Source organism: Chiloscyllium punctatum, chromosome 4 (genome assembly GCF_047496795.1).
Source record: "Chiloscyllium punctatum isolate Juve2018m chromosome 4, sChiPun1.3, whole genome shotgun sequence".
Taxonomy (NCBI): domain Eukaryota; kingdom Metazoa; phylum Chordata; class Chondrichthyes; order Orectolobiformes; family Hemiscylliidae; genus Chiloscyllium; species Chiloscyllium punctatum.
The window spans coordinates 62212067-62284155 of NC_092742.1; the positions used below are offsets into that span (position 1 = coordinate 62212067).

General features: G+C 41.3%; 1 pseudogene; it reads left to right on the plus strand.

The window, feature by feature from the left end:
• Positions 1 to 28308: 28308 nt before the first annotated feature.
• Positions 28309 to 56812, plus strand: LOC140475980 (high mobility group protein B3 pseudogene; annotated as a pseudogene).
• The last annotated feature ends 15277 nt before the right edge of the window (positions 56813 to 72089 follow it).

Sequence of the window (72089 nt, forward strand, 5' to 3'; positions counted from 1 at the left end):
TGAATAACAAAAATGGCATTTTCCATGATGCCCACTTCCCATGAATGAATAAACAGAAATAAAAAATTATTTGTGAACACCACATGTAATCAATGAGCATTATTGACAGACAGTAAATGTTTTGGGAATTTGGTGGACGTGGAATTCTCTGTAAATAACAGGAGAGTAGATCTCAAAATGAAATTCACTTTAACTTTTTGAATTGAATCTAAAACATTAAACTTGTGGTAGTAACTGCCCACTTGCAGTAATTATCAGGCAGTCAGTGAGTGGTTGCCAGAGTAAGAGATCATATATTTTAACAGGAAGTTAACTGAACACTTGTAAACCTGAAGATGATTTGTCAAAGTGTACACAAGTAAATATGCTGATGTCAGGTAATTATAAATAGAGCTCATCATAAACAAAGTATAACATTTAGGAAGTTAGTGAGCGGGGGTTTGGTGCGTGGGGGCAAAGGAATACAACTCCAGTACTTGCAGAGACTGGTGTAAGCCTGAGGTAATTATTACTGAAGTTTTTGTCTAACCTTTTATTACTTAGTGCAAGATATTCTGTAGAAAAAAGTTTTTGTAAAACTGACAACAACAGCAAAAATGGTACAAACAAATGAAACAGGTTTTGTATCTGAACTGCAGTGTGCAGGAGTTTGTGGACAGAACACATATGCAGCGAATGCTTCCATCTCAAATCTTTCTTATTCAAAGTCATTTAGCTGAAGCTGTAGATCCTGCACCACATAAAGGAGAGGGTGGACTATCGAGGTTTCTCTTGCTCTTGGCTATACTTGGTCGAGAGGTGTCAGTTCCGGATGGCGTCGGAGTCAGCATTAGTAGTGAGACCATGGGAACACATGTGAAGGGAAGAAGGGCACCTGCATTAACTGATCATGCCGAATATTTGGAATGAATTATAATCTTTGAGGATAAGGATCGAGATGGTCAGGATGCCCATTATGACACTTTGGAGCAGTTGGCTGTCCAGACCAGGGAGGAGGAAAAGGGATGCATAATCTGGTAATTGTAGGCTGTACAGAAAGTATTCTTTATTCGGCAGGTTCAAGGGTCCCACATGGTATGTCACCTGCCTGTTGCTCGGTCAAGGGATACTTTAGATCAGCTTGAGAAGATACAGGAAAAGTTGGGGATATATGCAAACATTGTGATCCATGTTTGGGCCAACAGCATTGAAAAGAATAGGTAAGCAATTATGTTTGGAGAGTTCAAGAAATTAGCACCTAAATTACATAATCACTTGGTCAAGACGAACAGATTTAGGGATAAGAAAATTAGGGAGGTGAACACTTGGCTGAAGGAATAGTGTGGGAAAGAAAGATTCCATTTTATATGACACTGGCACCAATATTGGAACAGGAAAGTATGGCTCATTTGGAAGGGGCTTCACCTCAATCATTTTGAGCCACTGAAAATAACAAATAAGGCTGTTACGAGCAATGATGAAGGAGTGGAGAGGTGGTTTGTAATCAGTATAAATAATGATGGGAATTAACTGGAGTGAGTAGATCAACAGTGAAAAAAATTGTGTTATGGGTACAACAGGTAAAGGAGGAACCTATGTTGTACAGCTGTTAAACTAGGAAAGAGCAATAAAAGGCCTGTGAGTAAAATATTAAAGCAGAATTAGTGTGAAGCCCAAATGATTGAAGCTGTCTTTATTTAAATGGAAATAATATAAGGATCTGATTGAGTTAATTGCAGCTGCAAATTCAACTCAGAGAAATTTAATATAGTAGTCATTACTAACAAAGGCAGTACTTGGATCTAAATTCACCAGGTTATAAAATCTCCAGAGAATAGGGAATAAGATAAAGGAAGGGAGATTAATATTGGTGATAAAGGATGAAATCACTTCAATGGTAAAAGAGGATAAAATGAGATGTAAGTAGGCCTTGAAGACTTCATGATAGAAAATTATTTAAAACTACAGGGCAAGTTATACATAAGCCCTCTGACAATAGCTGTGAAATAGTATAACGTGAGAGTGCAGAAATTATAGACAAGTAGGTAGTAAAGAAAAAGTGGTTTTAAAAAGAGATTTTAACTTGCATGTAAATTTGGGATAAGTAGACCAGTACAATTGAAAAAGTAATGATTTCTTGAGTGCGCCCAGGATACTTTGCCTCAGATGTATAGTGAGTATGCCATATTATATCTGGTAAAGAGCAATGATTTAGATTTAGTTAACAGCTAAACAGTGCCTGAGGATATATTTCATACTGTACATAATAAGATTCATTTCAATGTACTGTTCCAATAGGTAATCACAAAATATTTATTAAGGTTCCAAACTTTCTGTGATGAAAATGGGATGGTCCACAGTGAACTGGTCAAATCTGCTTATGGGTGAGAGCAGAGAAACATATTTAAAAATTGCAAAGTAATACTTATTCTGACACAGAATCAGTTTATTCTCCTTAATTGTGGAAAGAGATAAAGGATTACATAAAATTAAATGAAAGCTGGCAAAAGTATAAAAATTAGCATAGGTTCGTGTATCTGAGAAAAATATAAAGAACAGCAAAAGGATAACAGGACTGTGCTCTAGCTGAAGGAATATGATAGAGAGAAACTATTTACACATCATGAAATTGGAGGTTTGGCTGGTATAATTGAAGAATTGGAGCAAACCTTTACAGAAATTAAATTAAGAAACCTTTATATTCACAAAGATTGGGAGATGTTTAGAACTTTCCTCAGTAAATGGCAATTGAGGAGATGGTGGTGTTATCACAGAGCTATTAATCTAGAGACCTAGATAATGTTCTTGGGGCCTGGGTTTAAGTCCCACCACTGCAGATGATGGCATTTGAATTCAACAAAACAAATCTGGGGTTATAAGTCTAATGATCATGAATCCATTGCTGATTGTCAAGAAAAATCCATCTGGTTCTCTAATTTATTTTTGGGAAGGAAACTGCCATCCTTTCATGATCTGGTCAAATGTGACTCCAGACCCATAGCAATGTGGTTGACTCTTAACTGCCCTCTAGACAATTAGCGATAGGCGATAAATATTGTCTTATCCAGTGATGCCCTCCTCCCCAGAGTAAATAATGAAAGAAAAGCTGAATAATTCATTTTACACCTGAAGTTGTAAGGCCAAATGACCTCATTCCATAATGACTCCATAGCTCTTCAATAGATCTTTGTTAACTAAAGGTTTAGGCATGTGGGGCTATTATGGACCAGGCCAGATTTCCTCAAAAGATTTTAAGAAAGTAACCCAGAACCTAACTAGTTGTTTTAAGCAGGTATTAGGTGGATATTCCAGGAGTAACACAGCTAGTCAAACCATTCAGTTTTAGACAAAACCGAACGTATTTACATAAGAACAAAAGAAAACTGAATTTAGAAGAACATAACTATCTGAAAATCCAACTAACATGAAAAGTTGACAAAGAGCAGTTCCGATTTCTTGCAACATCCTATAAACACACCCCTTGACAAAAAGATTCACTCAAACACAGATACTTACTGGAGAGAGATGTCAGAGAGAGAGTCAGCCAGAAAACCTCTGATGAATCCGAGAACCTCTTCCCCCAGCCACTTGTTTTGACCAGCAGTTTCAACCAAACCGCTTGCTAAAACCCAACCAGACCAAACCAGCAAAAAAAACTCTGATCTGGGAGAACTGGCCACTCTCCTTTCATTGTACATGCTTTTAAAAAAATGACTTTAACACCTTTTCAAGTAGATAGTTCCAAACATAGCATAACCTTAGCCTTTATGACTCCTCTCGAAAAAAATATCAAGGACAACATAACTTTGTTAAAGAGGCAGAGGCTAGTGTATCAAGTGAGAAATCAGATCAGCCACGATCTCACTGACTGGTAAATTAGCTCAAAGGACTCAGTGGCATATTCCTTTTCCTATATTCTTAAAATGGTATAGTTGTACTGGACTTTTGTTTTAAAGAATGGTCAATTCAACCATTCTAGAGCTCATGAAAGCATTCAACACTTTGGAAGTTTATCACATCATCAAGTTCATCAATCTGGGCTAATACTTAGTTTATAAAGTTAATTCTAGTTTGTCAATTTTTATTTTGTTTTGCAGTAGTAACCCTCTCATGCTTCTGAAATAATTGCACAAAGGCCAATATCCTGTCAGCAAGTTACCTTTTATTTATACATGCACAGTAAATGGACTCTGACCAGCCAGCCCAGAGCCAGTCCCTCGACTGTTTATATCCTCCAGCCAAGGCTCCCTGATGAGCCCAGGATCCCAAAGTCAATGAGATCGTGGCTGATCCGATAGGCTGGCCCTGGCTACAATCACTACAGATTCTTAATAATTAATCAAATCCAGGACTAAACGTTATCTAAATCTTTAGCTACAATATCATCTGTTTTCAGGTCTCCTTACAATTTCAATTGGTTGATGGTAATAAGAACTGCAGAATTCCAACCAATTTGTAAAATTAAACATCATGAAACTGACTGTTCAAATACCAACAACTACTGACTGTATATTTTCTTTAGCATATCTTTTTGGATTCACCTCTTATTTTTGTGTTTGTGTTACAAATTCTAAAGTTTAATAATGTATAAACTCATTCCTTGTTAGCTCAAGAAAGCCTGGTTAAATTGGCTCCTTATAAAATATAAGTTCTGAGAGAAAGATACCTATAAGACAAATAATCAATTTTTGAAATTAACCTTGTTGCATCGAACCAAGCAATAAAGATGGGATCCAAAATTACTGGAAAATCTCAGTTGACCTGGCAGCATCTGTGGAGAGAAATCAAAGTTAATGATTTGGATCCTGTGACACTTCACAGCAGTTCGAAAAATGTTGATATTTATGCAGAAAATGTGGTGTGGTGAGGAACGGGGAGGGAGTAGAGTAAATGATAGGTGGTGACAGAGCCTGAAGAGAGAGAAAAACAGGAGGACATGTCAAGGAGTGGGTAAAGGTCAGCCTGGGAGAATGAATAGCTGCTAATAGGGACTATTAGTGGCTGACAACGGTTTGCATGTGGTAGCAGTCCATGTGATGACAAGGCCCAATATGTGAGAGTGGGAGAAAGACACTGGGGAAGGTGTTCATGCCCTAAAATTATTGAACTTGGTGCTAAGTCCAGAAGGCTGCAGAGTTCCCAAGCGAAAGATGAGGTGTCGATCATCCAGCTTGCGCTGAGTTTCGCTGGAGCACTGCAGCAAGCCTGAGTCAAGGATGTTGGCTAGCGAACAGGGTGGTGTGTTGAAGTCTGCAAAACAGACCCCGAGCTTCCAGTTGCCTGCTACTTCCACACACTACCATGTTCCCAGCCCAACACCTGTGAAGCTCAGCGCAAGCGGGAAGAACAGCATCTCATTTTCTGCTTCTGAACTCTGTAGCCTTCTGGACTCAATATCAAGTTCAACAATTTTAGGGCTTGAGCACCTTCTCCATGCCTTCCCCCCATTCCGACATACCTGGTCTCGTCATCACATGGTCTGCTACCATACATAACCTATTGTCAGCTATTAAAAGTCCCCATCAGCAGCTTCATTCTCCCAAGCTGATTTTTACCCACTCCTTTTCCCATCCAACAGTCATTCTCTCTCTTTGGGCTCTATCTCCACCTATTGTTTACTCCTTCCCCTCCCGCCATCCCCATTTTCTGCATAAATGCCAACCTTTCCTTAGTTACCATTAGTTCTAAAGATGGGTCACTGGACCTGAAATGCTAACTCTGATTTCTCTCCACAGATGCTGCCAGTCCTGCTGAGATTTTCCAGCAATTTCTATTTTTGATTCTGATTTCAGTATTGCAGTTCTTTCAGTTTTTTTTTAGCAAGAAAGGGAGCCAGTTCATTCCTCCACACCTGAGAAGGTAAATAGATTACGGTTTTGGAGCATATATTGGAGAACCTCACATAGATGTAACAAACTGAGGGCTCATCCAGGATCGGGTCATGATAATACCAATAAGAAGATTTGTGACAGTGAATTTAACCAAGGCATCACAAGTGGTTCAGGTGGACATAACCACAGCATACACCATACATACAGTGGCTCAGGTATCACAGTATGTAGCAGTTATAGTCACATTCATTAGAACACGAATGAATGGGGATGATGTGCACTGAGCAAGGAGGAAAAATAGGGAAAAGGAAGGGAATGAAGGGAAGAAATTGGAAAATGAAAGGAATAAAACTTCTGTAATTAATACATCTAAAAGAGAAGGTAATGGATAGCAACAGAAGAAAGAAGGTTGAGTATACAGGCAAGGAAAGAAGTTGGAAAGTAACACTTTAGGAGTGGGAGAGAGTGGTGATGGAAAACATCAGCCACTTTGAACCACAATAACCTGAGGGGAAGAAGAAGGGCACAAGCTGAACTCAGTGTGATGGAGTGGTGTACCAGTTTCACATGGAAGACTGGAAAGGGATTGGAGAAATAAGTGAATGTATGGTTTGAGTAGGATATCGGTTTATGATGCAGTGAGAATGAAAAGTGTGTCTTTGTTGAGTGAAGTGAATTAACATTTTAAAGTGAAGTGTAGATTTGGGGATGCAGAAGGAGTGCCAGGTTGAAACGAATAGGCAGGGTGAAGTGCTTTTCTCTTACTTTTTTCACAGGCTATGATGTCACTGGCTAGACAAATAATTTTGCCCATTCTTAAATAACCTTGAGAAGGTGGTGTTGATCCACTTTTTTGAATCACTGTAGTCTATGTGACGTAAACATATTCACAATACTGTGTGTTTTAAAAAACTAGATCTAGAGGCTGAAGGAAAAAGAAAGAAAAAAATATGCTAGATTGGGCTTAATGGGAAAAAAAACAACAATTTGAATGTGCTAGGGCAATAAGTTTATCCCATGAATGGGTAAAAAAGGAATAGCACCCACTTGAAGGGGAGGGAAAACATGACCTAGAATAAGCTGAATAATGGTAATAAAATAACAGACAATATTTGCAATTGGTTCTTAAATATAATAGAAACACACCATAACCTTCACTTTAATATCCAGAGACCAAACAGAAAAAGTGAATTATTAGAGTAAATCAATAATTATACTGAGAAGTCAAATTGTGTGACTTTTCTCACATCTAGTTATGCTGCAGCTACTGGCTTATATTGAGAGTCATGCAAGTACAAATCTCTGCAATCAGTTCTCATACTTAATCACATATACAAAACGCTGCTCAATGTTCGCTGAAATGTTTCATGTTCGTAAAGTTAATGGAAAGCACAGCAGGAGATCAATCAGGGAAAACCATAATGTAGAAAAATTACTGCTCCTGTGATGGACTGAGAAAGGCCCACGTGGAAGCAATATTTAAAAAGGATAATAAATCGAAACTGGAAATCACAAGTCCATTAGTTCAACATTGGGTAATTGGCAAATTACTAAATGGAATTATTAGGGATACGTTGTATAAATACCTTGATTGGGCAAAGGTTATTTCAAATTCTCAAAAAAGCTTCAAGAAATGAAGGTCCTACCTTTCCAAACCACTTGAACCTTTGGAAAGTTATTCAGTTGGTGGATGTCGGTTGCCAAGGTGACATTGTGGGGTCATACTTTGCCTCTGTATTATCCCATTAGTCTTTAAAGATTGCTGAAGATAAAAAGAACTGCTCATTTTATCCAATTAATTCATTTCTGCTTTATTTTCTGACAGACATAATTCTTTGTAGCAACACCTGTTATCAGTAAAAGGCTTGAGCTTCATAACTTCATGTAATCTGAGATTATGAATCATCATTTTGAATTCAATGCCACTTATCATGAGAGAATAATGGAACAGTAACATAAAAATTTGTCAAATAGGTACAAGGCAGAAGTAACCATTACAAGCAATATTTGAGAATATTCCTATTGTTTTCAAGGGACTTTTGAAGGCATTTTTCTTGAGTATTGTGTGGGGATTTCACAAGGATTTATACACAAGTCAATGTTATAAGGTTTCTATTTTTTTTGTTGGATCCTAAATCTTTGGTCATTAACACCAAACTGAAAGACTGCTGTGTGCTGTTTAATGGAGATGTGGCTTACTCCTGCTACACCTTGCAAACTGAGGGGTTCTCCATAGATCACATGGACCACACAGTGTCCTTGGGTAAGGCAAAGGACAGAGGGGTATGCCTCTTCCTGGGACTCAGAAGTGGCAACCCTGATGAGCTGCTCCTCTCCAGACCTAGAATAACTTATGGAAAAATGTCGTCCCTACTACATGCCACGTAAGTTCACCTCCGCCATCCTGATCGCAGTCAATACACTGTCTCATGCGGATGTAATATATGCCTTGGATGAAATTTACACCACTACAAATGTTCTGGAGACTAAATTCCCTGAGGCCTTATTCATCGTGGCTGGCAACTTCAATCAGGCTAACCTCAAACAGGTGCTGTCGAATTACCACCAACACATCGCCGGCCCCACTGGAGGACCGAGCATCCTGGGCCACTGCTACGCAAACATCAAAGATGCCTACCGCTCCATACCCCATCCCGTACTTTAGAAAATCAGATCATAATGCTGTATTCCTCCTCCCAGCCTACAAGCAGAATTTGAGGTGGAAGGATCTTTCACAGAAAGTAGTACAATGCTGGTCTGAGGCAGCAGAACAGCATCTCCGGGACTACTTGGAATCAATGGACTGGACCACATTCAAGAACTCAGGGGACAACATAGACGAGTACTCCACCACTGTCAAGGACTTCATTAGCAAATACATGGAGGACTGCGTGCCAAAGAAACCTTGGATGAACTGGGAAATCCACTCCCTACTGAAGACCAGGCGTGCAGCATTCAAATCGGACGACTCAGACCTTTCTCAGGAAATCCAGATGTGACCTCTGCAAAGCTGTCAGAGATGCCGAGGCAGTACTGGACCAAGGTAGAGGCCCAACCTAAACATATGGACACCCACTGCCAGTGGCAAGGCCTAAACAACATAACGATACAAAATGAAGCAGAGCAAGATAGCGCATAAAGACACTTCCTTCCCTAATGCTCTCAATACCTTCTATACTCGGTTCGAACAGAATGCCAATGCCATGGTGACCCCTGCCCTGACAGTCCGGGACACACCTGCTCCCTCTGTCACCGCTGCAGATATCAGATTGGTCTTCCTGGGAATCAACCTGAGGAAAGCAATGGTCCGATGGAGGTCCCGGCAATGCACTTAGATCCTGTGCAGACCAATTGCAGAGGCATTCACTGGCACCTTCAACCTCTCCTTGCTGCAGTCTGGAGTTCCCACCTGCTTCAAGAAGACCACCATCATCATGGTACCTTAAGAAGAGACATGCAACATGCCTTAATGACTACCGCCCAGTGTTTCTGACCTCAATAATCATGAAGTGCTTTGACAGGCTGGACATGGCCCACATCAACTCCAGTCTCCCAGCCTGCCTCACCCCCTACAATTTGCCTACCAGCAAAACAGGTCAACAGCGGACTCCATTTCCCTAGCTCTGTACTCATCCCTAGAACATCTGGACAACAACAACACTTACATCAGGCTTCTGTTCATTGACTACAACTCTGCCTTCAACACCATTATCCTCTCCTGACAGATCTCAAAACCCTGAGACCTATGTCTCGGCTCCACCCTCTGCAACTGGATTCTTATCTTTCTGACCCACAGACTGTAATCAGTGAAGATAGACAACTGCACCTCCTCTTTGATTATCCTCAACACTGGAGACACCAGGGATACGTTATCAGCTCCCTACTTTACTCCCTGTACATCCACAACTGTGTAGCCAAATTCCTTACTAACACCATCTACAATTGTTGACAATACTAAAGTGGTAGGCCGGATATCAAACAACGATGAGTACAGGAAGGAGATAGCAGGCTTGGTTACATGGTGCAGTGATAACAACCTCTCTCTCAATGTCGGCAAAACAAAAGAACTGATTATCAACTTCAGGAGGAAAAGAAGAGAACGTGCCCCCAACTACATCAATGGAGCTAAAGTGGAGATGGTCATGAACGTCAAGTTCCTAGGAGTGACAATAACCAACAATCCTTTTGGGACCTCCCATGTAGATGTGACAGTCAAGAAGGTATCACAACACCTCTTCTTCCTAGGGTTACTTAGGAAATTTGGCATCTCCATACAGACCCTCACCAGCCTCTACAGATGCACCATAGAAAGCATTTTATCTGGGTGCATAACAGCCTGTTTCAGCAACTGCTCTGCCCAGGACCCTAAAAAACTACAGAAGGTTGTGTGCACAGCCCAGACCATCACAGAGCCAACCTCCCATCTACGGACTCAATTTACACCTCTCGCTTCTGCGGAAAGCCTGCCAACCTCATCAAAGACGCCTCACCCCCTCAGTAATGCTTTCTTCCAACCTCTTCGGTCAGGCAGAAGATACAAAAGCTTGCCACACACACCAACAGTTCAAGAACAGCCTCTTCCCTGCTGTTATTAGACTTTCCTGACTACAAAAAATGCTGATCTTGCTTTGTGCACCTCCTATGCAGCTGTAACCTCGCTATGTATGCCTTGTTATGTCTTTGATTTATATGACCCCGTTGGTTATGATCTGTCTGTACTACTTGCAAAACAAAACATTTCACTGTACATAGGTCCATGTGACAACAATACATCAAATCGAAACCAGCTTCCCATGTGCATTAGCTTGTTTCATGATAAATGGAAAGACAACAATGAGTGGTGCAATGGCTTGGTGCTGCCTCACAGCACCAGGGACCCAGGTTTGATTCCACTCTCAGGTGACTGTGTGGTGTTTGCACATTCTCCCCATGTCTGCATGGATTTCCTCTAGCTGCTCCATTTTCTCCCACAATCCAAAGATGTACAGGTTAGGTGGATTGGCCATACTAAATTGCCCTTGGTGTTTAGGGATGTGCAGGCTGGTGGGTTAGCCTTGGGAAATGCAGAGTAATGGGGATAAGGTGAGGGCTGGGGCTGGGTGGAATGCTTTTTAAGGTTTGGTGCAGACTCTTTCTACACTATAGGGATTCTGTAAAGAAGACTAGTGAAGGGCTGTACAATGGATGGTCAATCCAGTCTCAGTGACCCTTGCAATAATAAGGGTAGAGTCAAAAAGTGTGACGCTGGAAAAATAAGGGTAACCCTATCATCTTAAGCAACAATGTGAGTAGCTGCATTGCATTGCCCTCATCACCTCTTCCACATTTCTATCCTTCTTCTAAGTTGTCTCCAGGTGATGTGCACTTTGTGACTTGTCTGTTTTGCAGAGCACAACACACCATAACCATTCTGACTATCTGACTGAATAACACCCTGTTGATGGCTTGTTCAATTACATGTCATTTGATAGTCGCTAGTTACTCATGGGTGTTATTTTCCAAGTAAACACACCGGAGCTTGAAACCGCCACTAATGTAGGTTCAAAATGGTCAGAAAAACTGAATTGTTGTAGATGAGTGGTTAAGGTATGGAATACACTGCCTTGGAGTGTGGTGAAGACTGGTTTCAATTGAAGCATGAGAGAAAGTATTAAATGACCATTTAGATCGAAATAATGTGCCAGGATATGCGAATAAAGCAGGAGATTGGTACTAGGTAATGACATTAATTTGAAGACCCTGTGCAAATAGAATGGGTCAAATGGCCTCATTACGCACCCTAACACTTCAGTGATTCTACAGTGAACTCCAATTTTTTTTTAAAGCTGACCTGGAGGCTCTAATGCAGGAGTTGAACAAGTAAACTATCATGGGAGCCAAGCTATCACCGGAGCTATGAGGACTTAACAGCCAAATATTCTGGAAGGCAGTAGGAGCAGATAGACATTATTGTCAATATCAAGGGGCAAACTGCGAGGACCTGGTGTGCTGCAAAATATTGGAACAGCTCACAGAATTGATCAAGGTCAGTGAGTAGTTAGCCTTCAGATACCATATCAGATCTATTGCATTGCTTATTTCAGACACCGTTCAATATACCACGTGCAAACCACCTACTAATTATGTTTATCAATAACAACTCAAAACTCATCCTCATGCTTAACATCATCCTCACAAAATTAACACAGTGACAAGATTCACACCCACATCTTACCGATTGTACACAAAAAAAGAAATTGCTGGAAAATCTCCGCAGGTCTGGCAACATTTGTGGGGAGAAATCAGAGTTAACTTTCAGGTCCAGTGACCCTTCTTCAGAACTAATGATAGCAAGGAAAAAGTTTTTTTTAAGGGTATGGAGGGGGTAAAGAGTAAGCAATAGGTGGAGATAGAGTGCAAAGAGAAAGAAGAACATTTGGACAGGGTCAGAGTAGGTGAATGAATAGCTGCTAATGGGAAGGATTAGTGGCTGACAATGGGTTGTGTGTAAAAGCACAACATGTGATAACAAGGCCTGGTGTGTGGGGGTTGGGGTAAGGACACAGGAAAAAAGTGCCTCAAGCCCTAAAATTATTGAACTCAATATTCAACCATGAGAGTCATGCCACCTAACACCTTCCTTATGGTCCCTGACTCATTTTTCTTCCTTCCTGCAGGGCAGGATGGTGCACAAGCAGAATCAGCAGGCGTTAACTGAGAAGTGACAGGGAACAGCTGCATGTCCAAAAGCCTCATGGATGAAATGGTGTTTACCATTATTAAGTTGACCATTGTTGAGGCAGTGACAAAAAGCAGGACTGAATGAAAAAGATAACATGATTCTCATACTCAATTCTCCCTCTCACTTTCCACTTCACCCTCCGTATATACACTTTTCAGATTTTGAATTCTCAGTTGTCTCCAGATGGGTTAGGCATGCACGTCTTGTCCACTCAACCTCACCATCTCCTTGTGTCTTTCCTCTCCCGTATTGTATGCACGCTGCCCACATGTGCATGGGTTACACACTGCAGTTTTCATCGATGTCACCAACAGATAGCCACTGTCATCCAGCAGCTACATTTTGGTTTGCTCAAATGTACATAGCACTACGGGCAACGAAAGAATGAAGACATCATGATTACTGCCAGCATGTTAAGCATTGGTCATCATGATTCTTTGTGCGTTGTCACATAATAGAACAATAACAGTCTGTTTTCTTTGTTGACTTTGGAAGTGAAAAGAAAGACCTATTCCATGTGTGATGATTGGAAGCATTACAAATTTATCTAATTTCATTTGGAACTGTGAAAGAATCAGAAAAACATGGTTATTGTTTTATACTAAGAAGCTTTAAAATAAGTTTTGAATTCTTTGTCTGCATATTTGGAGCAGTTTGGATTACAACTTATGGTTCGACCTGGGTTTGAGCTCCAGGGAGAAATTATGTCATAGAGCAGGAGGCTGACATTAGCAAACAGTGAGGATCACAGAGATTTCATATCCATGCCAGACATTAAGTGAAACCCATCAATCAGCTGACTGACTGCTTTCAATGGAAGATGAGCTTTGCTTTCAAATGAGGATTAAAAATAGGAGAAAAATGTGGCAGCAAGGTCTCGTGGTTAGGGTGGGGAGACTTGCAGGGTGGAGCTGCAGAAGAATCAACATGTTTTTGTGAAACACAGACTTTGATACAATAAAAGCATGTTTACTGAGTGATGCTGTGGACCTTCCTGCATTAGGGCAAACTAATCCTGTCGTGGACACCTCAAAGTATATGCAAATTCAGAGACTAACGTTGCTCCAGATGTGAGTAAAGATGCCTATTGTTTGTCCTCATCCAGATGTTGAGTTCTTCCAATTACTACCTGCTTTCAATTTTGGGACTTTCAAGGTTGTTCGATGTTTAAAATTATTAGGTCAATCATTTGGTAAATTTGAGGAAAAACTGGGGAAACTGAATAGGAATTTAGAAACTGCGTTCTCCGTACAGATCGTTTTGGGAAGTTGTAACAACACTTGATCATGATTCAACTGAGTAATTCCTCTTCTGTTGTACTAACCAAGTACATCACAGTGACTGGATGTTCATTGACCTTTCCCACTTGATTACTTGTAAGGGGAAAATTTCACTGAGATTTGATCCTATGGAGAAGAGTTGTCAAGAGTGAAAGTGGGCCTCTGTTTTCACCTCACTTCTCGGTAACTCATGTTGATGGATCCTTTAGAAAGATGTTCCGGCCCATCCATTAGAGGTCAGACATTATTTTATTTAACCAAATCAAGTCAATAATAAAATGTTGCTCAAATATGCAAGATGTCACATAATTATATGTTTTTATCTGTGATTAATGGCCCTATTTTTTAATGTTGATCTAATGATCTACAGTACTCTAGGATGGTATGTCTTTTTCTCTGTATTCAAATCAATTTGTCTTATCAGAAACAAAAGAAAAATGGATGAGTGAGTTGATTTGTAGAAATAATTGGAGCACGGATAGTTTACCATACACTTGACATCATACAATAAAGTTTACTTCATAACATAAAGGCATATGAAATAGGAACAGGAATAGGCCATTCAGCTCCTCAATGAAGTGATCCACTTTGGTAGAAAAAACAGGAAAATAGATTATTATCTGAATATTTAAGAAAGAGGAGGTGTAACCAGATATGAGTGTTCTTGTAGATAGTTGCTGAAAGTAAGCATGCCACCGCAACAAGTGATAAAGAAAGCAAATGGCATGTTCGCCTTCATAGCAAGACAATTTGAGTCCAAGAGCAGGGATTTTTTACTGCAATTTCAGGGCCTTGGTGAGGCCACATCTGAAGAATTATCTGCAATTTTGGTCTCCTTATATAAGGAAGGATGTTTTGGCAACAGGAAAGGTAAAGTCATGATAGATTTACCAAACCCTAAGGCTACTCTCTCAATTGAGAGAGAGATGGTAGTGATTTAACCTAAAGGTCAACATGCTTTAGATGAGGGGAAAGGTTGAGAAGGAGAATCCTTCATGGTGACCTCAACCTGGTGCAGGAAAATGAACCCACATTGTTGAACCCACTCTACATTGTAAATCAACAGTGCAGACAACTGTGCAACTGACTCCATTATGGGTATGCAGGGAGAGCAACAATGGTTTACCAGACTGATCTCTGGGATGCCATGACTGACATATGAAGAGAGACTGGATCATTTTGGACTATATTCACTGGAATTTAGAAGAATAAGGGTGATCTAATAGAGACTCATAGAATTCTAACAGGAATAAACAGGGTGAATAAAAGAAGAGTGTACCTGATGACTGGGGAGTCTAAGACCAGGTGTCACAATCTAAGAATCTGAGGATATGGGTGTCATGCAAATTAAATCGACTCAACTCAAATTGCTAGCAAGAGTAAAGAAAAAGCTTTATTTTTTAACCTCTGCATGCAGGGGGACCAATACATTTGGCAAAGGTGCCTTGTGTAAGGGCCTTGAACAAATTTCATATATTCATTTTGTACTATTCTTATCATACGCTCAAGGACAAGAGCTGAGAAACATCTTACTTTCTCATTCCCTTGCCGTGGATATAATTGTCTTTATGTTTCCCTTAGCTTTTGATGAATTTGACTGCTTGCAAGGTTAGGTTGAATGTTTAGCAAAGCATTCTCTTTCAGATTTCACAGTAAATGTTAATTTTGTTAATTTTTCATTACAATGGGGTAGACCATTTACAACTAAGATGAGAATGAACGTCTTCACCCAGAGAGTGGTGAGCCAGTAGAATTCTCTGCTGCAGAAAGCAGTTGAGCCCAAAACATTGAATGTTTTCAAGAAGAAGTTAAACATTGTTCTTAGATGTAAAGGCATCAAAGGTTTTAGGGATAAAGTGGGAATGTGGTGCTGTCATGGATGGTCAACTATGATTATAATGAATGGCAGAGCAAGCTCGAAAAGTTGAATGCCCTATTCCTGGTTCTCAAGCGTGACCCACCATTCAACAAGAACATGGCTGCTGTACCTTGGCCTAAACTCCTCAGAATAGCCCTTAACTCACTATTATTTCAAAAATCAATCTAATGTCCAATATTTTAATTAAAAATCTGGAATAGAACCTATTTCAATGTCATTGGATTCTTAATGAATATAGATATGATCTTGATGACTTTGCTCCGAGACTGCACAAATGCTTGAAATAAAATCAGACATAAATAATTTAGGCCACTTACATTCCTGCTGTTGTTGAATAATACAGTAGTATTGTTATACCTGAATCTCTTGTTGGCTTCCAATAAATCATTGTTCCACTTCGATAAGCGACATAAAATATTAACGTTAGTAACCAATTGTAGTCTAAAAGAATGCAAAATTACAGTTCAGATTACTGCTTCAAAACAACTGCACCACATTGTAGAGTTGCATTATGAAAGCTTTGCTGCTTTTTTTCACATTTTATGCAAAATTCTGAATACTTTAATGCCATGTCATGTTGCAATATATTTAATTTCACCATCAATTAATGTTGCCAGTTTCATGCTCCAATTGTTTTCAATTGTGAAGAAGCAGATGGCTTTATTATGTTGAAGACAGGCTGTAGTTGTTAGGTGAAGGGCAAAAACAGGCTGTTCCAGAGAATTTATACAAACCACATTAACCCTGGCCATGTAAACCTCTGAGAAGTTAACTAACAGCATTGCAATCTACATGGGAAAGCACACTGATACTTATGCACCATCGTCCTATTCCCTGGATCATCATATATTTAAAGATTTAATCAAATTACTCAAAATCCTCAATTTCCCAATCTGATATACTCGGGTAACAGAAAACACTGACCAAGTTTGTGCACTTAACCAGAATTTTTTTTTAAACAAAAGCAAATTACTGCGGATGCTGGAATCTTAAACCAAAAGAGAAAATGCTGGAAAATCTCAGCAGGCCTGGCAGCATCTGTAAGGAGAGAAAAGAGCTGACGTTTCGAGTCTAACTGACCCTTTGTCAAAGCTTTGTCAGAGCTGACTCGAAACGTCAGCTCTTTTCTCTCCTTACAGATGCTGCCAGACCTGCTGAGATTTTCCAGCATTTTCTCTTTTGGTTGTTTTTTAAATGACAATGTATGAAGTATCAACTTGTAACTCTTGAACCTAAACCCTACTCTTAAACCCCACTACAACCATGTAGACAAACATAGACAAAAAGAAACTAGACATTACCAGAGGAGAAAATGTTGGGGAAGCAGGATTCAATGATGTTTTCTTTTGCTTTTTCACGTCCTCCTGATCTCCAATCTTCTTTCCATGTCCATTCAATTCTTCACTGCAGGCACACAGCAACTGATGCACTAATTGTTTAGTCTCTCTAAGTCACTAGTTAGATGCAACAGCTCATTGGCAGATGTTGAGTGAGAACAGCAATTTTTTTTTGTTATTCAGCAAGAAGTGAAAGGATGCTTACTTTTTAGCGTTTGAAAGCTTTCATCTGCGATGTTGTTTACACACAAGCTTTCCACTTGCCTAAGAGCCAGAGAGTTGTCATGCTGAGCACATCTGACCAACACAACTGGTCCGGTTTGAAAAAAATCAACAGATTATCTATGGGCAAAACTGACCTGAACACACCCATGGTACTGGTGCGACCAGGAATCTTCCTTCACTGTATGAAAAAAAAAGCAACCTTGGAGATATAGCTCATAATTAATTCTAATAACTTGTTTTAACATTGTAACATTTGCTTTCACAGTCTTTGGCTTAAAGTAACATCTTTTTTCCCATTTTTGTGTGTCATCCAAATGTAAAGGAAAATGAAAAGATGTGTCTTTGTAACAGCAAAAGTCTTAAATACCAACGCAAGCAAAGGGTTATTGTGTTTAACCAAATTGAATGAAATAAATGAGTAATGACTATTTAATAATCCTTGGTTTTTCTCCACAATTCTTCCACCCACAAATACCACATAATAAGAAGTGGTGCAGACTGAAATTCAATGACACCCCACAAAATGATTTGCCAAGATGTATCATGGCATCTTTGCTAATGCCACAAGGTACAATAATGAAACAATCCATTAGACCCAGGAGAACAAACTTCTAGAAGACCAAGTAATTTTACAGCTTAATACACTTCACCACTTTAAGAACTATGCAGACAGCTAGCAGTCTTAAGCTCTTTGTCAACAAGCAGTCAATAGGGAACAAATGGAAAGATCAACAAAGTCAAAAAGCATTGTAGGCTAAAGGCTTTACTTCAGACCAGATATGAAATGCAGAAGAAGTGTGTATTATAAAGCTTTAAGACTTGTCACAACTGACTGTCATAGATTACATTGAAAAGCGAGAAGCTAGAAGACAATTCCCAGTTGGATGTTTGGCTAGTAAGCAAACATATCAGAGGTCTGTGAGTTAACTAAGAATCCATTGTAGGCAAAGAGAAAAATGTTAAATTAAGATCATAAAAACATAAGAACTCGGAGCAGGAGTAGGCTATTTAACCCTTCGAGCCTGCTCCACCATTCAGTAAGATCATGGGTAATCTTAGCATGGCCTCTGGTCCACTTACCCGCCCTGTCACCATAACCCTTAATTACTTTACTGTTTAAAAAATTATCTCTCTTAACCTTAAAAACATTCAATGAAGAAGTCTCAACTACTTCGCTGGGCAGGGAATTCCATAGACTCTCAACCCTCTGGGTGAAGCAGTTCCTTCTTGGTGGTATAAGGAAATAGGCTATGAGCATCAGCTATAATAATAGGAGCACTTACAGCTCACAAGGTTTGTTGCCAATGTAGTAAGCAGACTGCATGACAGAAAGCTACCACCTCCTATCTATTGGAACTATATGTCAATTAAGCCTTGTCTGGCTTTTTGCATTTGAGTGCAGTGCTCCATCATGATGATGTTCCTCCTGCTCAATATTCTCATTTTTCTCCTCAGAAGACTACTGCCATTCTCCCAGCTCTTCAGTATCCAGCAGATTCTCCTTTTGCCTGCTCCAATTGTACAAAGTAGACAGGCAGGAGGCTGGAAGGACACAACAAGGCAGGCAGCATCAGGACGTGCAGAAATCGATGTTTCAGGTATAACCCTTCTTCAGAACTGGGGGTGGGTGTTGGGGCAGCTGCAGATAAAGGTGGGGGCAGGGCAGGGCAGAGTGGGGATAGAGGAAGACAGGTAGAGGGTATGATCTGGTTGGTCAATGGGAGGAATGAATCCAGCTGGTGGCAGGAAGGAGTGCAGGGAGGCAGAGGGGGAGGGGCTGGGAAGGGAGTTGGGGAATGGAGAGGAAGGTTATTCTAAACTGGAGAACTCAATATTGAGTCCTCTGGGCTGCAGGGTGCTCAGACGGAAGATAAGGTGCCGTACAGAGTACAGCCAGGCTGGGATTATACAATGTGCTTTGTCTAAATTGCACTACAATATAAGATTCTCCCCATTTCGCCAAACTAGTCCAAACCATATAAATCTCAGCAGGTGGCCTCTCACCTGTTCCATGATGGTTCTGGTAAAACAATGGCTGTATGTATTTATACACAGCCTCAGTCAGAGGGTTGTATAATAGAATGATCAACCATAGTGGCAGACGGTAGCTCTGTCCCCAGTAACTCTTTTTGTAAGACATCCAGCCCTTGATGGTCCGTGACAAAGCTGCTCCTTTAATAAAGTTATGCAGTCCTTCATTTTTTTTCTCAGAGAGTTTGTAAATGACACAGACTCTGAAAAGTATGAAGGCTGAAGAGTTTTAGGGCCAGTTTGATAATTGCTAACAGATACTGCCTCAGAAAAAGGCTTTCAAGTTTTAAAAAAAACACTTGTACAATGAAAAGGGAGTGGTCAGTTCTCCCAGCTCAGCTTTTCTCTGACTTTGATTTTTTTTAGCAGTAGTGGAAAAATTACTAGACCTGGAAGCAGTTCCAGGCTAGTACTCTCCTTTGACTTCTATCCTGTAAGACTCTGTATTTCACATCACCTTTTGTGCCAAGGGGTGTTTAGGGGGATTGTTGCAAGTATTTGGAGCAGCATCATTAAGTTGGGATGTTCTGTTGAGTTTTTTGGTCTTTGGTATTTTTGGAGTTTTTGGTATTCTGTTTTCTGTTGTTTCATTCAGTAATCTTGTAAATAAATTCTGTTTTGTTTAAATCTAAGTGGTTTGACCAGCTGCATCTCTCCTGGAATATCCACTCTACACCTGCTTAAAACAACACACAAATTTAGGGTCTGGGCTACTTTCTTGAAATGTTTTGAGGGGTTCTGGCCTGGTCCATAACAGATCCCCTCACAGTGGGACATGGAGAACTCAAAGACAGAATGATTCTGCATGGAATATGAGCACAGGTACATTTATTCCAATTAATGCAGCACAAGCCAGGCCATACAATTAGAGTAAGAGATTGTAAATGTTGTATGATTACTGAGACCTTGTTCTCCCACTGCCAGATATCTCCCAATTCCTCACATCATTCAAGAAAGTGAATATTGCATATAAGAGCATGTTGGTAAATAGTTATCTCAAGGTGAAAGGAAATCGACTCTATGCAATCTGAGACATCAGATTGTGAATTGTGGTGTTAGACCTATTCTCTCTTTCAATTTGGCTATAAATTCAATTGTATTATGATCATTGCTACCTAGAGATGTCTTTACTGTGAGGTCACTAATTGTAAGGTTGATAACATTTGGCATCAAAGATTGTATTGTGGAATTTTGACCAGTCAGTAACTTGCAGTAACCCACATCTCCTTCGGCATTCACACCCCCTGGGTGTAGGGTAAACACCCTACTGAATGACTGAAAACAATTTGTTTTTAAACGTGCAGCAATTCGTTACACAGTGCTTGGTTTAAAACCAGCCCTGTTTCCAGTTCATTCCACAATTAAAAATACAGACAATAAAGTGTTCATCTCCACACCATAGCATCCCTCTTGACCAAATCTAGTCCCATCCCAACAGTTGCCATCGGCAGATCAACTCAGCACTCAGTGGATATCTGCTGATACACCAATATCCTGGCACTACACCCTGTTTGAAAGGTTGTTATGTATTTGGGTGACCTGGCTTTCTGATGCTGACCATCCTGGTGACTGACAATCATTCTGAAAATGTTGAAGGGGAAAATGGTGCCATGATTCTCCAACAGGGACTTGGAGCTTGTGCTGGACAAGGTGGTCCAGAGGAGGGCTGTCATCTTCCCTGAGGAGGCCAAACCATTATATCTTAGCACTCTGGTCTGAGGTTGCAGTCCAGGGCCATGGAGTCTTTACAGTTTGGATGAATGGCCAGCAATACTCAAACAAGCTTAATGACTATCTCCAATTCTGCAACAGTGTCACTCCATCTTGTTTTCCCTACACCATCTCCCTATTCCCTGCTTTCTTTGGTCAGACCCCATAGATTGGCTGCATTTTATTTCCCTGAGTCACTTATCCTGACAGCCCTGGACAAGAAATGGACTGACTGATGTCTATATCTTCTCAACTACATTAAACAAGCCCTCTGATTTTTGACCTTCCACCAAGGGAACAGTTTTTCTCTATCTACCTTATATAGATCCCCCACGATTTTGAATAACTATCCAATTACTGTTAACCTTCTCTTATCCAAGAAATGCAATTCAGTATTGCCTTGGATTAGTTGTCAATAATAAGTTCTACAAGCACAGCCTGAATATTTTCTGCATTAGACCAAAACTGCAAGAACATACTGTTGAGCCTACTGGATACTGTGGTATTGCAGATGCTGTGATGTGTTGAATTACTTCATGGAAAATGATTTTACAATCAAGTCAGTGCGACTAGGCCAAATGTGAACTAATAATATAGATTCTGAGCTGAATGGCACTAATCTTAGAAAGTTAGACCACAAAAACTCTTCTAAACTCCAAATTGACTTTGACTGCCTTCTTCAAAGAAGGAAAGAGAAGAAAACATGCACAATCAATACAAACACCAAACGTTTCACCTCTATCTCCTTCCAGCTCACTGCTTTACCAAACGGCCATTTCAAATCTACCAGCTAAGTTAAGAAGCTTTTCTTTTACAGTGGAGTAACAATAATTACCTTAGTTAGTTAATCCCATTTGACACCTTTAAAACTAAAACAGTAAAGACATGTCTATTTCCAGGAAGTCGCAAATCAATGGAGTACATAAAAATATATAATTAAAATGGGCAGTATTTGAACCAGAACTTTGCAAAGGAGATCCTGATCGTATTTCTTTTTTTTTGATTATTTAAGAATCGCATCTTTTTGAATGTTTGATATGAAGAAAGAAAGCCTTGCATTAAAAGCCCTTCTCCCCGTGTCTCGTGGGTTTCCTCTGGGTGCTCCGGTTTCCTCCCACAGTCTAAAGATGTGCGGGTCAGGTGAATTGGCCATGCTAAATTGCCTGTAGTGTAAGGTAAGGGGTAAATGTAGGGGTATGGGTTGGTTGCGCTTCGGCAGGGCGGTGTGGCCTTGTTGGGCCGAACGGCCTGTTTCCACACTGTAAGTAATCTAATCTAATCTAAAAGTAACTACTGATACTTTTCAAATTCATGTTTTGAGGGTAATTGTCACAGATTGAAATGTCAGATATGTACAATAGGTGCTTTCACCAAAGTATTGATTCAAACCATTCTGCTTCAGATTGGTAAATCACAATTAACCCTTCCTGTTTTAAGTTGCTGAGAAGGTGATTGTGTTCTTCAGGAGATTTCTGTTATTAATACTTGGATCAAATTGAACAAGTGGAATGTTCACAGAAATATTTCATGCTAGGAGTTTGCGATGTTATTGGAAGAGGCATTTCCACTTTCCATTCAACTCATCCTTCACGCCTGTATGAACAGCACTAGCAATTTAACACGGGTTCTGGAAAGGAATCTAACTCTTGTCCTGGAAGGAATCGCAATCTAATTTTTGATGGAAAGCTGTCTTTCAACAGACAGATTCCACACCCGAAGTGGAACATTGTTAAACATGCTGTAAAATCCAGACAATATCAAACTCAGCCCTGTCAACATTGCAAAATTCTTCTTATTAACATCTGGGGTCAGGGTGGGGGTAATACCAAAATTGGGAGAGCTGTTTCACAGACTAGTCAAGCTACATCCTGATATTGTCTCTAAGATATGATTCCATGAGTATGACTATGTCCCAAACACCACCATCGGCATTCCTGGGTATGTCCTATTCCAGGCAGAACAGATGCAGCAGAAATAGCAGCACAGGGTATACAGTTAGGAGGGAGTTATCCTACAACATTGAATGTGACTCCATAAACACTCATGGCATTGGATCAAACATAAACAAGGAAACATTCTGCTGAATAGTGGACGTCCCCAAATCCCAGACTACTCATTCACCACTCATCCTTCATCCTTTGGTAATTTCATATTTCTCCCAGATTGTCATCCTCATGGAATGTACTGCATCGTGATGTTAAGAATGCTAAAAAGCTGTGGAACATGTGTACTATGGGCTATGCCTGGGCAACTCAGCTCCTGATCTCAGTGCAGCTTTAGTACAAACAAGGAAAAATGAGCTGAAGTCAAAAAGAAATTTGAGAGTGAATGTCCTTGATATCAAAGCAATTTTGATAGACCTTTGGCATCAAGAAGCCCTAGCAAAGCTGAAGACAATGGAACAACTCTCTGTTCATTGCAATCATAGCTAGCACAAAAGGTGATTGTTGTTGAGGTACATCATTTCAAGCCCTGGACATCACTGCAGGAGTTCCTCAGGATGGTATCCTAGGCCCAATCATCTTTAATTATTTCATCAATGACCTGTGCCATCATAGGTCAGGAGTGACTGTCTACAGTTTCTTATGGTCCCTGGCAGAGCAGTTGCTATACCAGCATGTTATGCATTCGATTAGCTTGCATCTGTAAAAGATGGTGAGAGTCTGTATGGACATGCTGAATTTCCTGAGCTGCCTGAGGATGAAGAGGCATTGTTGTGCCTTCTTGAATGTCACATCTATGTGGGAAATCCAGAACAGGTTATCAGTTATTGCCATTCCAAGGAACCGAACGCTCTCAACCCTCTCCACCTCAACTCTATTGATGTACATAGCAGCGTGCCCTCCTCCTTTCTTCCTAAATTCGATGATCAATTCTTTTGTTTTGCTGACATTGAGAAAGAGATTGTTATCATTGCGCCATGACACCAAGCTCTCTGTCTCATTCCTATATTCTGACTCATCGTTGTTTGATATCTGTCCTACCACGGTGGTGTTGTCAGCAAGCTTGTAGATGCTATTCATGCAGAATTTTGCTACAGCGAGATTAGCCTGGAGGAGATAATGGTGTTGAAGGCAGAGCTGTAGACGATGAGTAGGAGTCTGGCGTAGGTGTCCTTGTTATCCAAATGTTCCAGGGATGAATGGAGGGCAAGAGAAATGGCATCCACTGTGGACCTGTTTCAAAGCTTTTCACTATACTTAGATACTACAATAAATCAAATTAAATCAACAATAAGTCAAATCAAATCAAAATATAATTTGAATTGATGATCTTTTGGCCTTTCATGTCTTTGTATATTTCAAAGTATTTCACAGTCAGTGAAGTACTAGTTTAGTATTGAGAAACAAAGCAGCTTATTTGCTCATAAAAAGCAATAAGATATTAATCAGATGATCTAGTTCTGTTGGCCGATATAACATTTTTCTCAGAACTCGTCTTGATGCAATTTGGTATGATTTCTTGCGTGGTCAGAATGCAGTACCTGTCTGGCCTCGGTTTCACTGCTCATGATGTAGAATAACCATTTTTGTTTTTTCTGCACTGTGCTCTTATAACATACACATTGCACAGGTTCATCTATGGCTCCATACCGTCAATGCTCCTTAGTAGACATACCTGGTGACATGCCAATGGTAGATAAATTGCACAAAGCATGTAGTCTGGTTAGACCTATCCATATGTTTTGACTCAATCTGCTTTGTAGTGGTCCTTGTATTGTGCAAACTTTAGGTTGATTTGTCTTTTATATAAAGCTTCCATTTGGATCAGCGCTATCACTAGCTCCATTAATCAGTCTAGTTCCATGCCCATGAAGTCACAATCATATTGCTTGTCGATGCATCTCTTTATGAATTGATCAATGGTCTGGCTCAATTGTTGCCAGAAAGAGATGAACTCCAAGTGCTGTATTTTGAAGTTGAGCTTCACTCCTACTTTATCTTTAAGTTGGTTGTATTTTTTCTGCACTCTTAAAATGGTCTTTGGATTGAATTGATGTATTTTCTCTTAAAGGTCTCCATTGTCTACAGCAGCATTTATTTAAGTGGCTTGTTTTCTCGATTTACAAAGATTGACCTCCAGAAAAAAAATCAGCTCCATGCATCATTGGAACAAAATGAACTCTGAAAGAAGACCTGAGCTATTCAATAGAGTGTTGAAAACCATATGGACACCTTTGAACTTTCTCGCAGGATTTTTAATGTAATTTGAAATGTTTACAGCCATCAGATTTTTATTTTCCCAGCCCTGTTCAATTTAATTTAGCTTTTGAGGTAAAGTACTTTTCATGTACACGGCTTCAACTTGTCATAGATTAATATTTCATGGCAATAGTAGCATTGTTAAACATATTCTGATTTTTGCTAGTTTAGCTATAAGCTTTTCCCAAACTCTGTAATTTTGGTGGTAAAAATGCTGCAGGATTTCCAAAACGAAAGTAAACAGTGAAAAATGCTTTTAATCATCAGCTTCCTCAGGCTAATGGGAACAGTTTTGGGATAGATTCTTTTACTCAGTCCAGTCTACACTTTAATTAGAATTGGAATTAAGTTTATTGTCATGTATACTCAAGTACAGGAGTACAAGTTAACAATGTTGCCCCTCATGGCACATTTTAGGTACAAAGTACGTAGGTACAAGTCTTAGATACTTAATAAAGAAATAAAGAAAAAATAGCTCCATTACCTCAGAGTTCTTCATAATGTAAGTTGGAAAAATAAGAAATAAAGTTAAAAGGATAAACAGTACAGCCACATAAACAGGTAATAAATAAACGTCAGCAATAATTATTTCTCCTTTCTGTGGAATTCTAACTAGTGAGATTGCAGTCTCTTGTTGTTGCTCAAGCTTTACTTAGGTAGATCAGTTATTTGGATTATTTCATGAATGTCTCCCAGATTTGAACAATCTATCAGGACTAGCATGTCTGGAACAATTACAGAATGAGGATATGGTGTGTGTAGAATCCTTCTGATTAGGTTCCCTACAGTATGGAAACAGGCCATTAGGCCACACCAACCCTCCAAAGAGTTACTCACCCGGACGAATTTCCCTCTGACTAATGTACCTGATCTGCACAACTTTGGATTGTGGGAAGAAACCGAAGCACCCGGAGGAAACCCACACAGACATGGGGAGAATGTACAAACTCCTCTCAGACAGTCACCTAAGGCTGGAATTGAACCTGGGTGCCTGGTACTGTGAGACTGCAATGCTAATCACTGAGCTACCATACCACACAATCGTTTGCTGATTCATAATGGTTGGTTAACTTTCACAATTGTTCTTTTAATGCTTGAAGATTGTATATTTTGTAGTCAAATCTTTCAAAAGCATGCTGCCACCTTGTTATGTTCTTTATAAATATGCCCATTATACACAAAGATTGGTAACACAATCATTCTGAATATAAGACTTCATGTAATCTTGGGCAGCTCGCCATCATCTTCTCAAGAGCATCTAGGGATCGGTAATAAATGTTATGGAGTGGAACCGAAGTGTTATCATGGTGCAATTATTACAAACAGTCATTAACTTAATCTTAATCTTACATTCACAATTTAGCAAATTCTTTGAGTTGTCAATCAAAGGATTAGCAGATGTCTTTCGAGGGAGATGAATGCAGGTCATTTTGAATTTTAAATCGATTAAGTATTTGAAGAAATTTAAATGGTTTAAGTATGCTTTCATGAATGGTGGTTTTTTTTCTTTGTTGTCATAATCAAGGCAAGAGTGGATAGTTAGATCTTACATTATGTCATCTCAACATGGTTCCTCAGGTCACCAAATAGTGGATACCATATGGGTATGCATGGAAGCTGTAAATGCAAATAGTGATGGCTGAGTTGACATGAGTTCACATTAAGTTGGCAGGCATTAAATTTGCATTAGGTATATATGGGCCATTAATGCGGTTGTGGGCATCAGCTAGCATAAGTTGGCATTGAGTGGCAAGGACAAGGGGCAAGGAGCTGAGGTGATTGCATAGCAAGGATCAGAGCACCTCATATCTAGCAAAGTACATGGGACAAAGTGCCAGAAAACTGAGGCAAGCTTCGCAAACAGCCCATCTCAGCACTCAGCTGCACTGTCACTCCTCTGATTAGCATTAGGGGATGGTAGGTCTAATGTGAAAATCCTATCATGTGACAGAAGTTATCCCTAGGTGTGCCTAATGAATTGGGAGATTTCCCAGCTTCCACTACCTGATTTGGGAATAAAAATCCCAACAAAACTGGTATATTTTCAAAGTAAAGTATGTTTTATCAAGAAATACAATAAAACCAATCATTTCCATTCCTGCCAAATAACTTTTCCAAAAGACTATAAGTTTTAGGGGCAGAATTAGGCCATTTGGCCTATTAAGCCTATTCTACCATTCAATCATGGCTGACATGTTTCTCAACTCCATTCTCCTGTCTTCTCCCTGTACCCTTGCTCCCCTTACTAAGCAAGAAGCTATGTATCACTGTCTTAAATATTCTCACTGACTTTGCCTCCTCAGCATTCTGCTGTAATAAATTCCACAGATTCACTGCCTTCTAGCTGAAGAAATCCCTCCTTATCTCAGTTCTGAAGGATTGTCCCTTCACTCTGAGGCTATGTTCTGCTAGTGGAAGTATCTTCTCAATGACCACTCTGCAGGTCTCTTAGTGCTCTATAAGTTTCAGTCAGATAACCCCCTTATCCTTCTAAATTCCATCAAATACAGACTCAGAGTCCTCAATTGCTCCTCATATGACAAGCCTTTTATCTATGGGATCATCCTTGTAAACATTCTTTAGACTCCCTCCAACATCAGTACATCCTTCCTTAGATGCGGGGCTGAAAATTGTTCATAAAATTCCAAATGTGGACTGATCAGAGCATTATCAAGCCTCAGCAATATATTCTGCTCTTGTATTCTAGCCCTCTTAAAGTTAATGTTAACACTGCATTTGTGTTCCTAACTGCCATCTGAAGCTTCATGTAAACCTTAAGAGAATCTTTAACTAGGACTCCTAAGTCCCATTGTGCTTCAAATTTCCAAAGCCTTTCAAATGAGGAAAGAAAGACATTTGTACTCTTGTGGAATGCTGGACTATTATTTATGAATTATACATGGAGGATAATAGAGCTCAATTTTTATTTCAAATATAAATCAGTCACATTTTTTTTTACTTCTATACTCTTTCCACTAATCCTACGACTGAGTTCACGATTTTGTTGCTGATATTACTGGTTATTTACTGTTTTGTAAGGTTGCTATCTTCTGGCAGTTATACTTTTGAAGAATATTAAAGGTGGGATATCACAAAATGCAAACGAATACGGAATGTATGTGCATCAAATACAAATAATAGTGTCATTGGTTAAAGGTAAGTCTTATGGCAGTTATGAAGGAGAATTATTCAGCATTCCTTACAAGAAGTAACTTTTATGCTCTAAAGAGATCATTTGACGATTATGAGCAAACAGTCCTCAAATACAATAGTGCTTACATGCCAGGGACACAGAATATTTCAAGGACATTCACAGGAATAATTAAGAGAAAGGAGGTTAAGATGAGGGTGATAGGCCAGAGAGGGGGTGGAGGCGGAGAGGTCGGGAAGAAGATTGCAGGTCAAGAAGGTGGTGGTGAGTCTGAGGGTTCGGACTGAGAAAAGGTGAGGGGAGGGGAAATGAGGAAGCTGGAGAAATCCGCATTCATCCCCTGTGGCTGGAGGGTTCCTAGACGGAAGATGACTCGCTCTTCCTCCAGCCATCGTGTTGCTATGGTCTGATGATGGAGGAGGCCAAGGACCTGCATGTTCTTGGCAGAGTGGGATGGGGAGTTAAAGTGTTCAGCCACAGGGCGGTTGGGTTGGTTGGTGCGGGTGTCCCAGAGGTGTTCTCTGAAACTTTCCGCAAGTAGACGGCCAGTCTCCCCAATGTATAGGAGGCCACATCGGGTGCAGCGGATGCAGTAAATGATGTGTGTGGAGGTGCAGTCGAATTTATGATGGACATTGAAGGATCCCTTGGGGCCTTGGAGGGAAGTGAGGGGGGAGGTGTGGGCGCAAGTTTTGCATTTTTTGCGGTTGCAGGGGAAGGTGCCGGGTGTGGAGGTTGGGTTGGTGGGGTGTGTAGACCTGACGAGGGAGTCACGGAGGGAGTGGTCTTTCCGGAATGATGATAGGGGTGGGGAGGGAAATATATCCTTGGTGGTGGGGTCCGTTTGGAGGTGGCGGAAATGACGAAGGATGATCCGATGTATCTGGAGGTTGGTGGGGTGGTAGGTGATGACCAGTGGGGTTCTGTCCTGGTGGCAATTGGAGGGGTGAGGTTCAAGGGCGGAGGAGCGGGAAGTGGAGGAGATGCGGTGGAGAGCATCATCAACCACATCTGAGGGGAAATTGCAGGCTTTGAAGAAGGAGGCCATCTGGGTTGTTTGGTATTGGAATTGGTCCTCCTGGGAGCAGATGCGGTGAAGGCGAAGGAATTGGGAATATGGGATGGCGTTTTTACAGGGGGCAGGGTGGGAAGAGGTGTAATCTAGGTAGCTGTGGGAGTCAGTTGGTTTATAGTATACGTCCGTGTTGAGTTGGTCGTCCGAGATAGAGATGGAGAGGTCTAGGAAGGGGAGGGAGGAGTCTGAGATGGTCCAGGTAAAGTTGAGGTCGGGGTGGAAGGTGTTAGTAAAGTGGATGAACTGTTCAACCACCTCGTGGGAGCATGAGGTAGTGCCTATACAGCCATCTATGTAGCGGAGGAAAAGGTGGGGGGTGGTGCCCGTGTAGCTGCGGAAGATGGACTGTTCCACATATCCAACGAAGAGGTAGGCATAGCTTGGGCCCATGCGGGTGCCCATGGCTACTCCTTTGGTTTGGAGGAAGTGGGAGGATTGGAAAGAGAAGTTGTTAAGAGTGAGGTCCAGTTCAGTCAGTCGAAGGAGTGTGTCAGTGGAAGGATGCTGGTTGGTTCAGTGGGAAAGGAAGAAGCGGAGGGCTTTGAGGCCTTCGTGATGGGGAATAGGGACTGGATGTCCATGGTGAAAATAAGGCAGTGGGGACCGGGGAAGCGAAAATCATGGAGGAAGGAGGTGGAGGGCGTGAGTTGTGTCCCGAATGTAGGTGGGAGTTCTTGGACTAAGGGGGACAGAACCGTGTCGAGGTATGCAGAAATGAGTTCGGTGGGGCAGGAGCAGGCTGAGACAATGGGTCGGCCGGGGCAGTCAGGTTTGTGGATTTTGGGCAGGAGGTAGTGCGGGGTTGTGGGACTCTGAGGTTGGAGGTGGTGGATGGGAGATCCCCTGAGGTGATGAGGTTATGGATGGTCTTGGAGATGATGGTTTGGTGGTGGGAGGTGGGGTCATGGTCAAGGGGGCAGTAGGAGGAGGTGTCCTAGAGCTGGCGTTTAGCCTCAGCAATATAGAGATCGGTGCGTCAAACTACCACTGCGCCTCCCTTTGTCTGCCAGTTTGATGGTGAGGTTGGAGTTGGAGCGGAGGGAGTGGAGGGCTGCACATTCCGAGGGTGAGAGGTTGGAGTGGGTGAGAGGGGTGGAGAGGTTGAGGAGGTCAATGTCATGGCGGCAGTTGGCTATGAAGAGATCAAGGGCGGGTAAGAGGCCAGCACGGGGTGTCCAGGTGGATGGGGTGTGTTTGAGGCGAGAGAAGGGGTCGTTAGAGGGTGGGCGGGAGTCCTGGTTGGAGAAGTAGGTGCGGAGGTGAAGGCCCACCTCCTCCCACCCTGCCCCCTGTAAAAACGCCATCCCATATTCCCAATTCCTTCGCCTTCGTCGCATCTGCTCCCAGGAGGACCAATTCCAATACCAAACAACCCAGATGGCCTCCTTCTTCAAAGACCGTAATTTCCCCTCAGATGTGGTTGACGATGCTCTCCACTGCATCTCCTCCACTTCCCGCTCCTCCGCCCTTAAACCCCACCCCTCCAATCGCCACCAGGACAGAACCCCACTAGTCCTCACCTACCACCCCACCAACCTCCAGATACATCGGATCATCCTTCGTCATTTCCGCCACCTCCAAACAGACCCCACCACCAGATTTATATTTCCCTCCCCTCCCCTATCAGTGTTCCGGAAAGACCACTCCCTCTGCGACTCCCTTGTCAGATCCACACCCCCCACCAACACAACGTCCACTCCCGGCACCTTCCCCTGCAACCGCAAAAAATGCAAAACTTGCGCCCACACCTCCCCCCTCACTTCCCTCCAAGGCCCCAAGGGATCCTTCAATGTCCATCAGAAATTCACCTGCACCTCCACACACATCATTTACTGCATCCGCTGCACCCGATGTGGCCTCCTATACATTGGGGAGACAGGCCGCCAACTTGAGGAAAGTCTCAGAGAACACCTCTGGGACACCCGCATCAACCAACCCAACTGCCCCGTGGCTCAACACTTTAACTTCCCATCCCACATGCAGGTCCTTGGCCTCCTCCATCGCCAGACCATGGCAACACGACGCCTGGAGGAAGAGCGACTCATCTTCCGTCTAGGAACCCTCCAGCCACAAGGGATGAATGCGGATTTCTCCAGCTTCCTCATTTCCCCTCCTCCCACCTTATCTCAGTCCCAACCCTCAGACTCAACACCGCCTTCGTGACCTGCAATCTTCTTCCCAACCTCTCCGCCCCCACCCCCTCTCCGGCTTATCACTCTCACCTTAACCTCCTTCCACCTATCGCATTCCCAACGCCCCTCCCCCAAGTCCTTCCTCCCTACCTTTTATCTTAGCCTGCTTGGCACACCCTCCTCACTCTTGAAGAAGGGCTTATGCCTGAAACGTCAATTCTCCTTCTCCTTTGATGCTGCCTGACCTGCTGCAACACATTTCCAGCAACGCATTTTTAAGCTCTGATCTCCAGCATCTGCAGTCCTCACTTTCTCCACAGAAATAATTAACCCAATCTTGCCCATTATTTGAGAGGGAAAATGTGAATAAAACCATAACTTTGAGCATTGCTGGCATGGCACTTAAAGGACTGCTGGAGAGCAGGTCTCTTGCTGAGCCCAGTGAAGATGATCGGCCCTCTGGGCTGGGCCATTGATGAGCTGCTGGAAACGTAAAGGCAAACAGGGAAACATCTAGTAGGTATGCCTGTGGTTGGTTATGTACCCCCAGGTCTTTACATTCCTGTACCCCTTTAATATTTTGTCCCTTATTTTCTACTGCCTGTCCTGGTTCTTCCAACCAAACTGTGTCACTGCACACTTCTCTGCATTAAATCCCTGTAACCAAGTGACTTCCCAAGAATCCAGGCTATTTATGTCCTCTTAAAGTGACTCTTACTATTCTCCTTGCAGTTCACAATACCTCCACATTTTACTTGTCTGAAATTCTCAACATTATTTCTTTCATACCCTGTACCTGCATTTATCACTTCCTCTGACAGTTCATTCCATACATGAACCACCCTCTGTGTGAAAAAGTTAACCCCTCAGGTCCCTTTTAAATCTTTCTCTTCTCATCTTAAAAATATGCCCCCCAGTTTTGATTTCACCCACCTTCAGGAAAAGACACCAGCTATTCACCTTATCTGTGCCCCTCATGATTTTATAAACTTCTGTAAGGTCACTCCTCAACTTCTTGCGCTACAGTGAAAAAGGTCCCAGTCTAACCAGCCTATCCTTATAATTCTAACATTCTAGTCCCAGCAACATCCAGGTAAACCTTTTCTGAACTCTTTGCAATTTAATATTATTCTTCCAATAGCAAGGCAATCAGAACTGTACTCAGTAGTCCAAAGTGGCCTCACCAACATCCCAGCTGAAAATGTGTTGCTGGAAACGCGCAGCAGGTCAGGTAGCATCCAAGGAGCAGGAGAATCGACATTTGGAGCATAAGCCCTTCTTCAGGAACCGAAGATCACCAACATCCCATTTTAGCATGAGGCCCTAACTCCTATACTCAAAGATCTGATCAAGGAAGACAAGTGTGCTAAATGCCTTCTTAACCACACTGTCTACCTATGATACAAATTCCAAAGAATGATGTACCTGAAGCCTTAATCTGTGTGAAACCTAATAAATTCACACACAGCCAGCTCCCATTAACAGCAATGAAAATAAATTACACTATCAGTGTTGGTCAGAGGATTAATATTGATCAAAACACTAATAGACCTCTCTTACTCTGGTCACCATATTATAGAAAGATGTGATTGTACTAGAGAGGATACAGAGGAGAATTACCAAGTTGCTGTCCAGGCCAGTGGAAGTCTGGAACTCACTGTCTGAAAGGGCGGTTGAGTCAGAAACTCTCAGTGTAGGCCTGTAAATGTGCAGGTGAGGCCTGTGAAATCAACTGGCTACAACAAGCTGCAGGAAGTAGATTGTATTTGTTGTCAGGCTGGGCATGAGGAGGCCAGAGGGGAGGAGGAGGTGCAACTGGAGGCAATGGCTGACTAAAGTAGGGGATTCCATCCACAGCACTGTCTGAGGAGCAGGCTTTCTCAGTTGCTGATCCTTTGGCAACAGTTCATGAGATTAGCTGCAGCTTTTTAGCGCTCCTGAATGATGTGGGATTCCTCATGGTGTATGCGTGCAAAGGACAAAGAAAATTTTTAGCCCAGGAACAGGCCCTTCAGCCCTCCAAGCCTGAGCCAATCCAAATTTACGGCCTAAACCTATCGCCCAATTCCTCAGCATCTTATTCCTCTGCTCCCACCTACTCATGCACCTGTCCAGATGCGTCTTAAATGAATCTACTGTGCCTGCCTCTACCACCTCTGCTGGCAATGCATTCCAGACACTCACCAACCTCTGTGTAAAGTATTTGCTGCGTGTGTCCCCCTTAAACTTTTCACCTCTCACCTTGAAAGCGTAACCTCTCGTTATTGAATCCCACAACCTGGGAAAAATCCATCCTGTCTATAACCTTCATGATTTTGTAGACCTCAATCAGGTCCCCCCTCAATCTCCTTTTCTCTAATGAAAACAAACCTAACCTAATCAACCTCTCTTCATAGCTAGAACTTTCCATACCAGGCAACCTCCCCGTAAACCTTCTCTGCATCCTCTCCAAAGTGTCCACATCCTTTTGGGAATGTGGTGACCAGAACTGGACACAGTACTCTAAATGCGGCCAAACCAGCATCATGTACAATTTTAACATGACCTGCCAGTTCTTATACTCAATACCCCATCCAATGAAAGCAAGCATACATATGCATCTTGACCACTCTATCCACCTGTGCAGCAACCTTCAGGTTACAATGGGCCTGCACTCCCAGATCTCTCTGCCCATCAACTTTTCCCAAGGCTCTTCCATTCACTGTATAATTCGCTCTAGTATTAGACTTGCCAAAATGTATCACTCACATTTGCCTGGATTGAACTCCATCTGCCACTTCTCCGCCCAACTCTCCAGTCTATTTATATTCTCCTGTATTCTTTGACAGTCCCTTATGCTTTCTGCTACTCCATCAATCTTTGTGTCATCTGCAAACTTGCTGATCATACCAACAGTGCCCTCTTCCAGATCATTTATGTATGTCACAAACAATGGCCCCAGCATATATCCCTGTGGAACACCACTGGTCACCTTTCTCCATTTTGAAAAACTCCCTTCAAACGATTACGTTCTGTCTCCTGTTGCTCAATCAGTACTTTATCCACCCGGCTAGAACACCCTGCACACCATATGACTTCACTTTCTGTATTAGTTTACCATGGGGAACCTTATCAAATGCCTTACTAAAGTCCATGTATATGACATCAACAGCCCTTTCTTCATGTATCAACTTGACACTTAGAGTCATAGAGATGTACAGCATGGAAATAGACCCTTCAGTCCAACCCGTCCATGCCGACCAAATATCCCAACCCAATCTAGTCCCAACTGCCAGCAATCGGCCCATTTCCCTCCACACCCTTCCTATTCATATACCCATCCAAATGCCTCTTAAATGTTGCAATTATACCAGCCTCCGTCACTTCCTCTGGCAGCTCATTCCATACCCGTACCACCCTCTGCGTGAAAACATTGCTCCTTAGGTCTCTTCTATATCTTTCCCCTCTCACCCTAAACCTATGCCCTCTAGTTCTCGACTCCCCGACCCCAGGGAAAAGATTTTGCATATTTACCCTATCCATGCCCCTCATAATTTTGTAAACCTCTATAAGGTCACCTCTCACCCTCGACACTCCAGGGAAAACAGCCCCAACCTGTTCGGCCTTGCCCTATAGCTCAAATCCTCCAACCCTGGCAACATCCTTGTAAATCTTTTCTGAACCCTTTCAAGTTTCACAACATCTTTCTGATAGGAAGGAGACCAGAATTGTACGCAATATTCCAACAGTGGCCTAACCAATGTCCTGTACAGCCGCAAAATGACCTCCCAACTCCTGTACTCAATACTCTGACCAATAAAGGAAAACATACCAAACGCCACCTTCACTATCCTATCTACCTGCGACTCCACTTTCAAGGAGCTATGAACCTGCACTCCAAGGTCTCTTTGTTCAGCAACACTCCCTAGGACCTTACCGTTAAGTGTATAAGTCCTGCTAAGATTTGCTTTCCCAAAATGCAGTGCCTCGTATTTATCTGAATTAAACTCCATCTGCTACTTCTAGCCCATTGGCCCATCTGGTCAAGATCCTGTTGTAATCTGAGGTAACCCTCTTCGCTGTCCACTACACCTCCAATTTTGGTGTCATCTGCAAACTTACTAACTGTACCTCTTATGCTCACATCCAAATCATTTATGTAAATGACAAAAAGTAGAGGACCCAGCACTGATCCTTGTGGCATTCCACTGGTCACAGGCCTCCAGTCTGAAAAACAACCCTCCACCACCATCCTCTGTCTTCTCCCTTTGAGCCAGTTCTGCATCCAAATGGTTAGTTCTCCCTGTATTCCATGAGATCTAACCTTGCTAATTAGTCTTTCATGGGGAACCTTGTCGAATGCCTTATTGAAGTCCATATAGATCACATCTACCGCTCCGCTCTCATCAATCCTCTTTGTCACTTCTTCAAAAAACTCAATCAAGTTTGTGAGACATGATTTCCCACACACAAAGCCATGTTGACGATCCCTAATCAGTCCTTGCCTTTCCAAATACATGTACATCATGTCCCTCAGGATTCCCTCCAACAATTTGCCCACCACCGACATCAGGCTCACTGGTCTATAGTTCCCTGGCTTGTCCTTACCACCCTTCTTAAACAGTGGCACCACGTTTGCCAACCTCCAGTCTTCCAGCACCTCACCTGTGACTATCGATGATACAAATATCTCTGCAAGAGGCCCAGCAATCACTTCTCTATCTTCCCACAGAGTTCTAGGGTACACCTGATCAGGTCCTGGGGATTTATCCACTTTTAACCATTTCAAGACATCCAGCACTTCCTCCTCTGTAATCTGGACATTTTGCAAGGTGTCACCATCTATTTCCCTACAGTCTATATCTTCCATTTCCTTTTCCACAGTAAATACTGATGCAAAATATGCATTTAGTATCTCCCCCATTTTCTGTGGCTCCACACAATGGGCTGCCTTGCTGATCTTTGAGGGGCCCTATTCTCTCCCTAGTTACTCTTTTGTCCTTAATATATTTGTAAAAACCCTTTGGATTCTCCTTATTTCTATTTGCCAAAGCTATCTCATGTCCCCTTTTTGCACTCCTCTTAAGTATACTCCTACTGCCTTTATACTCTTCTAAGGATTCACTTGATCTATCCTGTCAATACCTTATCAATATGCTTCCTTCTTTTTCTTAACCAAACCCTCAATTTCTTTAGTCATCCAGCATTCTCTATACCTACCAGCCTTTCCTTTCACCCTGACAGGAATATACTTTCTCTGGATTCTTGTTATCTCATTTCTGAAGACTTCCCATTTTCCAACCGTCTCTTCACCTGCGAACATCTGCCCCCAATCAGCTTTCAAAGGTTCTTGCCTAATAGCGTCAAAATTTGCCTTCCTCCAATTTAGAACTTCAGCTTTTAGATCTGGTCTATCCTTTTCTCATAATATTTTAAATCTAACAGAATCATGGTCACTGGCCCCAAAGTGCTCCCCCACTGACACCTCAGTCACCTGCCCTGCCTTATTTCCCAAGAGTAGGTTAAGTATTGCACCTTCTCCAATAGGTACATCCAAATACTGAATCAGAAAATTGTCTTGTACACACTTAACAAATTCATCTCTATCTAAACCCTTTCTATCCTTCCTGTAGCATTTGTATCCTGGAACATTAAGTTGCCAGTCCTGCCCATCCTTGAGCCATGTTTCTGTAATTGCTATGATATCCCAGTCTCATGTTCCTAACCATGCCCTGAGTTCATCTGCCTTCCCTGTTAGGCCCCTTGCATTGAAATAAATGCAGTTTAATTGCTATGATATCCCAGTCTCATGTTCCTAACCATGCCCTGAGTTCATCTGCCTTCCCTGTTAGGCCCCTTGCATTGAAATAAATGCAGTTTAATTTATTAGTCTTACCTTGTCCCTGCTTGCCCTGACTGTTTGACTCACTTCTGTTCTCAACTGTACCAGTCTCAGATTGATCTCTTCCCTCACTATCTCCCTGGGTCCCAACACCAGCCCCCCCCCACCCCTCCCTCCCCCCTTACACCTTACTAGTTTAAATCCTTCTGAGCAGCTCTAGCAAATTTCCCTGCCAGTATATTAGCCCCCTTCCAATTTAGGTGCAATCCGTCCTTCTTGTACAGGTCACTTCTACCCCAAAAGAGATTCCAATGGTCCAAAGATGTGAATCCTTCTCCCATAACACCAACTCCTCAGCCATGCGTTCATCTGCTCTATCCTCCTATTCCTATCCTCACTAGCTCATAGCACTGGGAGTAATCCCGCTCTTCCTACCCTTGAGGACCTCCTTTTTAAATTTCTGCCTAAATCTCTGTAATCTCCCTTCAGAATCTCAACCTTTTCCTTTCCTATGTCATTGGTTCCAATGTGTACAATGACCTTTTGCTGGCCCCTCTCCCCCATGAGAACATTCTGCACCCTCTCTGAGACATCCTTGATCCTGGCACCAGGGAAGCATTGTGCTTTTTCACTGCTAGCCACAGAAACGTCTGTCTGTACCTTAGGCTACAGAATCCCCTAACACAATTGATCTCTTGTAAGCCGACGTACCCGTCGTTGCATTAGAGCTAGTCTCAATACCAGAAACTTGGCTGTTTGTGCTACGTTCCCCTGAGAATCCATCACCCCCTACATTTTCCAAAACAGCATACCTGTTTGAAATGGGTAGAGCCACAAAAGACTCCTGCACTAGCTGCCTACCTCTCTTACCTTTCCTGGAGTTAACCCATCTATGTGACTTTCCGTCCTTCCTATAACTGCCATCCATCATATACTGTTACTGTTGCAAATTCCTCATTGTTTCCAACTGTCTCTCCAACTGATCCACTCAATCTGATAAGATTCACATCAACAGAATTTATGGCAGATATAATCCGCAGTAACCCCTAAACTCTCTTTAAACTCCCACATCTGACAAGAAGTACATACCACTGTACTGAAGGCCATTTTTGCTCCTTCACAATCTATAGACCCAGAAAGTAACACTGTCTTATGCCTCTACAAATACTGCCCCAGGTTAAATTAATAGTTATGGCTTAATCAAGAAACATAACTCCAAAAACATATAATCAAGAAAGAATCCACTCTACTCACTACTGTAGCCTTTCTGTTGGACACACTTAAAACAACGATTAACTTATCTGATTCTGTGCTGTGAACTTCACCCAAACGGGTTCCTCCAAGATTAGTTGTGAGTTTCACTGTTTGTTAATTTTCCCAGACACTCTTCGATGTCCATAGATACATGAATTCAATACAGCAAAGGCACTAACTGTGCGGGTTCTCTCTCTCTCTCTCGCTCTCTCCTGCACTGTCCTCACCATGTGCTTCCTTTGTCTGTTCTTCTCCCTTTTAAATCTGCTGTTGTCTTGACTTTTTTTTCCGAAGTTCCAAAACAATGCAACAACATATGAAACAAGAACTCTATTAAGTTGGTCAGGCACGATCTTCCCCGTACAAAACCATGTTGCCTATCACTGATAAGCCCATTATTTTCTAAATGTAAATAGATCCTATCCCCCAGTACCTTCTCCAGCAACTTTCCCACCACTGACATCAGGCTCACTGGTTTGTAGTAACCCGGAATATCCCCACTACCCTTCTTGTACAAGGGGACAACATGAGCAACCCTCCAGTCCTCCAGCACCTCACCTGTATTTAAGGATGCCACAAAGATATCTGTCAGGGCCCCAGCTATTTCCTCTCTTGCCTCCCTCAGCAACTTGGAATAGATTCCATCTGGTCCTGGGCATTTGTCCACCTTAATAACCTCTAGCCTACCCAACACATCTTCCCTACTTATGTCAACGTGATCCAGACTAATCAAACTGTCTCTCTAATCTCAATATTCATAATTTCCCTCTCCTCAGTGAACAGTGATTCAAAGTAATCATTCAGAATCTCACCCATTCTCTCAGGTTCGACACACAGTCTTCCTTCATTATTCTTTAGTGGACTAATCCTTTCTCTAGTTACCTGCTTGCTTCTTATATAAGAATAAAATGCTTTGGGATTCTCCTTAATTCTGCTCACTAAAGCAATTCCATGACCCCTTTTAGCCCGCTTGCTTCCTCGTTTAATATTGGTCCTACACTTCTGATTTTCCTCCAGTGCCCCATCTGTTCTTAGCTGCCTGCACTTTATGTATGCTTCCCTTTTTCTCTTGGCTAGTTGTATGAGTTCTCCTGTCATCCACAGTTCACGAATCTTGCCTTTCCTATCCTTTGCCTTCAGCGGGACATGTCTATCCTGCACTATCTTTAACCTATCTTTGAAAGCCTCCCACATATCAAATGTAGACTTTCCTTCAAATAGCTGTGTCCAATCCACATTTCCCAGCTCCTGCCTAATTTTGATATAATTGGCCTTGGCCCTGTTTAGCACTGTTCAGACCACTTTCACCTTTGTCTACGAGCATTCAAAAACTTACAATATTGTGGTCACTGTTCCCGAAGAAATACCCACTGCAACTTTTACTACCTGACCTGGCTCATTCCTCGACACCAGGTCCAATATGGCCCCTTCCTTCATCGGACTGTTGACATACTGCTCCAGAAAATGTTTCTGGATGCTTCTTACAAATTCTACCCCATCCAGACCTCTGACGCTAAGTGTATCCCAGTCAATGTTGGGAAAATTAAAATCTCCCATCACCAATACCCTATTGTACTTATTCCAACACACAGAGATCATGCTTGCAGCATTCACAGCCAGGAGATTTACCTTTCCTTTGTTTATGAATCTCATTTGAAAAGATTTCGCTTAACCTGAAAAGATGTATCAAGTTTTAAATTAATTTGTAGTCTAAGATTTAATTTACAGCATCTTTTACTCCTCAACCAGGCAATGACAACTGTCCTGGGAATTTGCTATCAATGCTGGCTATAAAATAAAATCATTGCACTCACTGGAAATATGAGATAAAGTATAAAATACTAAAGTAACAGAGCATTGGGACAGAAAGAAAAGACTTCTGGGTTTAACTGTTCATCAAAAAATTAACCTTTCTTTCTCGTTGGATTTTGACTCATCTGTTGTGGATTTTGAGCATTGATTGATGTTTATATTTTATATTATTGAATATACCTGCTTTAGTTCCCTCAGGTTGGTTTGGGGCTGCAGTGTGCAGAGAACTATAACTTGATCATTGGCTTGCACATGGTTCAAAACAGCAACATGAGAATTTAATGGCTTTTTTTTCCTGAAACAAATTATTTTCATTTATTCAGAAACATATTTGCCATTTTATGTAAATTTCTTAGAAACATAAGGCTGAATCTTACATTTTTGTTTGGGTTAATGTGAACTTGATCATGGGGCTTGGCTGGATTTCTGCTGTGATGTTTAGTGTGATTTCTCATCACATCTTACCAAAGGTACCTCACGAATTACGAACAATGCCCCTGTTATGTGCCTCACATCCGATTGCAGCCCCATCTTAGCCCATACTGACCCTGCATCATCTCATTACTTTGCTGGCTATCTACTGAAAGAACAACATCCCTTGTATTTGTGCTATTGTTAAAAGATAATTGTGTACCCAGAAAAGCACTGGCTAACTGCATTGCCCTGCTCAGTCAAGGAGGTTTCTAGTGAATGTCAGCTATGGGGAAGATGGTGTAGTGATTTTCCAAAAGGGACCTGGATGGCCTTGTCAAAGGGGAGATACAAAGATGAGGAGTCGTTTTCCTGGAGGACTTGCAGAGGATTTGCAGAGGAATTGCAGAGGATGCCACACCACCAGACTCTGGCAGGTTGCTCTGAGTTTGCCACTTCAGTCAGTGCCATCTCCACAATGTGGAGGATTGACCAGCAGTAGCCTTCTTATTTTAACCTTTCTTGCACTGCTACCTCACACTCACTCTATCCTGGTATATTAACCTGCACCAAGTCTCATGCTTGGTGCTGGTTTAACGTACCAACTGCTCTCATTATGACCTACAGCATCTGACCTCCCTCCCATGCCCCATCCTTGCCAACCACCCACACTGTGAATGTTACACATGCCTTCTGCACAGCCTACTCACTGCCATGGAGCACATTTCACCCATCTGCACCAAGACTAATAGCTGTGCCAACCACTTTTATCTCACTCAATTCCTCCCCTCCTCTCATTACAGAAGCAAAGACCCCTTATCAGGGTAGAGAGCCCACAGGGGTGTAGGGATGCATGACATTAGTTTACCCTCTTTTAGGACAGATCGCTGATCCTTGCAGGAGAGGCTCAGGACCACTGGCACAGAGGACCAAGTTATCCACGCATTGTCAACCGAATAAACAACACTCTACATTTCAACAGCAACTCACACACTTCATTGTCAGTCTCATACATTGTACATCACTTTTAACCATTGGCCACATTGCCTTCTCTCCCTTTTGTCTTGCAGGTAAAGCCAGCATGTCTATCACCATTGCAGTGAAATGCCCAGCCCTTCAGGAACCCATCTTCCGGATCTCTGACACCAAGAGCAAGCACCAGCAAGAATTCTTTGTGCAGCACCCCACAGCATCTCAGGTACTGACACCTCTCCTGTCTAGGATTAGGGAGAATGAGAACACAATCTGTTGAGCACTTCCTTATGACAGCTCCACAGCTGGCTGAGGAAGGTACACCCAGGCTGCTGGCACTCAAGGACTGAGAGTGTCCCGCCACCTGCTCATCTCCAAGCAGGAGAGGGCCCTGTAGTGTCAGTAATTGTGGATTTTGTCCCTATGCACATGGAGGAAAAACAGCAGCAGACAGGAAAGTGGGAGGCAATGGTCTCGTTGCTCAGAAATTACAGCAGTGCAGTGGATCATGTGACTATTTGACTGCCCCCATGGATAGGTTGGCAGCTGCCATAGGGAGCCAGGCCCAGCACCCTCATGGTCTGCTGGAGACACACACAAACCACTACTCCATCACCTCAACCATGGGTCCTCAGGGCCAAAGATATGGCAATGGGAGGATGTACTCCTGTTTTCCCCTCCTCAGACGTACCCAGCTGAAGCAGGAACCACACTGTAAGGACACTCCAGAGGTGGTCAGGCTCTCCACCACCACACTCGAGAGCATGGACCTTGTGTTTCAGAGACAGTCACACCACTTGGATCAGTGCCTCACCTTTGACCCTAGGAACTTCAAGCCAAGGAGGCTCATCCAGCCCCTGGGGATCAACCAAACATACCCCCAGGCTCCCCTCCCACCAGCTGAGGAACCAGAGAGTACAGCAAAACATAGTGGGAGGGAGAGGAAGAAGAAAGCATACTGAAGGCACTTCGGTGGCAGAAGTGACAATGCACTGTTTACATGTACTTTTATTTACAAATGACACTATTCTGATCATGTATCTGGTTGGTTGTCGTTTTGTTGTCTCAAATGTAATTGTTCCAGCATGGTCAGACAGGGCACACCGTGGATCAATGTTTGTGGTAAGTGTAAGCATCACACAGTTAGGAGAGATCGTAACACATTGGTCAAGTGAGTATATTGTTCAGGGGACTTGGTGGCAGCCTAGGAATACAAAGCAGAGGGGGATTTGATCCCTTTTCTTGCTTTTTTTTGGGCCTATTGTTTGTAAGGTGTTTTTTAACAGGACAAATTGAAAGTCAGGACAAAATGGAGTGACATCGCAGGAAAGTTAATTGGTTGGTAACATCGCTAATTTGACTTACTTTCAGACTGGAGGTAAATAGGAAAATGTTAACAGATTATAAACTAGAAGACCAGAAGGAATTTTTTTCAAGAAAATAAATTAAGAACCAAGTAAATAAAATGGAGCTGCAAGGCCAGGTGATGTGCTATTCCTGCATGATGTGGGAGTTGGTGGACCCCATTGTGGACCCCATAGTGACCACACCTGTAGCAAATGTTGGTTGCTTGAGGAACTTTAGTTCAGAGTTATTGAACTGGAACTGAACTTCAAACACTGTGACACATCAGAAAGGGGGAGAATTACCTGGACCGTGTGTTTCAGAGGCAGTAACACCGCTTAGATTAACTACCTTGAATTCAGTCAGGGGTCAGATGCAGGAGGGTGTGACTACAAGCAAGACAAATCGAGCGATCTAGGACGTTTTTGCTGAAGGAGTCTCAGCCCTTGAGCTTATCGAACAGGTTTGAGATTTTTGCTCCCTATATGGATGAGAGTGGGGGCTGTAGGAAGGATCAGCAAACTGACAACAGCATCATGATACAGGAAGCCATCAAAGAGAGGAGAGTAAAGAGAAATATTGTTGTAATCAGGGAGAATTTAATCAGGGGAATAGACACTGTTCTCCATGGCCAGGATTAACAGTCCCAAAAGCTGTGTTGCCTGCCTGGTGCCCGTGTTCAGAATATGTCATCTAGGCTGCAGAGGAACTTAGAGTGGGGCACAAAAGATCCAATTGTCATGGCCCACACAGGTCCTAAAGGCTCTGCTGAGGGAATATGATCAGCTAAGGGTTAAAAAGGTAATAATCTCCAGATTAATACCTGAACCACAGATATTTGGCACAGGGTCAACAAGATTAAAGATGTCAATGTCTGGCTGAAGGTATAGGAGAAATGGATTTAATTCATGGGATACCAGCATCAGTGGAGCTAATTCATGCTGGGATCAGAATCCTGGCAAATCACATAACTAGGGCTGTGGATAGGGCTTCAAGTTAAATAGATGGGGGGTGGGACGGAGGTGGGGAGGGGGGAGAATGGGTTCAGTTGCTTGGAAAATTATAAAATCAAAGGAAAAGGAGAAGGTCAGATTGCTGCTGATGATGGAGTTGATTGTTACCAGAAAATAAAAGAAAGAGCCAGAATGTATGAATGGCTTATTGTACCAAGAAACCAGGAAAGTGGGGAAAGTAGATAATTGAACAAATGTAAAGGCTTAGGAGCAAAGTACTTCAGATGCTGGAATCTGTGCTGGAAATAACAAAATGCTGGAGATCACAGTGGGTCAGACAGCATCCATGGAGACAGCGCAAGCTGTTGTAAGGAAGACCATTACATTGTCAGGGTAGGCATTCATCGAATAAGTCGAAAGGAAGAGAAAAACTTTGTCAACTACAAACTAGTTTGTTCTCCCTCAAATGTATAGGCTTTGTGTCTTAATCCACAAAGTATTCAGAATAAGGTAAATAAATTGAGTGCGCAAATCAAAGCAATTGAGAGTACGACTTATAACTTGTTAAGGAGGAGGAGGGCTTAGGAGAGTGTATTGGACAAGTAACCACATAGAGTATGGAAAGGATCAGGAATTTAACTTCAGGCACAACAGATAAGGGGACAACTATGAAATAGGGGGGTTAGTCAACATAAGACTGAGGATCTTGTAGTTACATGTGTGCATTGTACGTAACTGGGTCAATGAGCTTATAGCACATATTTAAGTTGTTATGTGCATCACAGAGATGTGACTGCAAGGGGATCAGCACTGGGAACTAAATATACAAGGATACACATCCTGCTGAAAGGACAGACAGATAGGTTGAGCATGTGGTTTTGCCTTGTAAGTAAGAAATGATTAGATTACAGTGTGGAAACAGGCCCTTCGGCCCAACAAGTCCACACCAACCCGCCGAAGCGCAACCCACCCTTACCCTTACATTTGCCCCTTACCTAACACTACAGGCAATTCAGCATGGCCAATTCACCTGACCTGCACATCTTTGGACTGTGGGAGGAAACTGGAGCACCTGGAGGAAACCCACGGAGACATGAGGAGAACATGCAAACTCCACACAGTCAGTCACCTGAGGCGGGAATTGAACCTGGGTCTCTGGCGCTGTGAGGCAGCAGTGCTAACCACTGTGTCACCGTGCCGCCCACAAATGAAATTAGATTGATTCCAAGAAGCATTGTAGGATTGGAAGATGTTGAATCTGTGTGGGTAGAGTTTAGGTAAATCAAACAAATTACGAGTTATGTACAGATCACTTAGCTGTAGTCAGGATGTAGGGCAGAAAGATAGGTGGAGGGGCAGGTTGCATTAGTGAAGGGGAAGTCTGCAGAAGGATTTTGACAAGCAAGTAGAGTGGGCAAAGAAGTGACTGATGAGAAGTGTGAAGTTATGCACTCTGTTAGGAAAAATAGAGGCATAGACTATTTTCTAAATGGGGAAAGGTTTCAGAAATCTGAAGCACTTGAGTTCGAGTTCAAGATTCTCTTAAGGTTAAAATGCAGGCTCTGTTGGCAGTTAGGAAGACAAGTGCAATGTTAGCATTCATTTCAAGATGGCTAGAATACAAGAGCAGAGATGTACAGCTGAGGCTGGATAAAGTTCTGGTCAGACTGCGTTTGGAATATGGTGAGTAGTTTGAGGCCCTGTATCTGGGGAAGGATGTGCTGGCCTTGGGATCCATGAAGGCACCCTCTTCCAAAGATGCCCTTTTCTTCCAAAAATCCCTCTTGAACTGGTAATTGGCCACTTCATTCCACCTCCAGTAAAAAAAATAAAAAGTATAAACAATGATGCAAGATGCACCTGATATTGAGATTGAAGTCACTTGACTTGTGTCAGATTATGCCACAAACCTTGCCATAGCATTTTGCTTGGGCCCTTACAAGATTACGCCCATAATTTTGAGAATCTGCCAGTATAACCTTCTGACTGATTTTGCTCCACATTTACATTAATGGTGGGTGCAAAATCAATATTTTACCAATCACTTGTGTCTGCCATTCCAATGAATTAAGGCAATAATTGTGAATGTTAGAGCTCATTTTTACCTATGTCAGTAGTTAGCAAATTTGAAGTCATTGTAACTTCCCCTGCATGTTATGTTCAAGTATAATTTACTTAAGAATATAGCAAATAGTCATTAAAAAGTAAAAATAGAGTTTTTAAAAAATTGGAGGCAATTCTAACCAGCCTGAATTGGCAGAAGAAAGTGATGGATTACAAATTCCTGTATTTGAAACAATTCCAACCTGACTCCAGAACACCGATGCTCAGTTTTAATAAAGAGAACAGTGAAACCTACTCTCAGAAGCTGGGTGTAATATTTAAATATTTTCATGCAGTTTACAGCCTCAAATTTAACCACAACTCCAACTTTGACACTTGCAGGCCGTGTTTCACAGGATCATAAATCAAAAAGCTGAGGGAGATGAGGAAGGCTGAGTCCATTATTAAGAGTTTCAGCATTGCTTATGAAACTGGATGAGCAGGTATGCACAGAACTTCAAACATGTCTGTCTCCTTCACTATGATTCAAATATCTCATACCCCATGGTTGAATATTTGCAATGTCCTCTCCCCAACTCCCAATGTTCTCTCTAACCTCTTAACTTCCTTTTATCTCTTCTGTTGTTCTCTGTGAATCACCCCGTTCATTAACGAATGTTCTTTTTGGTTTCCTCTACCACAGTCCTTTCTATCTACACGTGTCCTTTTCAAACCTCTAAAGTCCTTTCATTGTCCTCACAGAAGCACCAAAATCCTCTCTGTTCAGTGTCACCCCAACATGATGTCTAGCCCATGACACCATGCCTTTCCTGGAATATCCCGTTTCCCCAAAACCCTCTTTGGATTTACACAATGACCTGATCCCCTTTTCTCTGTCTCACTTTCTCCTCTCCACACTCTAGTGCCACAGGAATTTCCATTTAATAGGCAATTTGCTTCTGAAGCTAACTGGCTTCAGGCCAGTTACCCCCTCCATGCCCAACCACCAGTCACACATCAGCTATCATGCAGTCTTCTCATAAATACCAGTATCTTTAAGTTACTCTGTTTCTATCAATGCAATCCATTAATAATATCCATTTGTTGCTTAAATAAATAAATACTTTCCCAAAAAACAAATCAGGAGCAGAAATACAGTTAATACATTTTAATGAGTTAAGAACAGAACAGTCAATGCTGACTAAAACTGTTCAATCTATTCGTATAAGGAGAAGATCAATACCCAATCAGCAGCCTATCCTTTTGCTTTTGTTCTGTCGTATCCATGCCAGGCCTCTGCTCGGCATGTTAGAAATTTGTTACCTACTATGAGCCTAATTATTTAACAGCTCGCAGAAACAATTAAATGTTAACTTGAGAGATACAAAGCATTCTCCTAGCCCTGAATTATGCACAACCTTTTTGCTACCTTGTTTCATCTGTCAAACTTTGAAACTTTCAGATAACAAAGACAATGTCAAAGACTGAAAAACCAAGATTGCTGTCTGTGCAGTACTGTAGTAAAGAAGAAAGCAATAATCAGACTCCCTGCAGCATCTTCCAGTCCTATGCTCATGACACTGCCTGGATCAAAACTCACCAGGGAATTCTGTTCTGTCTGTAACTGCATGTGATGGGGACTATGCTACTTATCCCATATGTCTCCATTTATTGCTATTGCAATAGAGAGTCAATTAAAGAATGTGTGTCACGATATGTGAGGCGTGCCTGCAGTGGTCATGTTTAGAATTGCAGAAAAAGCAAGATAGAATTATGGTGAAGAGGAATTGATTACAAGGGGAAGTTTTTGTTTCCTTTCATGGGGCATGGGCATCATCGGCAGGCCAGTATTTACTGCCTGTTCCTTGAGAGGGTATCAACAAACTGTCTTCTTGAGGTGCTGCAGTCTATGTGGTAAAGATAACAGTGGTTGTTAGTTCTGGTGGGAGAAAGGTGGTGAAGTGTTCAGAGTGAGTGAGTGCAGGGGACTAGCACGGTTATTAGTATAGGGGTCGTGGGATGAGGAACGGCAAGTAAGAGAAGATGTTGCATGCCATAGTGACAGTGGTAGTCCAAGAGCCTAGGCAGGAGGTGGTAACAGTAGCAGATTGAAAGTGAGTGTGAATTCGCACAGAGAATAAGAAGGTACTTCCATCAGCAGATTGAGGAATGTCTTTTAAATTCTTGCTGCATTAAAGAGCATTTCTCTAGACCACTGAGACAGCACTGACCTGCATGGCAGGCTTTAGTGTCATGCCTACATTTGGGGTTAGAGAACAACCTTTTTCTGCAACTTTTCATCCACCAGGTCCTCCAGGTTTCAAGGAAGGCTGCCCAGTTTTTTCTTATCAGCCATGATCAGTGTAAGTAAGTCGAGCCATACAAGGCACCTCCAGGCTGATAGTTCTTGACTGTCTCCAACAGCCTTTAAATAGGCTGCCTGGGCTTACAGATCCAGAATGCTCTGGCAGGGGCATTTCTATCCACTTAGTGAGTTGGAGAATTGGACAAGCAGGCCATCATAGGGACATGATGCATGTTGAACAAGGAATGCTTGTGATGATAGCATGAGAAAACACACTAGACTTCACAGAGATACACCCTTCATTAAAAAAGTGATAGAAGTGACATTTATTAGATTTTCAGCGAGACTTATCCCTGAGCCTTTATTTTGTGGTGGTGACGTTTTGGAAAAAGAAAGGTTCAATAACTTTAGCACAGAAATGAAGACACAGCAGTGCTGATTCCAGAGAAGTGTAAAGACAGGGCAGCAGATGTATCAGATATTCTTTCTAAAAGGACAAATGCTGAAAACCGCAGATAGCTCCAGCAGTCTAATGATGTGGAAAGGACTTGGGTGGGGAAGGCAGAACAGTTCTGGATCTTGAAAGAGACAAGCCTGCCACGTAGATATCCTCATAATCCTTGTAACAATATCTGCCATGCCATTGAGCTTATACATGATTGCTATTATGCAATAAATTACATACTCTTTCTAGAACATCAAATGGTTTTCCTTTACTATACTTAACAGGATAAACCCTATAGATCCCAAACTAAAAGGTGACTGTAAATCCATCTGGCTCAGACAACATGGTGTTGATGGTGGTCATCTGACGATTTGATGCTGTTGCACTATTACAACAAGTACCTTTTTGCCAGTTTCCAGCTGTGACAGGAAGAGGTTACATCAGCTCAAAGATTAAGCCACTAAAAACTGCAGAGTGCCGGACATATGACAACACTGGTCATTTTAAATCAGCCTATTGCATTAAAAAGCCTTTAGCTCTAAAGATGAAGGACAAATTATAAGAACAAACAATATCCAACAGATTGAAGAGGGAAGCATCAGTGAAATAACATTCTTCAGAAAAATAAGAGAATCAAAAGAGAAATGTTGGAGTGCTCACTTAAAAATAAATGGGGACCAAACAAATTTTCAACTTGACACTGAGTAAGTGCCGTCTCAGATAATGTAAAATGGTGGAATCCTGAAATATTCCAGCCATTTGACTTCAGAGACCAAGAACTATCCAAACAAAAGTAAAAGGCCAGCTGACTGTGAGACTGCAGTGTGAACACAGCATAATCACTGACATTTTCTAAATATTTCAAAATCAGGGATGTTATTTCTGAGTGGAGAAAACTTGCATATTATCAGATTAGATTAAAAACAGGCCCTTTGGCCCAACAAGTCCACACCGACCCTCCAAAGAGCAACCCACTCAGACCCATTCCCTTACATTGACCCCTTCACCTAACACTGCAGGCAATTTTTTAGCATGGCCAACTAACCTGCACATTTTTGGATAGTGGGAGGAAACCGGAGCACCCGGAGGAAACCTACACAGACACAGTAAGAATATGAAAACTCCACACAGACAGTTGCCTGAGGCGGAAATTGAACCCGGGTATCTGGGGCAGCAGTGCTAACTACTGTGCCACCGTGCCACCCACTTATTTACATGGCCAATGTAGTTAACACTCAAGAAAAACAAGATGAATTCCCAAAGACACTCTATGGCCTGGGGAAGCAAAGTTTAGCATCTTCTTTGGAAAAATTGTGACATGAGATTATGGAATAATGAGTTGACAATTTAAGTCCAAGAGATCATGATGTAAGGTCACACAATAGAGAAAAAGGACATTTGAAGAGAGCTCTCATGAAGGAGACACTCTGACCTCAGGATAAACTATAACTATGTAAATAGGTGGTCTGGTCCTTGTTGAAATAAACACAGATGGCAATAGATGTGAACAACTATAAAGCCCCTTACATCCCAACAAGAGAGTGAAATTATTAGGGCAATGCTTCACAAGAAGTGATTTCAACAATGGCCAACACAACAATGTAAAGATCTGGAATTTAGCACAACTAAATGAAGCTGTGGAGTAAGAAAGCTCATGCTCTGGTATCATTGGGTGGAGTGCCATTTTCACCAAGCTCAATGCTAGTAGTAATTTTTGGTAATGTTCATTGCATGAAGAATCTAAACTCTTAACAAGGTTCATCACAATATTTGAATAGTAATATATTCATTATTTTTTTAACATTATGTATGCACCTGAAATATTCTAAAGGATGGAGACAAACGTCATGAAGGAATTAGAAAGCATCATCAGCCATATGGATGGTATTACTGTTCACTATTCAAACATAACTGAACACGTGAAAAAGCAGAATTGAATGTTTGCAGGTTATGGTGGAAAATGTGAGCTCTCATGCCCTCCTGTCTAATTTCTATTGTTCATGCAATATCATAGCAGAAGATTGTCAGAAGATCAGGGTTACAAAGAATTTCCATCTCCCAGAAATGTCACAAAGCTACAGAGGTTCGTAGGAATGGTCAACCAAGTGAGCCCATGTTTACCAAGTCTGACACAATTAAACTCAGCAGACAGAATCAAGATGTGTTGAAACAAAATATCAGCAGAAGCCATTTTAAAGAAAGAAATGCTTATCTCACCAGAAATTCCAGCTCATTGCAATTCAGAGTGACCAACAATTGTCAATGCTGATGCATCATCAATGAATCTGGGGGCAGTGTTATTTAAATGCAGAAAGACAGAAAAGATACCTAGATCTTTACAAAGCTGGAACAGCAGCATGCTGTGATTAAGATAGAAACAATAGCAGCTATGTGGGCATACAAAAAGTTTTCAGGTTACAATTCAGGATTAATATTTAATATAGAATCAGATGAGCTATTGCTAACATTATTGCAAAGCAAGGAAATGACTGTGATTACTCTGTGATGTACTGGCAATAATAGATTTGAGGATGTTTCGGTCCTCTATGGGTTTTCTTGTTTACAGCTAATACATTTACACTCCAGAAACTAATTCGTCTTTTGTCTTTAAAGATGTTGATTAACCTGCAGTCTATTTTCAGTATTCTCCATTTCTAATTAATTAACAACGAGAAACTATGCATATGCATCAACTGATGAATCATTGAGCTGCCTATGATGAAGCATACTGTTCTTAAGCATGGAAATAAAACAACAGCAAGCAAGGTTATATTTCATTCATTCAGCGTAACATTTTTTTGATTTTTTTTAACGAACCTTTTTTTCTGACTCCAGCTACTTCTCTTGAGCTTCTAATTCTCATTTTGTCACATTGAATATTCCCTGCAATGATTCATTGCGAATAATTGAATTCTGATGAGAAGACATGGAAGGCATACAAGACTAGAATCCTTCAAAGTGCCCCTTCTCACAAACAGAAATCTGAAAACTGCATAGTGCATTTACATTTCAAAGTACAACATTAGGCAGACTGATCGCATATTTTGGAATTTATGAAGCACATGCTAAGTGCATTTAAAAACAAGAGTGGCAAACAAATTTATTTACGTAGAACAAAACTAGTATGGCACAAGTAAAGATTATAATGAAAGCCAACTTCAGTGAGTAGCAATTCAAATGAACCAAAAGTCAGGCATATAAACAGGTATAAAAGTGAGTTTACATGCAGAAACACCTAGACCTGATAGTTCCACCATGCAGCTTTGACAAAAAAATAATTAAACAAAAATCATGAATTAGAAGGACAATGGTTAAAAGAGATCTATAAAACTTCATTGTTGTATGTTATTCTCTAACCAAGTTATAACTTTGACACAGTAATAGTTGGCTTCATGCACTATGTCAAACATTTACTAAAAACATGTAGATAATGATGTATTTTAGGGACTTAACTGTACTGAGTCTCATTTGCACAAAGTAAGTTAAATAGAATTAAATCAGTACAAGCCACCAATCCAATTTAACCTTAGGCTTAAATTGCATCTTGCACTTTATATACAAAGCTCAATTATTTTATTATTAAAGCTATTTTATCATTTCTCCAATACTGTTCGCCAAGCTGGGAATTTGTGTTGCAGACATTTCGTCCCCTGTCTAGGTGACATCCTCAGTGCTTGGGAGCCTCCTGTGAAGCGCTTCTGTGATGTTTACTCCGGCATTTATAGTGGTTTGTCTCTGCCACTTCTGGTTGTCAGTTCCAGCTGTCCGCTGCAGTGGCCGGTATATTGGGTCCAGGTCGATGTGTTTGTCGATAGAATTTGTGGATGAGTGCCATGCCTCTAGGAATTCCCTGGCTGTTCTCTGTTTGGCTCGTCCTATAATAGTAGTGTTGTCCCAGTCGAATTCATGTTGCCTGTCATCTGCGTGTGTGGCTACTAAGGATAGCTGGTCGTGTCATTCCGTGGCTAGTTGGTGTTCATGGATATGGATCGTTAGCTGTCTTCCTGTTTGTCCTATGTATTGTTTTATGCAGGGAAACAACGAGCACCCGAGCTACAAATCTTCTCACAAACTTTGAATTTCTCCAATACATTTGTTTAATTGCTCTGACACAATTTTCAACCTTATCCTAAACATTTTGCTTATAGTACCTCATTTAAATAGTTGTAACCTTTTATTTATATTCAGTAAAAAAAAGGATCTGGTTGCATTTTTTCTTGATATATTAAGTTATATGTGGCAGTGTTTCCTGCCAGATAACCCACTGAAGAAGATCAGAGCCAAAAAAAAATTTCTTCCTAGCTTTTGCTTGTGGACCCAGATGTAACAAAAATGTTTTTGTGGTCCGTCAAGGAATGCATTGGTTCTCACTGCTGCAATCTTGCTGTCTCCTCCTGATCATTGCACACCAGTGTAAACAGCTAATATCACCAGGCAAGAAATAGGTGGAAAAGTGGTTGATGAGATTTAAACAAGACCCAGTCATTACAATCAGTATGATCTCATTCTATTGCAGATAGAAAATTAGCTCACACAGTTCCCTACCAGGAACCTCACTGGCAATTAAAATGCAGAACAATGCTATTTGACATGAGGACTACAATCAAACACAAATTCTGTAGAATTTGCATTTGGATCTCCACTCCAAGTGAGACCATATACATTTGCAACACAGAAGGAAGTTAATCAATGCAGCATGCCTACAACTGTTTGCTGGTGCAGTTCAAATATAGCCTGACTGTCCTGATGTCTCCTCACAGTGCTTGGCAATGCAAACTTACTTTTAGTGATTGCATTGGTGCTTGGCCAAACAGGTTACAGTTTCAAGGTCAATTCTCGAAACATTGTACAGTTGAAGTTATTAGTTTTCAGATGAGGTTTACTGCAGATTTCTTAGAGACAGAGGAAGATTCTAACATCACATGCCAGACTAAATTAATTGTTGGAGGGTTTGAGCTAAAGGGAGCAGCTGAATAGGCTGGGGCGTTGGAGGCTGAGGCGCGACCTTATAGAGGTTTATAAAGTCATGAGGGGCATTGATAGGATAAATAAACAATGTCATTTTCCTGGGGTGAGAACTAGAGGGAATAGGTTGAGGGTGAGAGGGGAAAGATTTAAAAGGGACCTAAGAGGCAACTTTTTCACACAGAGGGTGGCGCATGTATGAAATGAGCATGTACGGAAGTGGTGCAGCCAGAACAATTACAGCATTTAAAAGGCATCTGGATGAAGACATGAATAGGAAGGGTTTAAAGGGATATGGGCCAAGTGCTGGCAAATGGGACTACACTAATTTAGGATATCTGGTTGACATAGACTAGTTGGACTGAAAGGTCTGTTTCCATGCTGTATATCGCTATAACTTGAAGAATCTATAAATATATTGGTTATGAGATTCTTCAAAGCTGATCCAAATCCATTACCATTCTTTTGCTGAGAATACATCTAAACCATGTGTCTGAATGACCCCCACATTTCTGATAATGTTATAGTCATACAGCAGTGCAGCTCCGAGACAATGTCCAGCTATAAAAATATACTCAGATAATAGCACTTTCATAAAATATGTAATTAGACAAAGACTCCAGAGGGTCTGAAAGTTCTGACAAGGCCAGTGGAGGAGTCTGTCATATTTTGCTGGAAAACCACTTTGTAGCATTTGCCAACTCGACCAGAATGTGATACTGGGTCAGGATTGTTTGAGGAAGTTCATTGCCACCAATTCTCACTTGATTAGATTAGAAACTCTACAGTATGGAAACAGGCCCTTTGGCCCAACACATCTATACCAACCCTCTGAAGACCAATCCACCCAGACCCATTCCCCCATCTTATATTTACCCCTGACTAATGCACCTAACACTATGGGCAATTTAGCACAGCCAGTTCACTTAATCTGCACATCTATGTGACTGTGGGAAGAAACCGAAGCACCTGAGGGAAACCCACACAGAAATGGGGAGACTGTGCAAATTCTACACAGACAGTCCCCCGAGGCAGAAATCAAACCCTTGTCCCTGGCGCTGTGAGGCAGCAGTGCTAACCACTGAGCGAAGGTGCTGCCCACCACTTTGTCTTTGCTTTGTCTTGATCATACATATAGTGATTAGTCATAGATGGTATATGATAGAGCACCTGCTCTTAGATAATGAGGATGATTATATGATAGGAATAGAAATAGCTACAATTGGTCAGGCACAATCATTAGAACATTATGGAGGTAGTGCTGATACAAAAGCTTCAGTAGAGCTCCTTGTTTCCACTCAAAGGCCTTGTGTCATATTAGTAGAATGGGTGAAGCCAATGCAATATGAACATTTCCCCTTTAGAAACATTACCATTAACAACATCTCCCTTAAGTGTTCTTCCCTGTTGTTACCCCCTTGCAGGACCGCATAAATAGCTGTATTATATTGACTACTAATCCATTAACCTCCAAGACTGTCAGGTTCTCACCCTGACCTCTCACAAATTCTAAAGAAACGTGGCTTATTTTCATGGGCATCGAGGAAGCATGAAAAAGCTCTCTGTCAAATTGAAAATCAAGATTGAGAACCTGATAAAATGTTGCAGGCTAACTCAGAGCACATATGCAATTAGACCATGGGTCAAGGCAGAATAGGAGAGAGGAGCTGAAAATGTGTTGATGGAAAAGCACAGCAGGTCAGGCAGCATCCAAAGAGCAGGAGAATCGACGTTTTGGTCATGAGCCCTTCTTCAGGAATCCTATTCTTCAGAATAGGAGAGAGACTGGTTAAGATAGGAGTCTTTGTATCTATAAATGTGAGCCACACCTATCACACCAGTGACCAAAAAAGGTGGATTGGTACAAATCTGTGCAATTTCAATGTCTCTATTAAGCAGTATCCTTTGCTTTAATTCATGATTAATTTACTGGAGCTGGAGGTCAGCTTTTCAGTAAAATTGACTGTAGTCAAGCCAATCTCTAGGTGCGTGTAGATCCTAAGTCACAGAAATACTTGATGAATGTAACACATAAAAGACTATTCATAACACATAAAAGAGAGTTCCTTTTGGAATCACATTTGCACCTGGATTAATCCAACATGCCAAAGATCAGATTTTTGAGAGTTTTGGAAGGAATCCAGTATTACCTAGATGATATCTTAGTTATGGCAAGAAACAAAAAGGAGCATCTACACAATTTAGATGCTACTCTGCAGAGACTTGTAGATTATGACCTCAGAGTGATGAAAAACAAATGTGATTTTTTAAAAAAATGTTCTGTTGAATACAAAGGCTATTTCATTAATGGTAAGGGACCACACAGGTCACCTTCCAAAGTAAAAACCATAACTGAAGCACCAGAAGCCAGCTCCTGGAAAAAAACCCATCAAAATAGCAAAACATGACCCTAAGAAGCCAAGAGGCTTATTTTGTTAAGACTTGTTGTGAAGAACACAAGGAGAAAAGCGCTGATATTCTTGTTTACTTTGTGGAATTCTCTAAAAGATGCTTTGGAAAATAGAGACATTGTTATGCAAAGAGAAAGCCAAATCTGAAAAACTGGCTAAAGTAAATAAGGCACATTATGACAGAGAAATGGAAAATTATGCAAAAGGTTGCAAGAGCCAAAACAAGGGACGCATATGCCAAAAAAGGCCGCACATGGTGTCCTTCTGGCTTTGCTTTGAGCATTAACCAAACATCAAAGGTGTGAGTCTTGCTCATCTATTGGTGATGTTGAAACATAACTTGGTGAGCTGTGCAATGAATGCAGTGACGAAGAGAAACTGTTCATCAGCAAAGCTTAGAAGGGGAAATATCATAAGGATGTTGCTGATTATCATGCCAAAGACAAGGTTGATAGTGCAAAGAGTTCCCTGCCAAGAAGGAGCATATTGTAACAGTAACGATGATGATGAAGTTGATGATTAAATTATACATTTTCTTCAGCTTAATTATTTGCTATGTAACAGTAAGTATTTATACCCTGTTACAAGTGTTGCAATCTTTTGATTTTGTAAATTGGTGCATATATGATGTAAGGCAAGATGTAGCTTGAGTTTTAAACTGCACAGTCCTTTTTGTAATATTCACACTACAACAAGCATTTTAAGTTTGCCACAAATATAAGCAACATCACTCAGTGTCTGTCCAATGTAACAGAATAATCATGCAATATGTTTACAACTTAATTCAGAATAAGTGAGGTATGGATTTATAGAAGCCACGCCTGGGTAGTTATTAGTTAATCCAAGATGTGTTGGATTGAAAAGGAGGGAAACAACATTCACTGCTACCTCCTGTGCATATATACATCATGCTACCACATTCCAAGAAATAGTGGTAAGAACAGGTCAAATCCAACAGCTACAAAATGATGAATAATTCTTTCTATGTCTGAGGACTGTTGTATGTATAATTATAAATGTTGTAAATGCTCTCCTTGCAGGAAACTCTGATGTAAAGGGGGTGAGATGTTGTTTATTTGTGTACACATATTGGACTGTCACTTTAAGAGTCTGATCATGTGGTGTCATGATGATATCATCAGCGATTTTGGAGGGAAACAGCTCAGTCTAACTTGCAGCCTTCTGCTGTGAACACCTTATATAAGAAAGTTCCTGTGGTTGTGAAACACTTTGGTGTCATATCCTTCTTGAAGGGTAACACGTTGTGCTGCTCAATCTTAGTCTCTATTTTTGCTTCTTCTCAAAATTTAGCTGAGTTTTTTCTTCTGATTTGACTTCAGCGATGGTGGGAGTTTCTCTCAGGCCTGAACAGAGCTGTATAATTGCAGATTTCACAATGGTTCCTGAAATCTTCAATCTTATTTAAGATCTCTAGCCAGCAGAACACCAACTTAATCCTGGCTGTACATCCTTTTCACTATATCTCAATAGGAAGCTAATTGTAGAGTTGTAGAGATCTACAGCACAGCAAGAGGCCTTTTGGTCCATGGAGCCTGTGTTGCTCAAAGCAAGCCACCTAATTATTTGAATCCCATTTTCCAGCAGTTGGCCCATAGCCTTGTATGCCTTGGCATCTCAAGTGTGCGTCTAAATACCTCTCAAATATTATGAGAATTTTTGCCTCTATCAATCTGATAGCCAGTGTGTTCCAGATTGCCACAACCCTTAGTGAAAAATAAATTCTTACATCCTCTCAAACCCTCCACCCCTCACTGTAATTGATTCTTCCACCAAGGGGAAGATAGTCCTTCCTGTTTATTATTCCCTTCATAATATTTATAAATCTCAATCAATATCACCCCTCACCCCACCACCTCAACTCAACCTCCTTTGCTCCAAAAAAAAACCAATCTCTCTTCATAACTAAAACTGTCCAATCCAGGTTACATCCTGGTAAGTCTACTCAAACCCTTTCCAGTAAAATTGTTTAATGTAGATCCCACAAATGTACACAATACTTTAGCTGTTGTCTAACCAACTTTTTAAATAGTTCCAGCATAACATCCCTGCTCTTAAACTGTATGCCTCAGCTGATAAAGGCAAGTATCCCTTATCCCCTATCCCTTCTAAACCACACTTTAATCCTGTCTGTCTCACAACTTTAAAAGATTGGTGGACAGGCACACACCCAGGTCTATCAGATCATCAGTGATTTCCAGAATCCTACCATTCATCATGTACAGTATTCCCTTGCCCTGGTTATCCTGCTCGAGTGCATCATCACAAATTTATCCAGATTGAATTTCATTTGCCTCTGATCAGGCCAACTATATCTTCCTGTAACCTATGGCTATCCTCCTCCCTATTTACTACCCCAACATTTTCAAACTTATTGACCAACCCTTCTAAATTTAGAAGGGCTGGACACTAATCCTTATGCAACCCCATTTCCAGGCACAAAAATACTCTTTTCAATCATCACAGACTTCCTCCTTCCACTCAGCCATTTCTGAATCCAATTAATCAAATTTCCCTGGATCTGTCAGCTCTTACCTTTGTTATCAGTCTCCCATCTGAGATCTTACGAAAAGCCTTGCTGAAATTCAAGTAGATTACCCTTATCTCCACCTTTTGGAAAAATTCAGATATGATCTACACCCAATAAAATCGTGTTGACTGTTCTTGATTAACCTCTGCATCTCAAAATACAAATTAATTCTATACGTAAGAAATGCTTCCAATAATTTCCCCATTACTGCAATTGGAATGACTGGCCAGTAGATTCCTGATTTCTTGGTTTATCCCTTGTGTTTTTTTTAATAATGGTCATCTTTTGACATATACGAACGAGTAAGTCGTCCATGATTTCAAAATACTCTCGTGTTCAAAATATGTGTTCTTGGTCAACTTGCTGGAGTTTTGGTCTGGCCATACTTTGCAACACAATATTTGCAAATTATAACTGATTCTTGGATACTCTTTTCTTTAAATTTGGTGCACCTTTTTCTTGTTTGACCATATAAAACATTTTTGTTTTGCAATCATAGATAATCTCAACAGAGTTTCTTATTTTATTCCACCATAAATTTCATAATCCCAATGAAAGCTTCTTCTGGTTGTCCAACATGGTTGTTCAACAGCAGTTTGTTTCTGAACAGTAGTTTGTCAGGTATTTGTTTCCAGCAGTTTTTTGGGAGGGAACTCAAGAGTTAAGTTGATTGGTTCTGAAAAGTGTTCACATTGTCAACTCTGGTATGTGCATTGCATTGCGTACAGTTTGGAAACTGGTTGCGCTTCCAACTTTGTGTCTCACTTGTCTTGTATAATATTCCAGTTGGATTTAATGATAGGAGAACTGAGTGGTCTGCCTTGGAATTTTTGAGGCCATGAAAAGCCATTTCATTAATGGGCTGCTGAAGAATTTTTTAAAAAGTATACTTTTCATAATCTCATGTCATTCCATAATACTTTACCGTCAATGAAATGTCGATCACATTTTAATGAAGGAAACACAAAGCCAAATCCACATTATGAAGTTCCACAAACAATATTGAATGATAGCCTGATTATCTGTCTTGGTTAAAGGATAGATTTTGACTGGAATGTGACAAAGAGAAGTCCACTACTTATCTGTGAAATAATGCAATGTGATGCTTAACATCCTCAAAGACAAAAAGTTCATAAGGATTTATTAGTTTCTGACAGTTGTGGATTTGGGGAGAAGGTTCACAAAAAGCTACCTCAGAAAATTAAATGTTTTAGGTAATCCATAATAGAGCAAATACATGATCTACATGAAGAAATACCTAATAGTTTAAAAGACACTATCTTAACACCTTATGTTCTTGTTGTTGGTGTTATAATTATGGCTCCTTACACAACTACACAAATTCTGACCTGTATTACCATTCCAGAGTACAACAATTTGTTAGCATTTCAATGCAGAATAGTTGAAGCCCATTGAAACATGAACATTTTTTATTGTTTATTTTCTAATTACATACAAAAACTTATTCAAATATGGCAATTATGTCACTCATCCGAAACCAACAATATGATAGTTAGAGAACCATGTTTGTAAGCACCATTTTTAAACTGGTTTCAGTTTCTATCTTGTGGAAGTACTCTAATATGTAATAGTTTAATACTTAAAATTTCCTATTACTGCAGAAATGGAAAACTGTAACAGATGTCAATATTTCCAGGTATACTCATTTCAACTGCCATTTAAGAATTTAATTATATTCATTGTGTGTCTGCTGTCCTGACTTAAGGTGATTTTCAACGCATATTCCATTGCTCATCCATTAATCTTTTACAGCATAAGATCAATTCTTGCCTCATTGGCCAAAGGTAATAGGTTCTCCACGAAATACAACCCTCAGACCATATTACATTTCTGACACAAGAGTAGTGCTCACATTACTTCTGTTCCTGTGATTAGACAGCTTCAGTATTAATCATTGAAATTTCCTGTGAACTGCACTGGAACTGTTATCTCGATGAGATCTTTGTGCTATGCTCATATTGCTAACTAATGAGGGTTGTGCTATGCCAGCATTGCATATTGTTTAGCTCAAATAATAACACCACATATTTTCATATTCAGAATAAGGTGCCCCCTGCTGAGCTCTCAAGCTTCATGTAAATGTAGTCCATTTTCAAATAGTTGTATGCTTTTAATGAAATTCCAATAAAGTATAATGGTGTCTGCAGTCATCTTTTACACATTGCATACTGAAACAAGTTTACCATCAAAGAAAGAAAATAATTTACTTTGATATAGTGCCAACCACAACTTCAAGATGTTCCAAAATGTATCAGAGACAATTGAACTGTAGACCTTGTTGTTATGTTTGTCCTGAAAAAGATGGCTTTACAGCAGAAGAACATTTGGAGTGATATTGCAGTAGAATGAAACACAATGGTTAGGCACCTCTCTGTGTGGAGTTGCACATTCTCTCCTTGACTGCATGTATTTCTTCCAGGTGCTCTAGTGTCCACAGTCCAAAAATGTTCAGGCTGGTTGGAGTGGCCATGGTAAATTGTCTGTAGTGTCCAGAGATATGCTATGCCGGTTAGCACTGGTAAATGTGGGGTTATGGGGATAGTATGGGGGACCTGAGTCTGGATTGTATGCTGTTTGGAGGATTGGTGCAGACTTGACAAACCAAATAATCTCTCTCCACACTGTAGGGTTCTGTGATGCTTTCCTCCAACACCTTTGATAGCATTGATAGTATATCATATAATTATGATGATGATATGAGGTATCATTGTAGAAAAGATTTTGGTTTCAAAATGATTTTCCCTGTTGTTTCCCTGTTGTTGACAATGCATGAAAAAAGTAGTTAAGTTATGAAATTTCAAATAAAGTTGTTTTTTACGTAACTCAAAACATTTGATCTCCAAGGTTGTATTCATTTCTGCATTATGTGCAAGTAACAGAGCAGGACTTTGGCCTGCTGATGAGTCTTGCTGGTGATCATCTGAGGTTTCAGCCCAGTTAATTAATTGTGTTTTCTATTTGTGATACAATGTGAGAAGAAGTGAATGTTTTCTGCTGTCTTTTCATTGATGACTGAAAGTGGGAGCCATTTGGATTTCCAGTCAATGTGGTAAATTCTTTTAACCATAACAGACAGATACATGAGTCAGACATATTTAACCATTTTCACAGTAAATGATTTTATTTCTTCATTTCCCAAAACATAAAAAAAGCACAATGCTCTGCTATACCAAACACCTTACATACTGCACCTTCCTCCAAGAATGAACTTTGTAGCTTTTTTTTGACATATTTTACTTCAAATATTACACATGCCTAATAAAAACACATATTACTAACACTCAAAATACCTTCCGTAAATGGAATCTTAATTTCTGGTATTCAATTTTAATTGAGGAATTCTCTGGGCCAGTATAAATAGTTTCATTGACATCACTTGACTTTATTCATCATAATTTATACTGTTTATTTGATATTAATCTAGACCCATTTATGTTTACTTAATCTAGCTTCTTCATTGTGTAGTGTCTTAGAGTAGATCCCCTACAGTGTGGAAACAGGCCCTTCGGCCCAACAAGTCCACACTGACCCTCCGAAGAGTAACCCACCCAGACCCATTTTTCCAAATGACTAATGCACCTAACGCTATGGGCAATTTAGCATGGCCAATTCACCTAACCTGCACATCTTTAAATTGTGGGACGAAATCAGAGCACTGGAAGGAAACCCACAGAGACATGGGGAGAACGTGCAAACTCCACACAGACGGTCACCCAAGGCTGGAATCAAACCTGGGTCCCTGGTGCTGTGAGGCAGCAGTGCTAACCACTGTGCCACCATGCCATCTTATTTCCACCTGTCTTCCTTCAAGCTTGAGCATGCAAAGCCACAAGCTTGTTATCCATTTCACCAAGGAATTCTCCAATCATCCGTAATTATTGAACCATAGAATGGTTGCAGTCCAAGGAGGCCATTTGGGCAATCATGTGGCTCTCAGCAAGAAAGACTCACCTGGTCTCATTCCCTGGTCTTTCTCTGTCGTCCTGCAATTTTCTTTTCTTTTAAGAGAATTATCCACTTCTCTATTGAATCTCTTTCCATTGAATCTGCTTCCACCACACTCTCACACAGTGCATTCCTGATCCTAAACACACGCTATGTAAAAAAGTCTTCCCTGACTTTTTTTTGTGACTTATTTTACTAATTGCTGTCTGTTTCCTGTTACTTAGCCAAGTTAGATATAATCTGGTATTGTCTGATATAATCCATGAATTCTGACTTTGCTTTAACGTATTTCTCCTATTAAATGTCTTTTGGAAGTCTACATGCACCACATCAACTCCTCTACACTCATCAACCCTGTCTGTTATCTCATCAAAATACTCAGCAAGTTAGTTAAATTCTACTTTCCCTTAATAAATATGAGTTAGTTTTCCTTAATAAATCCACACTCATCAATATAACAACAAAATCTGTCCTGAATGTTCAGATGGTAACTTGCAGTAGCAATGTGGGTATTGTTTACTGGCTACAAAGCTATGCATCTTCTGCAGAAGGTCTGCCACACCTCTGACAATACAGGCAATTCTGAGGGTGCTGAGGGTTGTGGGAGGTAGGGTGCCTTTGATGGGAATCAGGTCCCAAAGGCAGAGGTACCTTCCAACAGGAGTTGTCAACATGTCAGAGGCCAACAGTTCCTGTATACAGTCTTGTTATGCTGTCAGAAGGGGAACACTAGAACCCAAAGTTTCAGCACGAACATCAGCCATTTGTGTACGTGTGGAGTAGGGTGGATGTTTCCAGGGATGGGAAAGGGTCAGGCAGGTGCTTCAGAAGCAAGGTTAGGGGTAGTGGTCACCCTGTTTTCCTATGTCCTTGTCTTTGATCAGGTACTCATTAAGATGCATGCACAACTGCCAAGCAGCCTACATACTTAACTGCCTCCACAAAGACTGCATGCCAGCACTCCAACTTGAAGAAGGTTAATCCCAACACCATTGGACTCAGGGCATTAGGTTGGCCTTAATTTATTCTTATTAAGTGGTCACTTTAGAACTTTAATTCACAGCAAAGTTGGAAGGCCAGTCATGGACTTTCCAGCCTAGAATTTTCTTCTGTTAGAGACAAGAAAGCAGAAGAGATCACGTGCACCTCCAACCACCAAATTAAATATCCTTCGCAGCTCTTCCCTTGCCACCTCTGGGCACACAATATTTCTTCCATCAGTTATAAAGGTTTTTCTTCCTGTGAGTTTAAACAAACTGAGTGGTAGTTATTCAGTTTATTCTTGCTTTGATTGTTGTAAAAGGGTGCAACATTTGCAATTCACCAGCCTTCTGGCACTACACTTGCATCTGAAGGAAAATATAAGATTATGGCTGGTACAATTTCCATCTGTACTTCCCTCAGTATCCTTGGATCCATTCTATCTAGTCTTGGATAATCTGTGACTTTAAATTTATCTAGTAGGTCCTCTTCATTAATTTTAACCCATCTAGTCTCTTTTCTTATAAATGTCTTTAGTATCTACTTTTCTGGTGAAGACAAATACAAACTAAACATTTAGGACACAGTGTTTAAGGGCCCTGAGCAACATGCAAGTTTCTGGCAGAATCACAGGAGATGTTCACTGAAGGCCAACTCAATTCCAGGAGCATTTTTTATCCATTTGTTGAATAGAAGGGTGAGTTTCTCACTAGGCAGCAGTGAATTGCCAATTGAGGGCATCAAAGCTTGTTAGATGCTTTATTAACAGCCAAATTCATCTCATTATTATTCAAATCCTACCTTATCAAAAATGCCAAACAAGTTCCACATTGAGGATTCTCGACATTGAAATTAGAGAGTGGACCTAGCTACAGCTTGCCACTTGCTTCCAAAGGACCACAACAGTTCTTGATTCCAAGCTCAGGATTGACCCGTGGGCACCCCCTGTCCACAGAAATTGCCATCTTTTGCTGACATCTCGGAATCTCCATGGCACCTCTCTGATCCACTTGTAGAACAATCAGGACATACATACTTGCATTGTAGAGTCCACTAGCAGCTAGTATTGCAAGCAGGGATGATTTGCACACAGGCACCTAGCTCACAGATTGGACCAAGCTACGTCCCAGTTTTGTTCACAAGTTCTCTTTGCCTTCACTCACTTAGCACCTACCTGTAAGCATGCAGCATCCATGCCTTGCTTTGCCTTGCCCTATCTGCCATGTGATTTAGTACATTGGCATTTCAGTCAGTACCAAAGACTATCAGTACAGCTGTATTAGAAGTGCTCTATTACACAGACACACTGATAGGCTGTTTGTCATCTCTATTGCAGTTCGAGGCATAGGCAACAGTCTGTCCTATGGGGCCAGAAGTAGGAGTCAGGGATTTGCATATTATCAGATGGCATCTGCAAAGATAGTACTTGAGCCCTTGTCTAGAGGCTGCTGTTCATACTTGGTTGGAGATCTCGGGCGAATAGCCTATGGGGCAGCAGGGACATCATTGTGAAAGGAATGGGTGAGCCCAGTCTTGAGTGGTTAATGCAGAGGTATTTGTAGGGGGGGTGGGGGTGGGGGGGGTCGTAAGGACAATGACAGAGGGAATCAGGTTAACATGTTTCCTTTCATGCAAGTGCATTCCCCCAGTTGCAGAATGTATCAATAATGCACATCACTGCCAAATTACAAATGTATGTTCCTAGGTTGGATTGTGCAAAGCATTTTAGCATTTTTCATTCCTTTCTTAGTTCCCAGTAGAACATGAGTTGTTTTAAATGAACCAGAACTGTATATAGGATCCCAATACCAGGAGTGCTAACGTGAAAATGTAAATGATGCCCTTACGATGTATGAGGCATGCAGAATAGTATTGAAGGGCACAGAAGGCTGGGTTATTGATAATGACCACCATCATTCCTGAAGAAGGGCTTATGCCCAAAATGTCGATTCTCCTGCTCCTCGGATGCTGCCTGGCCTGCTGTGTTTTTCCAACATCACATTTTTCAACAATGACCATCATCATGACCTCCACAAGGGGAGTGTAGAGGAACCTCGTTAAAGTGTAACATCAGAATCAGGAGATAGGGAGGACAGTTGTAAGTGAAGTTCAGTGTGATGAATCTCCGTAGAGTGGATGGGAAAAAAGAAAGGTTCAGTGCGGTGTATATCCATAGAGTAGATGGATAAATAAAGGTTCAGTGTGGTGTATCTCCATAGAGTGGACTGGAAAAAAAAAGGTCTTTGAGTCCAGCAGGGTAAAGAGGGAGCGGAGGCTCTGGGAAACTGAAGATCAAATGGAGCCCGATGCTGAAGGTGTCCAGTGCAAACTGTGTTTCTTGTCATCACTTGCCTTCTCTAGATGCCAAATGCAATAGAAAAATGGCTCGGAGAACAACCCCCCCTCCCTCCCCCCCCTCCCCCACCTCCGTGCCCCCACCCCCACAAAATGTTGGAGGTGAAGGCATATCATAACATCTTGGTGAACCTCCTCTGCACCCTCTCCAAAGCATTCATATCCTTATGGTAATGTGGCAACCAGAACTATATGCAGTATTCCAAATGTGGCCGAACCAAAGTCTTATATAATTGTAACATGACTTACCAACTCTTGCACTCAATACCCTGTCTGATGAAGGAAAGCATGCTATGTGCCTTTTTGACCACTGTACTGACCTGCGTTGCCACCTTCAGGGAACAATGGACCTGAACACCCAGATCTCTCTGTACATCAATTTTCCCCAGGACTTTTCCATTTATTGTATAGTTCGCTCTGGAATTGCATCTTCCAAAATGCATCACTACACATTTGCCTGGATTGAACTCCATCTTCCATTTCTCTGCCCAACTCTCCAATCTATCTATATATTCTGCTGTATTTTCTGACAGTCCCCTTCACTATCTGCTACTCCACCAATCTTGGCATCATCTGCAAACTTGATAATGAGGAAACCTACACCTTCCTCCAAATCATTATGTATATCGCAAACAACAGTGGTCTCAGCATGGATCTCTGTGTGACATCACTGGTCACAGATCTCCATTTTGAGAAGCTTGATTCCGCTACTACTCTCTGTCTCCTGTTGCCCAACTAGTTCTTCATCCATCTAGCTAGAACACCCTGGACCCCGTGTGACTTCAACTTCTTCATCAGCTTACCATGGGGAACCTTATCAAACACCTTACTAAAGTCTATGTATATGACAGCTACATCCCTTCCCTCATCAATCAACTTTGTCACCTCTTAAAAGAATTCTATTAGGTTTGTAAGACATGAACTTCCCTGCACAAAACATGCTGCTTATCACCGATGAGCCCATTTTCTTCCAAATGGTTATATATCCCATTCCTGAGTATCTTCTCCAATAGCTTCCCCACCACTGACGTCAGGCTCACAGGGCTATAATTACATGGATTATCCCTAGTACCTTTCTTAAACAAAGGGACAATATTAGCAATTCTCCAGTCCTCTGGAACCTCCCCCATTTTCAAGGATGCTGCAAAGATATATGTTAAAGCTTCAGCTATTTCTCTCTTGCTTCCCTCAGTATCCTGGGATAGATCCCATCCATTCCTAGGGACCTGTCCACCTGAATGCCTTTTAGAATACACAACACTTCCTTACTCCTCATGCTGACTTGACCTCGAGTAATCAAAGATCTATCACTAACCTCAACATTAGTCATGTCCCTCTCCGCAGTGAATACTGATGCAGAATACTCATTAAGAGTCTCAGCTATTTTCTCTAACTCCATGCATATATTTCCTCCTTTGTCCTTGAGTGGGCCAACCCTTTCCCTTGTTACCCTCTTGCTGCTTATATATGAATAAAAGGTTTGGGGGTTTTTCTTAACTCTGCTTGCTAAGAATATCTCATGGGAGAAAGTGAGGACTGCAGATGCTGGAGATCAGAGCTGAAAATGTGTTGCTGGAAAAGCGCAGCAGATCAGGCAGCACCCAAGGAGCAGGAGAATCGACGTTTCGGGCATGAGCCCTTCTTCAGGAATTCCTGAAGAAAGGCTCATGCCCGAAATGTTGATTCTCCTGGTCCTTGGATGCTGCCTGACATGCTGCGCTTTTCCAGCAAGAATATCTCATGACCTATTTTAACCCTCTTAATTCCTCATTTCAGTTTGGTCCTACATTCCCAATATTCTTCCAAAGCTTCATCTGACTTCAGTCATTACACCTTATTATGTTAGATTCCCTACAGTATGGAAACTGGCCCTTCAGCCCTACAAGTCCACACCAACCCTCCAAAGAGTAACCCATTCCCCTACATTTACCCCCGACCTCAACACCATGGGCAATTTAGCATGGCCAATTCACCTGACCTGTACATTCTCTTCCAGAGTACCCAGAAGAGAATGTGCAAACTCCACACAGTCATCCAAGGTGGGAATCGAACCTGGGTCCCTGGTGCTGTGACACAGCAGTGCTAACCACTGAGCCACCATGCCATCCTTTTTTCTCTTAGCTAGTCTCACAATTTCACAATTTCATGGTTCCCTAATCTTGCCATTTCTATCCCTCATTTTCACAGGAACATATCTCTCATGAACTCTAATCAACCGCTCTTTAAAAGCCTCCCTCATATCGAATGTGGATTTCCCTTCAAACAGCTGCTCCCAATCTACATTCCCCAGCTGCTGCCGAATTTTGGTATACTTAGCCTTCCCCAAATTTAGCACTCTTCCTACTCTCGTCTTTATCCATGTGTATCCTAAAAGTTATGGAATTGTGATCACTATTCCCAAAGTAATCCCCTACTAAAACTTCAAACACCTGGCCAGGCTTGTTTCCAAACACCAGCTCCAACATGCCCTCTTCATGAGTTGAACTACTTATATACTGCTCTAGAAAACCCTCCTGGATGCTTCTTACAAATCCTGCTCTATCCAATCCTCTAACACTAAGTGAATCCCAGTCAATGTTGGGAAAGTTAAAATCTCTTATCACATTTTTGTACCTCTAGCTCATGTTTGCTGTTGGGAGGCTGTGGTACAGCCTCAACATTGTTACAAATCTTTGTGAAAATCTTTAAGCTACTAACTATCCATCTAGAGCTTACAGTATAAATCAACGTGCAGATTAAATGGAAAGTTTGGGCCAAAAAGGAATAAAAATGGCCAAGTAATATATAAGATATTTTCCTTTGTTTAAATAGTACAAGGAGATGTGTGCATCTCTATTGTATGTTCCATCTGCTGACAATACAGTACTTTTAAATTGCTTCAAACAGTGAAAAAATAAATTGTACATTAATGCAAAGGGCTCTAGAGCAGATTTTCCAGATCCTGAGTCAAGTATGGTGGTACAACAAGAGACCAGTTTTCTTTCAGTATAATGAAGGCAAAATACTGTAGATGCTGGAAATCTGAAACTCATACAGAGAATGTTGGCGAAACTTGTAGCTTCTGTGGACAGAGAAATGGATTTAGCCTTTTGAGTCCAGTTCAACTCTTCTTCAGAACTGAACACGTTTCAGATGAGTCCTGAAAAAAAGTCACACCAAATTCAAAATGTTAACTCAGTTTCTCTATTTACAGATACTGCCAGATCTACTGAGTTTCTCCAGCATTCTCTGTGCTTTTTTCTTTCAATGTATTGTAATATCACGTACTTTATTATTTGTGCATTGTGAAACACTCTATGGGCTGAATCTTCATGCATTTTGTTATGCATTTATGTTTCAATGGATCATAGCAATGTGGGGAATATGGGAGGAAGTGTGGACAGGCCCACAAATATGTTGGTGCGAGGGTCAGGAGAATTCTATATTAAGATTTGATTAATTGCCTTAAAAGTACAAAGTAAACAACATTAGAGGGTCACAATATTTAGAGTCTTTTCAATAGCTCAACATCAACTTCTGTACATGTATCCTGTAATGTGACAATATTTTATCTCAGCATTTACAGGAATTACGAAAACAGAAATTACTAGAAAAATTCAGCAGGTCCGGGCAGATCCACGGAGAGAAAGCAGAGTTAGTGTTTTGGGTCCAGTAACTCTTCTTCAGAACTGATGATAGTGAGGAAAAGTTTGGTATTTATGCAGTAGATGGAGTGGGGCAAAGGGGAAGGAGTAAACGATAGGTGGAAGAAGAGCCCAAAGATGGAAAAAAACAATTGGACAGACAAAGGAGTGGGTAAAGGTCAGCCTGGGAGAATGAAGAGCTGCGAATGGGGTCTATTATTAGCTGACAATGGGTTGTGTATGGTAGCAACCCGGGTTTGACAAGGCCTGGTGGGTGGCCGAATATTTGACAGAAATTTGACAGAAATACAAACCGTGGGAGTTTTTGCTGAAAGTACCAGAATCCATCTTTAACAGGCCATTTAATTGTTGAATATGTGATGCAAATCTTAGGTGTGAAGGATGTACATCTCTCCAACAAATTACACGTTGGCAAGCTATGTGTGTCAAGCATGTACTAACATTAGGAGAAAGTGAGGACTGCAGATGCTGGAGATCAAAGCTGAAAATGTGTTGCTGGAAAAGCGTGGCAGGTCAGGCAGCATCCAAGGAGCAGGAGAATCGACGTTTCAGGCATGAGCCCGAAGAAGGGCTCATTCCTGAAGAAGGGCTCATGCCCGAAACGTCGATTCTCCTGCTGTGCTTTTCCAGCAACACATTTTCATGTACTAACATTATCCTTTTACCCTCTGTGTACTGGGATGGAGTTTTAAAAGAAGCATGTAGTTGTTTAAATAAATTATATGCTAGTTGCACAATAATTATAAATCAGCACAGTAAGTTCACAGATGAAAATGTTGAAGGAGCTCAAATATTCATATATTCTGATTTTATTCATGCGTATGGCAGCTGGACAGTCATTCCCCTTCTAATAATGATCTTGTCCTTGAATACAAAGAATTTGGATTCCTGCAACTGTGAATGTGGATGTTACGTTCTGAAATGATGTGATGATGAACAGCGAACAGCAATTAAATTTCACACTATTTCTAATTAGTTAAACTTTCTGTTTGACTCAATTAGATATGATTCATTAGTGAACAGAAGCAAGAGGTCATTCAGGAGGAGCTGGTGAAATAAGCGAGCAGTATCCTGCAGCCTCTGGTGAGCATTGAACAAGTGAAGCCAGATGCCTCAGTAGGAATATTACTGAGGTTATAGACGTACAGAATCATGGATTAATGCAGCACAGACAAAGATGCCTCAGCTCATTGTTTTTGCCCATGCTCTTTCAAAAAGTAATACAATTTGTCTCATTTTTAAGACTCTTCTTCTATAGTATTAAAATCATTTTCACCTTCAAGTATTTATCCAGTTGTCTTTTGAGGGCAATGATTAAATCTGTATCAACCCTCTTATCAGTCCAAATCTGAACTGATCATTTTGTAAAAGGTTTTTCTAATTTCTCCTTTGGTTTTTTTGTCATTCCCCTTAACTATCTGCATTTTAGTACCCTTCTGTCATTGGGAACTGTTTCATCTTATTTTATCTGGATTTTCTGAATTTAAAATGTCTCCGTCATGTTGCCTCTTATCAATCTCTGTTCTGAGGGTAGTAATACTGGTTACTTCACTTTATTGAATTGAATTGAATTTATTGTCACGTGGACTGAGGCACAGTGAAAAGCTTTGTCTTGTGAGCAATACAGGCAGATCACATAGTTAAGTAAATAATATGTAAACAGTGGCAAAAACAAAAACACCTAATTGTAATCTCTCATCCCTGTAATCATTACGAGAAAAATCTTCTTATGACCGGGGAAGCCATCAGTTCAATCTGGCACCTGGAGGAAGGTCTGTCGCCATGCGACTAGGGAGGAGGTGTTATGCTTGCGGTGCTTAAAATTACAGCAGCATTGAACTTCCTCACCAGCAGCTCCTTTCAAACTTCAACTGAAGACCTGTGTGGCATCTTCCAATCACCAGTCCACCAGTTCATTCCTATGTGCAGAAATGCCCTTTTCAGCAAAGCACAATGTTGGAGCAAATCACTGCAGATGCTAGAATCTGTACTGAAATAAATGCTGGAAATCACAGTGGGTTAGGCAGCATCCGTGGAGACAGCAAGCTAATGTTTAGAATGTAGATGACTCTTCAGTTAGCTCTGATGAAAAGTCATCTAGACACAAATGTTAGCTTGCTGTCTATAATCTTATAAGTTGTATCCTACCTAATGCCCAGATATTGAACACCCTTTGATTTGTTTGGGATGTGCGCTTACTGGACCTGCAAGTGAAAAAGCTCTCATGTTTAGAAGCATGTCACTTAAACCAATTACCAGCTGCAGGGTCTAGCGCAGTTAAACCAACAAACACATACAGTACTGGC